The 62,609-nt window shown below is 46.0% G+C and overlaps 3 protein-coding genes across 3 annotated transcripts in view; 1 reads left to right on the forward strand and 2 right to left on the reverse strand.

Annotated features, from left to right (window-relative positions):
• Positions 1-2,444, forward strand: part of MRPS7 (mitochondrial ribosomal protein S7) — a 6,749-nt gene extending 4,305 nt beyond the window's left edge. Inside the window, exons 4-5 of the mRNA XM_066586634.1 lie at positions 1-50; positions 2,054-2,444. The exon at positions 1-50 is cut by the window's left edge and continues 118 nt beyond it. Of these exons, the coding sequence (XP_066442731.1) occupies positions 1-50; positions 2,054-2,275 (272 nt within the window). The 3' untranslated portion in view covers positions 2,276-2,444. The remainder of the gene's footprint in view (positions 51-2,053) is intronic.
• Positions 2,445-11,838: 9,394 nt separating this feature from the next.
• On the reverse strand, positions 11,839-22,901 carry MIF4GD (MIF4G domain containing). Its single transcript, XM_066586467.1, has 6 exons — positions 22,771-22,901; positions 18,457-18,564; positions 18,246-18,355; positions 16,986-17,141; positions 16,785-16,877; positions 11,839-12,911 (listed from the first exon to the last, which is right to left on the reverse strand). Exons 2-6 carry the CDS (start codon positions 18,524-18,526, stop codon positions 12,684-12,686), a joined length of 657 nt encoding a protein of 218 aa, XP_066442564.1. The 5' UTR covers positions 18,527-18,564; positions 22,771-22,901; the 3' UTR covers positions 11,839-12,683.
• A 17,929-nt stretch (positions 22,902-40,830) lies between these two features.
• Positions 40,831-54,928, reverse strand: SLC25A19 (solute carrier family 25 member 19). Its single transcript, XM_066586055.1, has 7 exons — positions 54,904-54,928; positions 49,204-49,349; positions 47,055-47,201; positions 46,481-46,651; positions 44,549-44,732; positions 42,581-42,711; positions 40,831-41,275 (listed from the first exon to the last, which is right to left on the reverse strand). Exons 2-7 carry the CDS (start codon positions 49,333-49,335, stop codon positions 41,078-41,080), a joined length of 963 nt encoding a protein of 320 aa, XP_066442152.1. The 5' UTR covers positions 49,336-49,349; positions 54,904-54,928; the 3' UTR covers positions 40,831-41,077.
• Positions 54,929-62,609: the final 7,681 nt, after the last annotated feature.

Here is a 62,609-nt window from a genome sequence, read left to right on the forward strand (position 1 = left end):
CACCCATTATTGGCCTCGCAAGTATCCTGAAGTCGGGGAAATACTATCAGGTATTTGAAGATTTGGAGTCCTTTTGCACAGAGCGAGAAATCAATGGAAGGAGTGAATGATGACAGTTGGCTTTGAAATCTTGTCGGTTTACACCTTGCAGATAATTGTTTTCATTTCTTTCTTTTTTTTTCGGCATTTGGTTGACTGCTGGTGTTTCAGGGGAACGTGCCTGTAAATGGGAATGACGGAACGCTTTTTACATGTAACGAATTGCAAACAACTGGACAATGATTTTATGTCCGCATACAATGAATGGCGAACAAGACAAATTGTTTGTTCAATTGTTGGTCGTGTTTACACTCAATGATTATTGTTCATTTTCACACAATCTAATTTTTTATGTTTTTTTTTTGAACAATAATTCTATTTAAAATGGTCTATAAATATATGAATTTGGGACATGGTGTTTTAGTATATTGAAGAAACAAGTTTTTATATAAAAAGTCTGCACACCCCTGTTAAAATCCCAAGATGAATCGCTTAATATTTATTTCCACCTTCAATGTGACTCATTATCTGTACAACTCCATTGAAAAACAAACTGGAATCTTGTAGAGTGGGGAAAAAACCTAAAATGTGGTTGCATAAATATGCACACCCTAAAACGAATACTTTGCTGATGTACCCTTTGACAGCATTGTCTTTTTGGGTCGGTGTCTATCAGCAGGGTACATCTTGGCTTGGCAATCTTTGCACACTCTTCCTTGCAAAAGTGCGCCAAATCTGTCAGATTACAAGCGCATCTCATGTGTAGCGTCCCCTTCCGGTCAACCCAAAAGATTTTCAATGGGGTTCAGGTTTGGGCTGTGGCACGGCCATTCCAAAACTTGACTCTTTCCTCGAAGCCATTCTTTTGATGATTTGGAGGTATGCTTAGAGTCGTTGTCCTGTTGAGAGGTGGAATTCCTCTTAACCCTTTCCAGTCTAATTTGTATCCTGGTTTTCCTAGGGGGACTTACTCTTTTTCTGCCGTTATACAATGGCGCTATCTGCTGGCTAAAGCCAGTACTGCATGAGGTGACACGTTGGATAGGCTCCAACAGCAGAGAGGCTGGCAATATACAGTAAGAGAACCCCGACGGACGTCTTCCAACATCGGCGCTGTACAGCCTTAAATCATAATGTCTTCATAAGTCAGACAGTGGATTGGAAAGGGTTAATCTTCAATTTTTTTAGCTGAGGCCGGAAGGTCTTGTGCCAAAATAGACTGATAATTGGAAATGTTCACAACACTCTCCACCTTGAATAAAGCCCCAGTTCCAACAGCAGAAAAACAGCCCCAAAATGTAATGCTGCCCCCACCATCTTCACTGCGAGTATGGCATTCCTTTGGTAATGCACAGTTCGGAATTGTGGCCCAAAAGTTCCCCCTCAGTCTCATCAGACCAGAACACGTTCTCCCACAGACTTCTAGCAGACTTGATGTAGGTTTTGGCAACAGCCAGGTTTGGATGTTTTTCTTTGTTAGAAAAGGCTTCCATCTTGTCATCCTTCCCCACCGCCCAGACATATGAAGAACATGGGAGATGGTTGTCACATGCACTACACAACCAGGACTTGCCAGAAATTCCTCCAGCTCCTTTAATGTTGCTGTAGGCCTCTTGGCCTCCTGGGACAATCTTCTTCTGGTCTTTACATCAATTTTTGGTAATGTCCGGTTTTTGGTAAAGTCACTGTTGTGCCAAATTTAATCCTCTGCTTGATGAGTCTTCACTGTGTTCCCTGGTAGATGTTATGCCTTGTGGGGGTGGCGATGTCACTATACACAAGGAACCTCTTATAGTCCAAGGGTGGAACCACTTTTAGGGCCTCCGGTGACAAGACCATTCATGTAATCACCACAACTCTAATCACTTGTACATCTGCCTGAGGTGTAACTGCAGGACGAGTTTTGCAGCAAAACGACTACTTCTAGGTGCTTGATTTCCTTATATTTATTTTTTTATTTCAAATAACTGTGTTGTATGTAATGAAATATAATTTTTTTTTTTTTTTTTTGCAGGTCCCCGTACCGTTAACAGAAAAAAAGCGTCAATTTCTGGCAATGAAATGGATAATCACTGAAGGCAGAGAGAAGAAAGCTCGTCGCACCTTTATGTATGACAGGCTTGCAGATATACTGCTGGAAGCCTTTCGTGGGGAGGGGAGTATTATCAAAAAGAAAAATGACCTCCACAAGATGGCAGAGTCAAATCGAGCCTTTGCTCACTTCCGATGGTGGTAGAGGTGGGGGGGCCTAGAGTATTTTCACAGCAGAGTTCTGACCACACAGGGAATACTTTCATCTTCATGTATATAAACTAAGTTGTTTTTGTTTTGTTTTTTTCCCCCCTCCAGCATCAAATGGTCATGTAAATATCTTCACTAATAAACAAAAAAAAAAGTTTTTAGTAATAAAATAGTGTTGAATTGTTTGCGGATCTCCCAGCTAGAGGCCATTGCGTATTGGCAATGTTTTTGATGTTTTCTTATCTTGGTCATAGTGGGGACCTGTTTTACATGTGTTACATGGGCAGCAGTTCCTTTGAATGACTAATAGACATGGACTTTTCTCTTCATAGTCACTCTTTGACTAGGATCTGAGGTCCTGTTCATTTAAGGACTTTCTTGGGATGAGACCAATTAGAAGAAAAAAAAAAACTATAAAATTTATTGGTATACACTTGGTTTGGTGGTGAGTATAAGGAGAGGAGGTGGATGAGGATAAGCCCCCTTTTCTGAGCTCACATTGCGCTGATTACAGTTTTGCCTGCAGCACTAACAAACTAGGAGTACTCCAACATCTGACAATCCTGAACTGGCTGCTGACGTTTTGGGTGCATCATACTTTAAATGCACAATTTTCAGGTCGTCATCCCGACGGCCCCATTTACAATGGAGGTTGCCCTCTGACCTCGGTAGGGACAGGAAGAGACCTTAAAAGCACCTCCTTTTCCACTATTCCTTAGTGTATTCCTGTCCCTACGGTGGCCAGATGCCAGCTCCAGGGAGGTTCATTTACCAGAGGTCCATAGTGCCGAAGATCCCCTGGAGGTAAGAGGTCAGGGTGGCATACCTTAGGAGTCCCTGCATCTCCGACCTGCGCCGCCATGGAGCCGTCAGCCGCCAAGCAGCGCAGGCCTCTATTAGGGAGTCGGCACCTTCCAACCTCCCTGGTCCTCAGGGCGCGTACTGGTGACGTCATCCGGCATGGTGACATCACGCGCACAACGTAGGGGGTGTGGCTACCGGCGCAGACCTGGAAATGGTACCAAATTCCAAAAACTGCTTCATAAGGCAGTCTCTACTCCTATAGAAGTTATCCTGCAACTGCCAGAAGTGCCTCAGTATGTCTACACGCGACAGCTCAGCACGAGAAGGAGAAGCAGATACCCTACAAACCGTGAGTGGCTATATGCTAAAAAATGGAATATGCAAACTTGTCACTGTAATTGATTGGATGCATATATGTTCCCTTTTTCCCATCTCCCCCCATTTCTTGTATGGGTTAGATTGATAAGGAAGGTCCAAAGACTAAAGTGTACCCCAGGAAAAAATCTAGGAAGTGCGTTATCTGTAGTAAAAGACTATAGGGTAACTATAAAAAGTCCCAATGTGAAAAGTGCACCGGGGAAAATCCTAGCGGAGGAAAGGGCAGCATTTAAAACAGATATTAGGTGCATGATCAAAGAGGAATTGCAGGCCTCTATGGTGTCCTTCTCTCACCCTCAGCCTGGACCACCAAGGACCCCTAAAAGGTCAAGGCAGTCAGAATCGGTGAGTTCTATCCAAGGGAGAACTAGAAGATCCACCTTTGTTAAGGGAGGATGATAAAAAATACAATTATCATTTTTTTTTTTTTCCTTCAGACGACATGGGACACCTCATTAAAGCAGTGAGGGAAACTATGCAGATCGAAGAGGACCGCCCGCCCAGAACAGTCCAGGACGAAATGTTCGGCGGTCTCCAGTCAAGGAGGAAAACCATATTTCCTGTTAATCAAACCCTGCAACAAATTAACGCGGATGAATGGCAGGAACCAGAGAAGAGAATATCCGTCTCAAAAGAGATTAGGAACCGGCTGGCATTTTCTCCTGAAGATGTCTGCCCGTATAAAGAGGCCTCAAAGGTCGACACATGCAAATCGCTAAGGTGGCCAAGAAAACTTTACTGCCCTTCAAGGCGCATCTCAGCTCTCGGACCCTATGGACAAAAAGATCAATGGTCTGATGAGGAAGACCTGGGAAGCGACGTCCTTCACTGTTGAAGCTAATATTGCGGCAACTTCAGTAGCCAGGTCCATGGTCTTATGGCTGAATAGAATGGAAACATCAATTAAAGACCGGGCCCCCAGGGAAAAGTTAGCCAGCTGTCTTCCCCTGCTGAAAATGGCCACTGCTTTTCTAGCAGATGCATCAGCAGAATCCGTTAGATACGGCGCAAAAACCACAGTTCTCAATAATACCGCAAGAAGAGCATTATGGTTAAAATCATGGTCAGCAGATGTAACGTCCAAAAATAAACTCTGCACAATTCCGTTTCAAGGTGAATATATGTTCGCACCTGTCTTGGATAAGCTACTCGAAGGCGGGAGGCAAAAACAAGACCCTTCCAGATAGGAGATCCTATAAGAAGCCATCCTTTCCAAGGAGGACGCAACAGCCACCTCCAGAAGTCAAAGGGAAAGGAAAAACGGGGAGATGGTTGTACCCCAGAGTAGGTCGGAGTAAGGAAATTCAACCCATTTCTGACTCAGCAGGGGGTAGACTAGCTAACTCCTTACCTCCTAAGATTCTTCCTAACTTCCCCAGGGTCCCCGCAAGAACAGAGAAACCTGCTAAAGTATCCAGGAACATAAGAACCTAGGAGTCATTATGCAGGTTTCCTAACACGAAAGGGGTGAGTGATTCTATTTCCCCCCCCCCCTCCCCCCTTGGTTTTCTGATTAAAAAAAACAAAACTGCTCTATCAGAACCATCTTTACCCTCAAAGCTTTAAACAAATTAATTTCCTACAATAAATTAAAAATGGAAACCGTGAGGTCCATTGTACATCTAATAGATTCCGACAGCGTCATGTGCACCATAGACCTTAAAGACGCGTACTGTCATGTCCCAATAGCCGCAGTTCATCATAAATATTTGAGGTTTGCTCTACAAGAGGGTGATCTAGTCTATCACTACCAATTTGTGGCACTATCCTTTGGTATCTCCACTGCCCCTAGAGTCTTCACGAAGATAGTGATAGAAATGATAGTTTATTTTAGGAGAAATCAGATTCTCATCTTTCCATATCTGGATGATTTTTTTGCTTGTATCAAGGACAACAGAAGCCATACGCGCAGACCTGTCCGTAGTCCTGTCCACTGAATGACTTGGGGTGGATAATAAACGAACAAAAGTCTGATCTGATTCCAGGTACACAGAAAATATATTTAGGTGTACTGCTAGACTCCCGCATCCAGGAATCGTGGCTTCCACCATCCAGAAGTGCAGACCTCATTCAATCTGTATCATCCCTACGTCAGGCCACTACAGTGTCCATCAGAGAGGCAATGAAAGTGCTGGGCCTGACAGCCTGCATACAAATAATCCCATGGGCACAAGCCCATACACAACAGCTACAACGGTTCATCCTTGCCAGGTGGAACAAACGGCAGACCTTCCTAGATAAGGTGAGCCTGTCCGTCCAAGTTAGAGTCCCTACGCTGGTGGACTTTACAGAGTAACCTGAGCAAGGGTACCTCTTGGTCACGAGAACCCTTTATATCCGTCACAACGGATGCTAGCAAAACCGGTTGGGGAGCACATGTAGCAGACCTAACCCTGCAGGGAACCTGGGATTCCTGAAGGGCCACACGCTCGTCCAACTATAGGGAATTAAGAGCGATGTGGGAGACCCTCTGTGCAGCGGAACCCCACCTGAGAGGAAGACATGTTAAAATCCTAACTGATAACATGACAGCCCTGTCGTTTGTTCGTCACCACGGGGGAACATGACACCCACACCTCCAACAGTTGGCAGCAAGGATACTTTGCTGGGCAGAATCCACTGTGTTATTCCTTTCAGACATCCATCTGAAGGGGTCCACAAATGTCATTGCAGTCTTCCTCAGCAGACAGTGTGTCCTTCCAGGAGAATGGTGTCTGAACCAGCAAGCCTTCAATCTTCTAACACGCCAGTAGGGAAAACCGCAGATCGATCTGTTCGCCACGAGGGAAAATCCAAAATGCTGGGACTTCTGTTCTCTCAACCCAAGGGGCATCCTATGCGGGGTAGACTCCCTGTCTCAAAACTGGGACATGGACTTGGCCTATGCATTTCCCCCCTTCTTACTGATTCCGTACACCCTCAAAAAGGTTCAGGTCAGCCGGGCGGCAGTAATCTTAGTCGCCCCAATGTGGGACAAAAGACCCTGGTATCCCCTATTGAAGGCCTTAACAATCTGGGGCTCACTTCGACTACCGGCCATGGAAGATCTCCTTTTCTAGGGCCCACTAACCTACTCGAGGGTCGAAAAACTGAAGCCAGTGGCCTGGATGCTGAAGGTGTAATACTTCAGGGGAAGGGAATCTCACACAAAGTAATCACCACCTTGACCAAAAGTCGTAAACCCATATCCACAGCCATTTATAATAGAGTGTGGAGGAAGTACTCAGAGTTCTGTAACTTAGATCCAAGCAAGATCCCAAACATAGATATTCCCATAATCTTAGAGTTTCTGCAGGCAGGCCTGGAAAAAGGCCTTAGCCCAAGAACTCTTAGGGTTCAGGCAGCAGTGTTAGCACCAATGGGTCTGTAGGTTCCTTAAGGGAGCAGACAGACTTCGTCCCTTTATTAGGGAAATCTTTCCTACTTGGGACCTGAATTTAGTCCTAAATAGTTTCTGCAAACCTCCCTTTGAACCCCTCTCCCAACTCTCCATAAGATTGCTTACACTAAAATTTTCTCTCCTAGTCACCATAACCTCAGCCCGGAGAGTAGGAGAACTACAAGCCCTATGTTGTGTTGAGTTACACATGGTGATACAAGATGATAGAATCATGTTTAAATTAGACCCAGCTTTCTTCCAAAAGTGGTGTCCAAATTCCATAGAGGGCAGACAGAGAGGGAGAGTTCCACAGCTTAGATGTCAGAAGGGCTGTTCTACCATATTTAGAGGCTACCCATTCTTTTCAGAAAAATAACCTCTGTCTAATTTCAGGGGCCGGGCAAAGGAAAGACAGCATCTAAAAGTACCATTGCGAGGTGGATCAGGATGGCCATCCAGGAGGTGTACAAAGCTAGGGCCCTTGATTTTCCCCCAGGAAAAATTAAAGCCCATTCCACATGATCTCTCTCCTCCTCATGGGCAGAGAAAGCCCAGGCCTCCGCCGAGCAAATTTGCAAAAGCGGCTACCTGGTCTAGTCTACGTACTTTCATTAAACATTATAGGGTTAACGTGCAGTCTGACAAAGAACTGGGAAATGGACGGAAAGTCCTCCAGGCAGTAGTCCCACCCTAAATCACCTATAACTTGGTATTGCTCCATTGTAAATAGGGCCGTCGGGATGACGACCTGGAAATATATGGATTACTTACTGGTAGTCCTTTTTCCAGGAGTCATCACTATGGCCCATAGTTCCCTCCCTTATAGAAAATTTATGTTCTTTTCCAATGTAAATATGACCAAATAAAGGTAAACTTTGGTTCAGTAAACATTGTCCACCGTAATAATTTGAAAGCCTCTAAGGAATGGTCGACGGGAGGTGCTTTTAAGGGCTCTTCCTGTCCCTACCGAGGTCAGAGGGCAACCTCCATTGTAAATGGGGCGGTGGTGATGACTGCCGGAAAAAGTAAGTAATCCATATATTTTTGTATCTTTACTGATCGTCACCCTAATGGTTCTGCTAAAACCAAACCGGAAAAAAAGGTGCTTCATGTATGAAAAAGTTGTCTCCAGGCTATATTTAATCTTTTTGCTCCTTAATTACTTTTCCTGTACACATTCTGCAATCTGATTTTTTTTTATTTTTTTTTTTAAGAGAGAGTTTGTTCTGCACTGGCTTCTTAATATCCAATACCATCTACTACTTCTGCTCCAATATCCATTAACCCCTTCAAGGGCAGGTTTATTATTACCATGTCAGCGCAGCAAGCCCCAGAGATTTTTCTGAGGTAATACGAAGTGGCAAACGTGTACAGTGGCACAAGAACTGTGTCCTGGCCAGCATTACAGCACTAGAGCTGTCCACAGAAATCTTCAGGGGTTTAACTGCATAGTCAGTGCAGCAAGCCCCGGATATTTTTGTAGCGTGCCACTAAAGGGGTTAAAAGAACAAGTCTCTTTCTCATCTGTATCATTGGGAGACACATCTCTGACCTTGGGTATAGCTTCTGCCACTTGGAGGCGACACTAAGCACAAAGGGTGTTAAGTCCTTCCACTCGCTATACCCCTCCTGCAGCATCGTGCTAGCTCAGTTTTTAGCTTAGTGTCTAGGAGGCAGGACTGTCTCTACTACAGAGACTAATCTTTTTTTCTTTTGCATTTTTTATTTTTTCTCCGGAAGACCAAGGAATAACGGGGAGGCAGGACTCTCCGTTAACCCAACGAGGACGGCGAAGAGAGGTGAACTCAACCCTCTGTTGTCGGCCGTGTCCCCTTAGAAGATAAACTGAGTGTGACCTGCCAGTCATAGAGCTCCCCCCCTTTCTCATGGTCCGGCATCCCCTGCCCCATCAAAGGCAGATGATGGTGGGGAGAAGCTCTGCTGGAGCCGGGAAGCCATCCTACCTCGGTCCAGAGGTATGTGGGTTTATTTTGTTCGCTGCCATGCGGACTGTAGCTGGGTGTCTCCAGGTGTGCTTTTTGCTTGCTTTGTGGCTTCGCCCGCGCCTAAGGGCCAGTGTATACCGCCAGCAGCATTGCGGCCACCTGCGGCTTATGTAGTGCCTGCGCTTGTATGGGCCGCGCGCCTGGTGCAGCTTGCGACTTGTGGGTTTGGGGCTGAGCGTCCCATGGCTCCTGCGGGGCCCCCTGTGTTCCGGCTACCCGCCTGCGGCCCTTGATGCGCCATCCGCGGCCTCTTGTGCATAGCTCCTGGTGGGCCTGCGCCCCTTGATGCACTGGTAGGCCGCTCGCGACTCCTTTTGCGCCGGCCGCGGTTCTGGTGGAGTTGCCTGCGGCCTTCTATGTTCCTGGATGGTGGGCCGCCGTGGCTTCTCACAGCCCGTGGCTCAGGTGAAGCCGCCTGCGGCTTCTGTGCTGGGCACACTAAAAAAAAAAAAAGGGGTTTTGTGACTTTTCTTCAGGAAAATCTAAATCTGGCTTAAACAAAAGCAGACTGTCTCCTATAAACATCTTTGATATACGCTTGTACATTCATGTGTTGTTTGCATGGCAAGATTGCATTGTTACAGGAATTAGAAATAGAGAATAGTACTTAATCCACTTTGTGTGGAAGTGGCTTAAAGCATCCGTCAAGCACGACGCCTAATTTTCGGTCGTTGCACAGCTGGCAGGCCACATAACGGGCATTCCAGTCACCCAATCTGCAGCTCTGGTCTGGCGGCAGTGCTAAGTCTGTGCCTGCTGACCTATTTTCCCCTGCTGTCTGTGTGCACCATCCTGTACACCTCATGGATGCTGAGTGGAGGGGTCAACAGTCACAGCCTCAGGAGTGGCTGCTGCAGGCTGTGGGAGTGGAATGCCTGGAGGGATGCTGACCGGCCAATTAGAAGAGGGGGGGGGGGGGGGGTCACTATTACTACTGGGACCACTATGGGAAGTCACTATTACTATACAGTCTAACAATTACAATCAGCCCTTTGAAGGCAACCATAAGGCTAGCAAGGTTTTTGCAAAATCTCATACACTTTGTTGGCTAATCCCAGGATTAGGAGCTGTGGGTGGCATTGCCATGTGGACTTTCCGCATGGAAATTCCATCCCATGTGAACCTGGCCTTAGATTCAAAGAACGTTACAAAGAACATAATTTCCCTCCGACATCATGACAGCATACGCTGGAGGGTGCTGACCTGATGGGACAGGAAACGGCAGAGCATAAAAGGCACCTCCCCTCCACCAAACACCAGTGCTTTTCCTGTTCCTCCAGGACAGCAGCGGCAGAGCTCCAGCGATGCTGTCCTATGCCGGAGGTTTCCAGGACTTATTGGTGGGCGGCGGCATCTCTTCTGGCAGCCCCGGTTACCCCAGTGGTAAGTACCTCATCTGGGTGCTAACCGGGGACTGTGTGGGCCTGGGTCCAAGGACGGACTTTCCGGCACCACCGCAGCCGTCATTCACACCGCCCAAAAGACCCTTCACTGCACGTCCCTCGTCTACAACGTACACTGGGAAAGGAAAGACCGGAAGGTGGTTTTATCCGAAGGGCGGAAGGGGTAAGACTCTTTATCGTCCCTCAGTCCACATCTTCTTGGCCGGTGGGCGGTAGACTGGCTCTGTCCACTACAGCTTTGTGCATTAACCCCATGACAAGCTTTTTACTGAAAGGCATCCCATACCAGCAACTGATTGCAGAGGGTCTCGATACTGGGAGCTCATATGGTTAATGGGATTGTGCCACAATAGACTTATCAATGATCTATAGGATAGGTGATAAGCCTGATTGGTTAGGATCTTACCACTGAGACTCCCACTGTCCTCCTCTTCTGACTGCACCCCCTACAGTGAAGAAGAGATTAAATGGATCGGCAGTCACACATGTGCAGCTCTACTCTGTTCATTTGTAGTGGACTGCTGGAAAAAGTCGGGTGCTTCTACTCGGCCATTTCACTCAGCCCCATTGAATTGAACAGAATGACGGGATGTATATGCCTGTGCAACTGCTGCTCAGTTCAATCCTCTAGGCACTGCAGGTGGGTGTAGTGAGCCCATGGTGTCGAGAAGAAGATATGGGACTTCTATTCTCGTGATGGTCAGCGGTCTCAGCAGTGAGATCCCCACCGATCAGGCTTATTCCCTATCCTGTGGAAAGGTGATAAGTAGAGATGAGAGAGTATACTCGCTAAAGGCAATAGCTCGAGCGAGCATTGCCTTTAGCGAGTATCTCCCCGCTGGAGACACAAGGTTTGGGTGCTGGTGCGGGGGAGCAGTGAGTAGCGGCAGTCAGCAGGAGGGAGTGGGGGGGGGGGGGGGAGAGAGGGAGAGAGAGATCTCCCCTCCGTTCCGCCCTGCTCTCCCCCGCAGCTCCCTGCCCGCCGCCGGCACCCGAACCTTCCGTCTCGAGCAGGCAGGTACTCGCTAAAGGCAATGATCGCTCGAGCAATTGCCTTTGGCGAGTATACTCGCTCATCTCTAGTGATAAGTCTTGCAGTACAACACTTAAAAGATCCGTTTACTGAAATGGCCCATTTATATGTAACGATTGCCACTCAAAATTAGCCAAAAGGAACGAAAGTGCACGATAATCGCTACATCTAAAAGCAAAGCCATCGTCCACTTGTTAGTCGCTCAGTTTCAGCCTGCTTAAAAATCATTGCTAGTTCGCTCACTTCTCGTTACGTCTAAACGCTCCCTACTCAGTGTTTCACATAGGAATATGAAGCACTGAGCGAGAAGCGAGCGATTCTCCGCAATCTGCCTGTCTAAACAATCTACACGAATGCGAACAACTAGCGATGACGGCACTCGCTCGTTTAAGCGCAAATCGTCCTGTGTAAAAGGGCCATAAGTGTATGCTCGGGTTTCCCTGTGTTTTAGCGGGTTGTCTTCAGAATCAAGAGTCTCACTTGATCAGCGTTATCTTATAGAGATGATGGTTCGAGCCCCTCCATCAGCTACAAATGCTGAAGTTACCAAATCAATAACATATTAAAAACTATTTTATTTAAAATTTCATAAAAGCACCGTCCTTTGTCTATATTGTTGGAATTACAAAGGTTATGCAGAAAAGTATACAATTTCCAACCCCCAAAAAAATCAGGTTATGAAAAAAAAGCAAGTTTATAAAAAGTCAGAATGGCGGAGCCGGTTAGGGAGAGAACAGACTTCAGATGCTGTTGTGCTTATCTATATAGAAACATCAGAGTCCTTATTAAAATGACGGGTCTGAGCAGATTCCTCCTTCATGTATATAACACACAGATCACTCAAGGTCTTAAACCTTCTTCCCCGCCTCGCCCACCAATAATGACCTAATACAGCACAAGGAGAGCAAGAACCCTGAGAGCCAGTGATAAGGGCCAGCCAGAAGTTACCGTACATCAGGGTTACCGGGAAGTTCTGGATTTAGGAGGAGACCACCCGCCAAGACATTGGCAGTACCGATCTGCAGACGTCTCCTAAGTAGTGAGAGATTCTGAATGTTGCAGGGATGCAGATGGGCTCCTCTTGAGGGAAGACTTGCAACGTCGAAATGAAAAGCTGAAAGGAAGCTGCTCTACCATGTAAGTATCTTCTCCGAGATCAAGGATTCATGGCACATAAAACCCCCGACTACCAGAGGAGTGAGGAATATCTTAAAATACACTTAAAAAACAAAAGCTTAAAATCCGTATGAAATACAAATTCCTCAAATACAGCAAATTAATCTCGATCATTTCAATATACAAATGTATCTAATGAGTCAGAAGGTCAAAATTATTGCAATGTGTTCCTAACTCCACTGGCAGTGCGATGACCCATTTCAGTAAGACGCGGTCCGCTAGCGTCAGTCCGACACCTCGCTGTAGTAATACTTTTGTGCCGCATCTGTCATTTTCCAGCCTGCTGCTCGATATTCTATCATTTCAAGCAGTAGCAATTGGGCTAATGATCCTAGTCCACCTTGTAGAAGGAAGCTATCGCGTAGAAGAGAAAAAAGCTCATCCATCCTTTGTGCATTCATCTTCTCCAACTGCTCCCCTACCTTATGCAATTGTAGCACCAGACAGTCCACCTGCAGACAAATGCAAAGCTCGGTGAGTGCTCATCTTGTAACAAATGGTACACTGACATTATATATTTTACATCATCATTAGAGATGAGCGAGCATACTCGGCCACGCCCCTTTTTTGCCCGAGCGCCGCGATTTTCGAGTACTTCCGTACTCGGGCGAAAAGATGCGGGGGGCGCCGTGGGTGAGTGGGGGGTTGCAGCTGGGAGTGGGGGGCGGGAGGGAGAGAGAGAGGGCTCCCCCCTGTTCCCCGCTGCTACCCCCTGCTCCACCATGCCTCCCCCCGCCCCCCAAATCTTTTCACCCGAGTACGGAAGTACTCGAAAATCGCGGTGCTCGATCGAGTAATTACTCAAAACGCGTAGGTTTGCTCATCTCTAATCATCATCTTGCAAAACCTATAAAAAAAAAAAATCTTGTTATTTGCATAGTGCCAACTTTTTCCGCAGCACTTTCAGGACATTTATTTATTACCCCACCACCACCACCACCACCACCAAGCTGGGTACTCATTTTACTGACCTCGGAAGGATGGAAGGTTGAGTCAACCTTGAGCCGGCTACCTGAACCATTCAGGGATTGAACTCGCAACCTTCAGTGAGTGAGTGAGAGCTTAGGACTGCATTTCTGCTGCCTTAACACTCTGCGAGGCTCTAGTGCTTTATGTGCTGTGGCATGTGTTCATAATGAAAGCCATCGAGCTGTGCCAGATTCATCACATGATAGATTCCAAATGTGCACAACAGCTCCTATGAATGTAAAGGGCCACTCCAGCAAAAACAGATTTTTCCATCCCTGCCCCCTCACCTGTTTGCTATTTCTGATGCCTGTCAGGCACCATCTTCACAGTGAGATGTTTTTACTTTCACTTTCAAATCTATCCCATGATGCATTAGATAAAGGCAATACTATTTCTGCTTGCTGGGGGAACAGTTTATTATAATTAACTTCTATATTCACCTAAATAAGCTACAGTCCGGAGGATGAGCTGTGATTTCCTCTATTAGACCCGTGTGACAGGACCTGTATGATCACCATCAGAAACTGTGATAGGAGTTCCCGTGTCCCCCCTCTAGGCAGTTTCTGTAGTAGGTTCATGTAACCGCATCACACAAACTGAGCAACTGCCTAGTTTCAGACAGCATAACCCAAAGTAGATCTGAGGTGGTCAGAATTGAAATCACCTGAGAAAGTGGCCAGGAATTTCAGATAGAAAGGAATAACTAACCAAGGTGTAACACACACTAACACTCACACACATACACACACACTTCAACAGATGGGTCCTTTAAAAACCGCAGCAAGTCAGCACCATGTGCAGGTAGGTATCTTGAGACTACTGACAGCCGAAGTGAATAAGGGCCAGACCACACAACTTCTGCACTATCCCTTTTACATACAGAGTGCAGAAGTGTGGCCCAACTAGACCGCAGGTCTACGGACCCAAACTTGGAGTATCATACATGCGGTTTTGCGATGGATCTGCACACAGATTTATCCATGTGCGAAATTACAACGCATTTCCGCTCCGGCTGCTGCCAAAAGGTGATGCGAAAATGTATCAGAATTCCGCATGCGGATTTTGCCTATTGACAGTCCACGGCAAAAAGGCAAAGATTTTGACACAATTGTTAGAGATGGAAATTTCGGTAGCGAATTCCACTGTCTGAATGGAACCCTAAGGGTGCATTCACACGACCGTATATCGGCTGGGTTTTCATGCCCAGCCGATATACGTCGTCTCTCTCTGCAGGAGGAGGAGGCTGGAAGAGCCAGGAGCAGTGCTCTGAGATCCCGCCTCCTCTCCACCCCCCTGCACTATTTTCAATGAAGAGAGGCGAGATGGGGTGGAGCTAATTCATGACATTCAGCCCCGCCCCTGTTCCACCTCCTCATTACAAATAGTGCAGAGGGGCGGAGAGGAGGCAGAGCACTGCTCCCATCTCTTCCAGCCTCCTCCCCCTGCAGAGAGAGACGCTGTATATCGGCTGGGCGTGAACACCCAGCAGATATACGGTCGTGTGAATGCACCCTAAGGCTGGGTTCACACACGCCTCCCTCACATAGGCGTTTGCAGAAATGCGACATTGCAAAAAGGCTGCATTTACTGCGTTTTCAGCAGCGCTGGCATGTATTTTGCCAGCGTTGTCAGCTTAAAAAAAAAAAGTAATACTCACCTAGTTGGCGCAGTCAGGTCCCCGACGCTGCTTTCCGTAGCTCTGTGCAGGCTTCCCGGGACTTGTAATCCCCAACAGACCATCTTTTGGTGGTAACATGGATTGAAGACCACGCCTTCAGTAAGAGATTGCTCTGATTGGCTGAGCCATTCAATGAATGGCTAGGACTGGTCAAGCGCCTCAGCCAATCGGAGCAATCTCTTACTGGAGGTGGGGTCTCCAATCCCTGTTACCAGAAAGATGATCTGTCGGGGATTGCAAGGCAGCCTGACAGAGCTACAGAGAGCAGCTGCAGGGACCCGACGGCATCTGCTAGGAGAGTATGGATTTCTTTTCCCCTCAGGCAGTGTAGCTAGGGCGTTTAGAGCTGCCAAAAACGCGGTGCCAAGTTGTGCTGCGTTTTTGCTCAATCATTTCAACACAGAGTCGAAAATAACCAAAGATACAACATGCAGCGCTGTCAAAGCGCAATGTTGGAAACGCTGCGTTTTGACGCTTGTGTGAGCAGCCCCATTGAAATGAATGGGAGCATTGTGTACAGCGTTTAGTGCAAAAATGTCTTTGTGAGGAGGCCTAAAATAATGTAGTTGACTGTGTTAGATACTATGTATTAGTATAGTCAACTATGTTATTCTATACGCAAATATTACTTAAACGAACAGAACACTTGTCAAACCAACACTAAAGTGGTGTCTGTTTCACTAATGACTGTGAATAGCTCTGTTTTGGGGTTCCGTCCCAGCGCTTTTTTCAGCACTTGTGGTACTGTATCTACTGTTTCTTGTACTGTATTTATGTAGTCAGCTTGTTTCTGGTCTTGTATCAATGTCGTAAGCTTGGTTCTCATATTGTATCAATGTAGTAAGCTTGGTTTCGGAACTGTAGCTATATTTTGAGCTCTGAATTGGTACCGTATCTACCTAGTAAGTATGTGGTATGCTTGGTTTTGTTACCACACCTAAGTTGTAAGTTTAGTCCTGCTCTCATACCTATGTAGTATGCTAGCTACTGATATTGTATCTATGTAGTAAGCCTGATTCTGGTATTGTATCGATTTAGTAAGGAAGATTCTGTTGCTGTGTCCTTCTTCCCAATGAAAAGCTGTGCACTATTCGCACATTCTCCCAATGCCATCTTGTTTTGCATCTTTTTAAAACCCAATCTAATATTTTACCATGTCCCAAATGGCGCCACTTTTAATTTTTTTCCCAGGACCATTAAGTTCCCAATCTGCCCCTGCACACGACAGAGATCCTGTGCACAGTGCCTACTGGGCTGCACTATGGACGGATGCTGCCTACCGCATACTTACATTTTGTTCATTTCTACATAAATAATTTGACAGCTTGGCTGATTATAAGAGGGCATACTCCCCCCCCCCCCCTTCCCCAATTAGGGAAATGTTACTGATGAATCTCTAAATTAAAAAGTTGACCAGCTTTAAAATTAGTAGCCTATCCTCAATGAAATGAATGGAAACTTTGCTTGTAATACTAAGTCGGGCCACCGCAGTGGGAATGGAGCTGTCTGCTTCCTGTACCCATCAGCTCTGTGCACAAAAGTACTGTCCCGGAAAACAGCTAATTCTTTGCAGGTCCCACACAGAAGACCCATGCCCATCTACCACTGATGGCCTATGCTGAGGACAGGCTATAAACCGTTTACAAAATAGTCTTATTTGAATTATCTCATGCCATACCTCCTCCTCTCTCTGCAAGCTTTCAGGCTGCGCCAGCTGAAAAAGGCAGTCATATACAGGATTAACCAAGGCCAGCATCGGCATATTATTGATCTGAAGGAAGATAGATATATTTCAGGGTTCATTAACTTTGCTGACAAACAATATGAAGTAGATAATGTAGAAAACAGTCACACATTAAGCCGATTCCGAGATACTTACCCTTAAATAGTCAAAGATATTGCAGATGAAGCTGACATAGCACACCCATTCCTGCACGGAGCGGGCTCTCATCTCTTCCCGATTCCGATATTCAACTTGGAGCCTGTTCAAGAGTGCTGAGCGAAAGACGCTGCGACCGGACTCTTTACCCTCTGCCTAAAGAATAGAAGGACAAACCTATATTATAGGAGAACAGGGAAGAAGGAGGCCGGCCGGAAAGCCAGTGACCGAGAGATCGTTCAGCACTACCTCTGGGGGAGAGGGAGACGCTGATCTCCGCTGTGGCCTCAATATGAAAGAGTTTATGGAGTTCAGAAAATGTATTTTCATATACCCAATTAGGAAATGCATTTATAAAAGGGGTCCCCAGTTCAGGATCCTCATTTCTTGGCTAGAGTGGAGAGCAGTTACATGAGCGCCCCCCTGTGGCGCTGCAGGGAAACTGAACATTTACTGCAAGGGAAAATTTTTTTTAACCGGACAGAATAAGGCCACCTGGACAAGGCAGAGCCGGATTTCCACAGCAGATTCTGTTTCTGACTGGCTAGTGACCTCACGGACCAGTTAGTCTTCTTTTCTGGACTGTGGATGGTTGCAGCGAGCAGTCTTCGGACAAGCACAGTACAGACGGTTTTATTTTCTAACTACTGCTTTTCCTGTAGAATCCGCAATGTCAATTGCAGACGAGCTGCAAGTCGGACGGCTTCCATTGACTTCAATGGAAGCTGTATGTGCGAGAACCACAGGAAGATGGAGCATGCTGCCATTTTTCCTCCGTGAGCAGAAACCGCAAATGGTTTACAGTCGTGTGCAGGAAGAATCACTTTTCCATAGCATGCTATGGAGGGCGTTTGCTGAGGCACCTGGAGGCAGATACCCGCAGCACAAATCCACCCGTGTGCAGGCGGCCTGAGCCAATAGCTTTCAGATAGGAACAAAAATGCATGGGTAGGCAGCCAATGGTTCTGCGTACTGTCCAATGACAAAAGGTTATTGAAAGTACACTATCCTGCCACAAGTAATTAGACACCTGAGCAAGAATCAAAAGTAGTAGTCCTTTCTATATGCTAATACTCAGTGGGGCTCCTTTGGCCCTAATGACACTGGAAACTCTCAGTGGCATGCTTTCTACTAACGTCTGATACACTTCAGCTGGTATTTCCCTCCATTCATCCTGCAAATATCTGGCAAGTTCTCTCAAAGAAGATGCATCGGGGCAAGAAGTGTTGTCATTCAAGTGGCTGTTATAGGGCATCTTACCTGGATTATAGTGTAGCACATTTTCCCGGCCTCCCTGCTAAACGTGGCATCTCGAAGTGACTGCTCCACGATGACATTAGCCACCTTCTCCAAATCCACACTGGATGGCTCTGTCAGAGGATAAAAAAGATCAGCATGGTAAGTATAACCCCAAGTACAGGGAGGCGTTACAGGATGTAGAAGCAGCGTCAGAGACTTTCATAAACCTCACCTTTTAAAGCCGTTTTGAGGAGATTTTGGGTTTCAGCATCAAAAACTTGGATCTTGTATTCCTCCCCCATAGTCCTGAGCGAGGAGGAGAAGACGGCAGTAAGAAAGCCTACAAAATAAGTTACAGATCAGAAGTGAAGACGGCCACAACCTGCTGCGTACCTCACTTACGGAATGATCAGATATAGACTGTACAAATACATGAGTTCTATCTTGCCCTCACATCAGGCCGGCTTCACATCTGCGTCTGACCCTCCAGCCGGAGGTTGTATCTGGCTGAAAATACCAGAAGCAGCGCTGGAGGTCTGACTATTAGCTCAGATCTCTGTGTTGTGTTATTCCTTCTAAAGTGTAGGAGTCAATTACAAATTAGGTGTCAGCAGGTAGGTAAGGTGGCCAGATTTTCCCAGGGTCAAAGCGGGACAGAGGGGTGTGGTCAGGGGCGGGGTTTATCACGACGTATGATTTTACCTCCGTGGTTATAGAAAGTACAGGGTCGGTGCAAAAAAAAAGACGGGACGCAAATTCTGCAGCATCTCTGCATCCAAAAAACAGTCAAACTCTGTACCATTGGTGCGGATTTTGACTGGAAGTCAGCCGTGTATCTGCAGCTGATGTCATACTATGGGGCGCTCCCCCTCACCTCGGTATTGCTGCAAGGAGCTGCAAGCTTCCCTCACGTCTAGGCGTCCAACAGATGACCTCCTCATTCTGTCTCTGAAGCGTCCGTACTATCCAGAGCTTCTTATCCTTCCATCAGAGATTCCAAGAGCTTCTCCTCCTAGATTCCAAAAGCTACTGCTCCCCTAACTATAGACAATAGGACCTTTTTATATTCTAATACGGCTGACCAAGCCCTCATTCCCACAGATTACCATATGGCTACAAACCAATGTTTTCTAAACAAAAAGGTACCAGCACATTCCTGTGAAGTGGACATCCAACAGTTGTAGATGGTCATACATATTGACTCCAAGTTGTCTGAATACAAACTTAATTCCACCTCTCCTAGACCTGGATGTCATCTTAGGTGTCCATCATGTTGGGTTCACCTTGTGTCCAAGTCAATACAATTTGCACATCAAAAGGGTGGACCTCTCTTCTGATTTGCACATAGAACTGGTTTGGCCATCTACTCCGTATATTCTGGTCAAAGGCTCAGAATTGTAATTAAAACGGCTGAATGAAATCTAAATAATCAGACATTTAGGCTGGGGTCACACGGGGCGTATTCCCGCCAGAAATCCCGCGGTTTGGCCGCAGCAAAAACCGCGAGATTACCGCCGGGAGAACCGCCGCGGAATAACCCGCGGCGGCTTTGAAGCGGCCCGGCCGCTCGCTCTTCCGCTGCGGCCGGCGCTCCCATAGAGGAGAGCGCGGCCGCAGCGGAAAGAAAATATAAATAGACATGCTGCATATTTGAAAGCCACGGCTGCAGTTCCTGCCTGACTTACCGCAGCGGATTGGCCGTCCCGTGTGGACGAGATTTTTGAGAAATCTCGTCCACATAGCTGGCTAATCCCGAGATTAGGGGCCGCAGGCGGATTTGCCGCAGCGAAATTCCATGCGGAATTTCCGCGGCAAATCCGCCCTGTGTGAACCCAGCATTAGTATTTTCCCAACAACCTCCTCTGTAGACTTCCCACTGTCAGCGCTCCCCGGCTTCCGGTTCCCACCAGCTTGTAGTGACCTCAGCTGACCAGGATGCAGGTAACTGGAAGCCGGTAAGCGCTGATAGCGGGAAGCCCTCGGAGGAGGTGAGGGGGAGCGCCGCATACTATGAAATACACGGGTGATTTCCAGTCAAAATCCGCACTAATGTTACAGTTTGACAGTTTTTTTAAAAGCAAAATTAGCTGTGTACATTTCCGCTGTGGACCTTGTGCAGCATTTCACTAGGTGTAAACATACCCTAAGTCAGGTGTGCTGCCATGTGTAGAGTGGCCTTAGTAGTAATAGTGTCCCCTATACCAGCCCCAGCAATAATAGTGACCCCACGGTAGCCCCAGCCAGCAATAACAGTGACAACCCACAGTAGCCCCAGCCAGCAATAATAGTGACCCTCCCCCCCACAGTAGCCCCAGAAATAGTGCCCCCCCCTAACAGTAGCCCCAGTAGAATTAGCACCCCCCTATACCAGCCCCAGCAATAATAGTGACCCCCCCCCAGTAGCCTGAGCAATAATAATGACCCCCACCACCACCACAGTAGCTCCAGCAATAATAGGGACCCCCCACAGTAGCCCCAGTAAATTTAGCGCCCCCCTTATCCCACCCCTAGCAATAAGTGACCTTCCCCCACAGTAGTGCCAGCAATAATAGTGACCCCCCCCCCCCCCCCCCACAGTAGTGCCAGCAATAATAGTGACCCCCCACAGTAGCTCCAGCAATTCTGGCTGCTTTTATGTCATTAAGGCCGCCTGCAGACGGGCGGGTCGGATCCGGTGGCGAGAATTCTCGCCGCGGGACCCGACCCGAGCGCCTGCAGGGACGAGCGCGTACTCACCCGCACTTGGCGGCCCCGGCTCTTTCATGTGCCGGCTGCTGGGCAGCCGGCGCATGCGCAGACCGGAGCCGGCGGCTGGGTGAGTGACGTTTTTGTGTGAGGCTCTGCGAGCCCCGCACAGAAATAGGACATGCCGCGGTTTGTTTGCCGCGCGACATTTCGTGCGGCCAAACCGCGGCTGTCTGCATAGGAGTGCGTATTGTAATGCACTCCTATGCAGGCTTTCAGTGGCGGAAATCCCGCGGCGGGATTTCCGCCCGTGTGCAGGCGGCCTTACAATGTGGAATAACTTACATGATAATGTAATAGCAGAGCCAGTAAGTCCGGTTTCACACAGGCGAAAGTGCAATTGCACGCACCTCAGCGCTGCATTTTTGCGCACTGAGCGAGGCCTTTTTGCACGTATATATTTAATGTACACTTTCATGCTTATTTGTGCGCAGCCAACGAACGCACTGATGGAAATGGCTTATTTGTTCAAAATGTGTTCCTTTTTTTTTCTGGGCGAATTACGCAGTGTTTCACGCATCTCCTTGCCTATTGCGCACCCCCCCCCCCCCCCCCATTAACTTCAATGGGGACCTTTGTTGTGCAAATCCGCAGAAAAATAGAGCATGTTCTATATATATTTTTTTTTTTTTTGTCGCAACCGAAATACACAAAATGCACAACGTGAACAAACCCTTTGAAGTCAATGGATTCTGTTCTCTGTGTATAGCAAGCGCAAATATGCCCGTATGAAGCCGGCCTTGAAGACAGTGAATTTTGTGGGGTTTTTTTTTTACTTTTTCTTTTCAACTTTTTGTGAACTGCATAAAACCCCGGAGGACGGTGAGTGGCTGCAGCATTATATATATTGTTTTCCCCGAAAATAAGACGGTGTCTTATATTATTTTTTGTTTTAAAAAGGTTTAACTTTTTTACATGTATAGCTGCCTGGACACTATTTAAATTGACTTTTTTAATTAACTGTTAGCAGGGCTTAATTTTGGAGTAGGGCTTATATTTCAAGCATCCTCAAAAAGCCTGAAAAATCATTTTGCATCCTCAAAAATTCTGGAAAATCATGCTGTCTTATTTTCAGGGAAACGGGGTATATATACATACGGACATGTCACTGCTGCAGTCGTGTTGGCAGAGCCCAGTGGAGCGGCAGCTCCGGACTGGCGGGAATCCAACCAGTAATAAGAAGTTCTTTTTTAAAAAGTTAACATTTGCTACAATTAGAAAAAAGTTAACCTCGAAATCCCCTTTAAAGTAGAAAACGTAAAATCGCGATTGTCGCAGAGAAAACTTTTGTTGCAGCGAGCCCGCTTCGCCCTCCACTACCCGTACGTGGAATCATTCACAGATCCCGGTAGAACGACGATGCCAGCATGCCCATACGTGCCAATCCCCTGCGATTGGGACGGAAACAAAAACGTCACCAAATCTGCAGCGGGTGAGTGAGACCCCCGACGGGACTTGTTTATAGGACACCATTAAAATAGTCGTTAGGCCAAAAGTCCAACAGCGGGCGCCCCTCTCTGCGTGATCAGAGGCACCAGGCGCCCCCCTGTTGGCACTGCCCCCCCACTGGTGACCAGGAGGGGGCAGGGCTGCTCACTACCTGCAGCTGCTGCCATGCCCTCTGTGTAGTGCCAGCTGTGCCCTTCTACAGGGGAGCAGCTACCTGCAGCCATATTGCAGGACGACATGTCACACCCGTCCTGGCACTAATAAATCAATGCCGGAGGTACCTGCCCGAAGACAGGACGGGGTCAGCCGCTCACACACCGACTGACTCCGGCCTCCACGCTCCAGAACTCACCTGTCAGCCGCGCACCTCCATGCTGCCCGCGCCGGGGCCGCTGCCTCTTTGTACGGATGGAATCTCAGGCGAGGCCGCGGCTGGAGGAGCTGGAGCAGGCCGCACTCATCTCTAAGCAGCGACATCTGCCGGGCAGCTGTAGATACGGCGCTGCATGTGGAAATAGTGACACCTAGTGGTCGAATGTGAAAAACGTCCTTATAGGGTGTGGAAGTTTGTTCAGGGTTGTAGAAATATTACAGAAGCAACAAGTAGACTCGCCTATTAACATAATAGAGTATGGAAGGCCGGAAAAAAAGACATATGTCCGTCCAGCTCGGCCTATTAATGGCAGGCTTCGCAAGGACGTATACTCATTGTGTATTATGCACGCAGTTTTTGCGCGTTTTGCTATGCAGCGGCAATCTCCCATATATTTTTATTGTGCCACGTACACTCGCCGTGTAAAAAAAAAAATTCGCGACATGTTCTATCTTGGCGTACATCATGTGTCCATACATACAAAGATAATACATGGGGATTGGCGCAACGCAGCAAGTATGCATTGCCATTCCGTACTCGGTTGATGGGAGAGGAGTGAGACCGGACCGTAGACAGAGATGGACCGCTCATCCGACAGTCTGGGGTTAATTTTTGCGCACGGAACAGGAATTTTGGCAAGAGTATTTTGCTGTACTTTTACTGTTCGCAGATTATGATCGATTACGCAAGGCAAACAAGAACGCACCAATTGAACTGGCTAATTAATCTGAGTTCCAGATGTGTTCTTTTTCCAGTGGAATTAAGCAGTGTATTACATATTTCCTTGTGGATTATGTGCACATTTGCGCACCTCCCATTGATTTCTATTAGAACCTTTGGTGCGCAAATGCATAGAATAGTTAAGCATGCTGCGTGACAGTAGCCTTAGCCTGGGCTCACACAGGGCGGATTTGCTGCGGTCTTGCCGCAGTTTGCCGTTGCATATCCGCACTGCGGCAAAACCGCTGCGTTTGCAGTGCAATGCAGCACAAATGAGATTTGCCAAAAAGCTGTTCTCACAGGACGGATTTTTTCTGCACAGTCGCAGTGCGGAAATGCAACTGCGGCGCGGTTTTAAAAGAAGCAGCATGTCCATTCTTCTGCCTTTTCCGCAGCGCTTTTTTGTCCATAGACCTCTATGGACGCAGCACAATCCGCACCAAAATACGCTGCAAAAGTAAAAAAGCGCTGCGGATTTTTCCGCAGGAAAATCTGCAAGCCAAAATTAACCTTTGAAGAGGTTTTGCCACAGAAGCATTTCTTCTGCGGCAAAACCGCAACAGAAAAACCGCGGCAAAACCGCAGCAAATCCGCCCTGTGTGAACCCAGCCTTAGGCCTCCTTCCCACGGACGGATTTCTGCCGCGTAATACGCGGCGGAAATCCGCTGTGTTGCCCACACCTATTAGGTTCTATTGAACCTAATAGTGATCTGGATTATGGTTTTCTCCAGCAGGTTTCGGGGTATTTTGTAGCTTTCAAATTGTATAGTGTGCACACCCTTTAATGGGCGTGCAACAGATTACATCAGTAACATATAGGATTCTCATTTGTCGGATCATATAGAATCCCCCCTCCTTCCTGCCCACCTTCTCTCAAGTCCAATGTATAAGCAAGTCTTTGTCTTACGTACTTTCAGTTTTGAGCACATGTTTGTATCTCTTTGTTGTGAGCTGGATTATGGAGAAGTTTCTATGTGGGGGATGGGAAAGGACTGGGGAAACACTCAGTATTGAATACAAGCAATAACATATAACACTGTGATTTAACTCTTTCCTTATGCAGCAGAGTTCCACATTAGGCTGAAGTCACAAAACACACATAATACGTCTAGTTTAGTACAAATCGATAGACATTTTACACTAACTAATCATCATGTCTATCACAATCCCCCCCTTAAAATGTCTATCCTCTAACTCTCTATCTAATTTTCTCAGTTCTCTGCGTGTGAGCCTATAACTGGAGCGCGTTGAAGGTTCGTTTTAGGGTCTTCAAGGGGGTGTAGGACTTGTCCACTCCTTCTGGGGATGCATTCAGCAAACTCATGGTGGGAGCGGCTTTTCCAGCATCAGTTTCACAGGTCTCTGACACAGGGGATAACACAGCAGACTAGAACAGAAAATGTAATCATCAGTTCACATACAACAGCGACGCCCGTCTGTGCCAGGATCCTTTACCACCCGCTCATCCATGGCGAGTGCTGGTCCCAAAGGTTAGCTCTTTTTAGTTAGTGCGGTCAGCTTCTTAATGGCAAGTGCGTCTTTACCTGCGGGTCACGTGTCGTCTAGGATATAGGTACAACAAGTCTCCCCTATCATCTTACAGACACTCCCCTTTTTAGCTAAAATCATATCTAAGGTCATTCTATTTTGAAAAGTCATAGTCGAAGTAGGTCCTATTGGTCGACTAGTCCCTATAAGCCATCTCTAGTATAATTTATAAACCGCTGCTAATTATAATAAACATAATTAATCCAGTCAACGTTTATCTACCATAATGATCAGGAAAATGGACTCGATTCTAGTTTTAACTTGGTCTCTATTTTTAAAACTCGTCAGGTACCCCCCTTGGCTATCCTATGACGTCAATGTACACGTGTAGATCAAAACTACCACCAGAAGTCTCTCTTCTCGCTCTAGTATAATGTTACAATACTAGTAGCGTGCACAGGTACGCACGGCGTGGGACTCCCTAATCTTCACCCACACCAATGTCCCTCCTGGAGATAGTCCGGATGGTGAACACGTCCAGGCCGCCTGCACTGACCCTACACTACCTAGTGACAAGAATGGAAGGAACCGCCGTACCTATGCGGAAAACAAGGATAGACCAACATGACAGGATAACCACAAAACACAGACTGAGTTGGATCGAGATAAAGTAACTATTGGGGGTAACCTCATTATCCTCAATGCTGTCTGACAGGATGTGGAGGAGCATAAGGGCTTTACTAAGGCACACTCCCCTGTCCAATTACCCTCCAGGCGGGTCCTCTACCTCATGTCTCCACAAAGCCAGTAAACGTCTCCTGAGGACTGGACCTGATTCTGCATCCATTCCCCTCCTATCGTACCATAGGAGGAGCAATACCCGTTAGTGAGTTCCCCAAAAATCTCCCTCCACCCTGCCTATTTGCCTGGCAGGTGTAGTTTCCAGGGTAGTCAGTAATACTCTTTCCGGTGCAAAACACTTTAGTTATAGAGTATTCCCTCTTCCACTTCTCACGGACAGTGTAATTAGCGGAAATGTTCGTGAAGAGACTAATAAACCACTCTTCAGCATCTACCGGGAGATTTAGGGGGACCATCCCCGACTGTAGTCGGGCACTACCGCACACGCAACAGTTAGACTTGTGTCTCCTGTTAGCATTGTACCTCATCAACTCCAACCAGAGATTCTGGTCAGAGTAGCCAGTCGCTACTGTCAAGGTGTCCTCAAAGGTAGGGTCGGCTATGATCATCATGTTCGTCAAGGTCTTTATCTTACGGCGGAGGGGGTTAATTATGGGCAAGGGACTAAGTGAAGGCTTCCATTCGGGTGCATCTACCATACCCCTTATTTTAAACTTCCCTAAGGGATCTGTCCTCCCGTACCGGTATGTCCCCAGACTGTAAGTCCCCCTCGTTCCTCGGGCTTGGATCTCCCATGGTTAGCGTAAAAACCGCATTAAAACCAAGCAACATACTAAGTTCAGCCTTCCAATACCTGCTGTCCTTATTATTCTCAAGGAGGGTTATACGACTAATTAGGGATTTCCCGCTCTTATCTTTCTTATTTAAGGCACTTCGCGGTTTATAGGACCAGTCTGTTCCTGTGTTCCATCCCACTAATCCCCAATAACGGCAGTCTTCTCCCCAGACGTTATCAGTGGCGCAAACATATTGTATTCCCCGGGTATATAAGTCATATAACCAGCTGGACTGAGCTAAATCTGGCCTGCGGTGGGATCTTGCGCCTAGACACGGGACCACAGTACAATAGTCGAAGGAATATGCAGCTACTTGAGCATTGGACGAGTTATACTAGAAGGTAACCATACCCCCATATTCTTCCGACTAAGGATTCCAGTTGCCACCCTCCTCTCTCACTAGCCCTAACCAGAGTAATGTCCTTGGCACAACTAAGACTGGTCTCCCAGATGTGAAGCTTTCTTACAGTATGAAGCATGGATCCATGTAAGTCTTTCGGCTAGTTTCACAGCTGTGGCAGTAGTCAGAAGCTCCTGGTAGGGACCATCAAATCGGAGCTCAAGAGGGTGCTTCCTGAGGAACTTCTTGATGCACACCCAATCCCCAGGCTGCAAGATATGTGTCCCAGTGTCTGCCTCTGAGTCTGGAAGAGAACACCTGTGCATAGGCTTTGGTTAGTGGTTTAACAACGGAAATCACATACTCAGTCAACACATCAGATTGTAATTGTAACTACTGAGGATAGTAACGACCTAGCCTTGGGGCTAGCCCAAACAATCTCGTAGGGAGATAATGTATGATCCCCCCTGGGTTCATATCTAACACTGAATAGGGCTATTGGATGACAGTCTTTCTAAAGTGGCGTCATTTTTAAGTATCTTACTTTTTAGCGTGCCACTAAGTCTCTCCACCTTTTCACTACTCTAAAAATGGTAGAGTATGTAAAAGGCCTGGGATACACCCAGAGCAGACATGACATGTTACATTCACCTGTGAAGTTTATACCTCTGTCTGACTCTGAATCCCTTCTGGTACCCCATATTCACAGTTTACCTCGTTCATGAGCTTCTTTGCGGTTACCTACTTGTTTGCCTTGGTAACAGGGTCGGCCTCCAACCTGCAAAGACATCAACAACAACAAGGACGTATTCATACTTCCCAACAAGTGGGAGCTGAACGTAGTCAATTTACAATCCCTGAAATGGGTAGAGTGGTCCCGGCAAGTGTGATGTGGCAAATTTACTTCTGCCCTGACTCACCTATGGCATAGATCATGCTAAACTGGACAAATGATGCAGCAGCTACAGAGAACCCAGAAGTCGCCCGTCCTCTTTCAAGCGTCGTCGTCATTGCTGCTTTACTAGGTGGGTCTTTCCGTCCATCAGCTGGCCATCATGAGATACAGGAACTGTGGTGGGCAAGTGCTGTTGACTGTTCACCACACGCTGTCCTGTTTCTGCTGCTCCCATATTAGTCCATTTATCCTTTCCTTCCTTGCTGGCTTGTAACTGTAAAAGTCTTTAGCATATCAAAGTCCAAATTTTGTCAATGTCCAAAGTTTTTACCACTGACTCATGCTGTCAGTATCTTTCTTCTTTCTTCCAAGGCTTGAGGGCCGCTGCCTTTTCTGTGCTGTTGGCGAGGGTGTCGTCTCTTGCTTCTCCAGGGTAGGAATCGGTGCGAACTCTCAACTTTGTCAGGTAGAAGTAGGGCCTTCCATGAGACTCTGCACCGCTGCACCATTCTCAATTGGTTGTCCTGCTAAGGTAAAAACTGTCTGGCCTTCCATTTTGGGCCGTAATCATGAGCTATGCCAGATGCATACCAGGAGTCAGTGTAAATGGTTGCCGTCTTACCTCTCGCCACTCTACTCGCCTCAGTGAGGGCCTTCAATTCCGCTTCTTGTGCTGAGACATGCGGAGGCAGAGCTTCTGCTTCTAGGACATCTTGTTGTGTCACCACTGCATATCCGATGTGGAGTCATCAATCCTCACCCTGGTACCATCTGCAAAAAGCTCAACATATACATTGTCAACAGAGGTTCCGGTAACTGTTTGCATACCTGCAGTTTCTTACTGTATTAGTACTAAATAATCGTGTTGATGTTCTATTTCACATGGCACGGTATCTTGTAGCACAAAATCATTTATTTCCTTTTTATCTTATTTTTTTTTTTAAAAAACCCAATAGCTGATCTACACCTAGATCATCTATGTCCCAGATCACCTATGCCTCCCCCCTTTTGAACCAGAATACTCAATGGAAAAAAAGTAATCGCGTTCAAACTAGTACAACGTTGAAAAAGGAAACCAAGAGGCACAAAAACAAGCACTTTGTAGGTCAAGGTGACATTGTACGCAGCGAAGCCTGAGCGAAAATCTCCTTAAAAATTTTTTTTTTCTTTTTTTTTCCCAGGTCACAGTTAGCATTTTTTAACACAAGGGGGTGCAGCACAAGTAAAATTTTATGTCACCCAGTGTAATAGTATTTCAGGGAACGTCCAGCGTTTAACTTTCACTCTCCTGTCTGAATATAATTATAGCTTCAGTTTAGACTGACACTAGAATATACAAAAGACTTAGGGAAAAAACTAACATAGTAACATAGTATGTAAGGCTGAATGAAGACAATGTCCATCTAGTCCAGCCTGTCTATCCTCCTGTGTTGATCCAGAGGAAGGCAAAAAACCCCAAGGCCAGAAACCAATTAGCCCTTTTGGGGAAAAAATTCCTTCCCGACTCCCTAATGGCAATCAGACTGTTCCCTGGATCAACCCCTAATAGTTCCTACCTGCCTGTATACCAGGATTGACACTTAACCTAATATTTATATCCTGTAATATCCTTCTTCTCCAGAAAGACATCAAGTCCCCTTTTAAACTCCTCTATGGATTTTGCCATCACCACTTCCTCCGGTAGAGAGTTCCACAGTCTAACTGCTCTTACAGTAAAGAATCCCCTTCTATGTTGGTGATGAAACCTACTTTCCTCCAATCGTAGCGGGTGTCCTCTTGTTACCGTCGTGGTCCTTGGTGTAAACAGATCGCGGGAGAGATCCATGTGTTGTCCCCTCATGTACTTATACATGGTTATTTGGTCGCCTCTTAACCTTCTTTTTTCAAGAGTAAATAGTCCCAATTTGGATAGCCTCTCTGGGTATTCCAGTCCCGTCATTCCATGTATTAGTTTAGTTGCCCTTCTTTGAACCCCCTCAAGCACTGTGACATCTTTCCTGAGCACCGGTGACCAGAACTGTACGCAGTATTCCATGTGAGGCCTGACAAGTGCCTTATATAATGGGAGGATGATGTTCTCGTCCTTCGCCCCTATACCTCTTTTTAATGCATCTCAAAACTTTATTAGCCTTTGCAGCAGTTGACTGGCATTGGTTACTCCAGTTTAGTCTATTATCCACTAATACCCCCAGATTCTTTTCCATATCACTTTTCCCTAGCAGTACCCCATTAAGTGAATATTGGTGACATCCGTTCCTCTTGCCCATGTGCATAGTCTTACACTTTTCAACATTGAACTTCATTTGCCATTTTTCTGCCCAAGCCCCCAGCTTATCCAGGTCCGTTTGTAGCCGCACATTGTCCTCCTTTGCATTAATTATATTGTATAGTTTTGTGTCATCTGCAAATATTGATATTTTGCTGTGCAGCCCCTCTATCAGGTCATTGATAAATATGTTGAACAGAGTGGCGCCTAATACTGAACCCTGTGGCACCCTGCTAGCGACTGTGGTCCAATCAGAGTACGCACCATTTATTACCACCCTCTGCTTTCTATCATTGAGCCAATTTTTTACCCAATTACACACGTTTTCGCCCAGTCCGAGCTGCCTCATTTTGTATATTAGCCTATTATGTGGCACAGTGTCAAAGGCTTTAGAGAAGTCCAGATATACAAGATCAATAGATTCTCCCTGGTCCAGCTTAGAGCTTATTTCATCGTAGAAACTGATCAGATTTGTCTGACATGAGCGACCCTTCATGAATCCATGCTGGTGAGGAGTTATTCCCTTAATTTCCTTGAGGTACTCATCGATGGCGTCTCTCAGAATCCCCTCGATGATTTTTCCCGTTACTGAAGTGAGACTTACTGGCCTGTAGTTTCCAGGCTCACTTTTGCTCCCTTTTTTGTAAATTGGAACCACGTTGGCAATGCGCCAATCCAATGGTACTACTCCGGTCTTGATAGTGTCTAGAAATATTAGGTATAGCGGCCTAGCTATCTCGTCAATTAGTTCCCTTAGTATCCTTGGGTGTAATCCATCTGTAATCCATCTAAAGAATACGGATGAATTAACATCCTACTCTGGGCAATTCAATCCCTCTTTCTTCACATAAAAAGTAAAATTACTTCATCAAATTGCATGAAAAAGTTTGCTGGGTGACTATAGGGAAATTATTCCATCTGTAGGAGCCTTCCATAACATCATCTGTCTGAGCATCCATTGGAGAAGCGGGCAGTGGAAAACAGAGCCCCTGGGAACATGAGAGAGCGTCCCCTGTCATGTATTCCTGGCCTCTGTCCCCCATGCATCAACTCCAATCTTCCATACACTATAAACCAGCTTATTCATCTACTATGTCCCAAGCTGCATCTTCACAAAGGTTTGTTTCCCTGAACTTATCACACATCCAAAGTGGCCACATCTTGGAGTGTAACAAAGTCTGGTCAAACAAACCTTACTTCAGACAATCATGATGTTAGCACTGGATACAGTGGCACTGGGGAATGTAGGCCTCCCAAGTGCAGCAAAATGGCCGCCAGAGGCAGAAAGGGGCGGGGTACAAATCTCCCAGGTGAGGCAAGATGGCTGCCGGAGGAAGAAGGGGCGGGGCCAGGGGCGGCAGCACTTCCAGGTGAAGCAAAATGGCCACTGGAGGAAGGGGCGGGGCCAGGTCCTGTCCCGGATGGGGAGGGACTGGAAGTAACATCACACCCTGAAAGTGAGCACATGGGGGAAAGTAACTTCAGGGTGGGGGCAGGGCTCACCAAATTTGCTGCAGAGTCAAACTATGTGGGGTTTTAACCATTGCAAGTGTGGCTGCCATTACAGGGAGGGGCTGTAGTCAACACATTGTTCATAAGCAATACACATCTCCCACTATACTTTCTCATCTTGAATCTCTTTCTTACGTTATACCACCTCCTAGCAAAAACTAGCACCTAACACCTTTCTTTCTGCTGGGTTTCCTGCTCGTCTTCTGAAAACTTTCTACAGTCTATCTTACCATACTCATTTCTGCTTATCTGTCCATAACCCGACATTTCTTTCTGCAACTTTTCCTGATCCTTTTCTTTGTAAATGTTTCTACATGTTTTGCATATTCCAAAACATCCTGTACTGATCCCTCATTCTATTCTACCTACCAAGTCTATCCTATCCGAAGTTTCTGGACACAGTAGTGTTCCTCTTGTAAAATCTGCTTTCTTCAAATCCTTCCAATATAACCTCTCTTTCCCACTCAGATCACAATGCACATTAATTCTACAAAACACAAGACAAAGGGAACAGAAGGGTTAATTGGGAAATGCTTTAAGTGGCTTAACTTCAGTCCACTCTCTTATCAGCAACCCTCCCCCAATAATAAACACTGCACATTCTTTAAACTAGTCTGAAACACGCAAAGACTGATGATTATTTTCAATGACCAAGAGCTTCTGGAGACGTCAGCCGTCACACCACGGCTATAATTCTCGCGTATATACCTTTTCATATATGAGAACATAACACGCTCAATCATACATGTAAATATGCGTATCATAAATTTTCCTAACCTCACACTAGTTTACCTAGGAGTAAGTGTCTCTCCGGCGTGTTCCCTCAGACTTAAACAGCCAAGTTCGCCCTTCTGACACATTAACCCTCACAGAATTTATCTCTTGGTCTTGTATACACAATTTTTAACCGTCTCAGACATAATATACACAGCATACAAAATACCCCTTAGGCAGGTTAAAACGGTGGTCTTTTTTTACGAGTAGAAAGAACTATATTACCTGCCTTTCATTGATTTATCACTCTGGATCAGAAACAGGCAGATTAGCAGTCAGAATTCAGCTCACATCGGTAGATTTTACATAAAGCAATCTTACCGTGTTCTGTAGATTTTCGGGCCCCTGAGTTCTGCGTGCTATCTGCCAATCCCTGTATTTTTCCAGAATGAAAGAAATCAAAATCTCTACTCGGGCCCACCCAGGGACGCCACTGATCTGGATTATGGTTTTCTCCAGCAGGTTTCGGGGTATTTTGTAGCTTTCAAATTGTATAGTGTGCACACATCATCGACCAGATCAGACACAAGCTATCAGTCTCATATCCAAAATGGCTCTGGAGAGAAACATCCAGACAGCCCCTTTTATTGTAAAGCATAACACCTGCCCTTTAATGGGCGTGCAACAGATTACATCAGTAACATATAGGATTCTCATTTGTCGGATCATATAGAATCCCCCCTCCTTCCTGCCCACCTTCTCTCAAGTCCAATGTATAAGCAAGTCTTTGTCTTACGTACTTTCAGTTTTGAGCACATTTGTATCTCTTTGTTGTGAGCTGGATTATGGAGAAGTTTCTGTGTGGGGGATGGGAAAGGACTGGGGAAACACTCAGTATTGAATACAAGCAATAACATATAACACTGTGATTTAACTCTTTCCTTATGCAGCAGAGTTCCACATTAGGCTAATGTCACAAAACACACATAATACGTCTAGTTTAGTACAAATCGATAGACATTTTACACTGACTAATCATCATGTCTATCACAATAGCTCAATGCTTACGGTGCAGAATTCCACCGCAGAATTCCACACCGTAAAATCACCGGTCCTCACCAGTGGCATGCTCTATTTGCTGCGGGTGTACGCGCGGACGGCTTCCATTGCAGTCAATGGAAGCCGTCCGTTCACGCTATCTTCCGCTGTAGCACAGCGGAAGATAGCGTGAAATCGCCTCTCCGCCTACGGCCGGCCGCGACATGTGACGCTGTGCGAGTGTCATGTGACTAGGCTGGCGTGTCACATGACACTGCGGCGCGTCACGCCGAAGCGTCATGCGGGACCCAGGACGCCGGATCCGCAGATAAGTATGGGGTCTCTGGGGGGCGCCGTGATGGGCTCCGCCGCAGAATTCCGCGGCGGAGCCCGTCACGGCCGTGTGCAGCCGGCCTTAGGCTGTTTTTAGGTGGTATGTTGAGTTGTGTTAAGTTACACGTTTTGCAAACAACTAGGGCTCCTGCAGATGAGCGTTTGCGTAAATACACTTGTGGTAACGTGACTTACTAACGTGTGAAGGCTAAGAGTATAAAACTTATATATATCATTCATTCTGTGTCCTATGAACATCTTTGATATACACTTGCACATTCATGTGTTGTTTGCACGGCAAGATTGCATTGTTACAGGAATTACAAATAGGGAATAGTACTTATCAAAGGTATATATATCTTACATTCTTCCTTATCTTCTGTTACACTGTTCAAAGATCAGCGTGCAATAGTGTCCAGTAAAGACAATGCCTTAGGCCGGCTTCACACGGCCGTGATGGGCTCCGCCGCGGAATTCCGCGTTGGAGCTCGTCACGGCGCCCTCCCCCCCCCCCCCCAGACACCCCAATACTTACCTCCGGATCCGGCGTCCTTCATCCCGCATGACGCTTCGGCGCGCATGCGCAATACAGCGCGTGACACGCCGCAGCGTCATGTGACGCGCCAGCCGCGTCATATGACGCCGCTGGCGGTAGACGGGGAAGTGGTTTCATGCTATCTTCCGCTGTGCTACAGCGGAAGATAGTGTAACGGACAGCTTCCATTGACTGCAATGGAAGCCGTCCGCACGTACGCCCGCGGTAAATAGAGCATGCCGCGGGTGAGGACGGGTGATTTTACGGTGCGGAATTCCGCACTGTAAGCATTGAGCTATTAGGTTCAATAGAACCTAATAGCTGCGGGCACTGCGGCGGAAATCCGTCCGTGGGAAGGAGCCCTTAATGTTTAACTGCTATCTATGTAAAAGCACATGACTGGCTGAAATGTACACTTATTGACAATAGACCACTCTCCTTTAAAATATTATATAAAGAAAGATGTTTGTAATAAAGGTAGATTGCTTTAACCCTTTCCAATCCAAATTGTACCCTGGTTTTCCTCAAGGGCTTACTCTTTTTCTGCCGTTATACAACGCCGCCATCTGCTGGCTAAAGCCAGTACTGCATGAGGTGACACGTTGGATAGGCTCCGACAGCAGAGAGGCTGGCAATATACAGTAAGAGAACCCCAACGGACGTCTTCCAACATCGGAGCTGTACAGCCTTAAATCATAATGTCTTCAGAGGTCAGACAGTGGATTGGAAAGGGTTAAGACACGGCCAGGATGTCTGTGTCCATTGCTTTCTCGTGGCAGCCGCCATAACCACCTCTGATTTGGAGCCTCACAGCATATTGACGGAACATTGAATTTCCCTAACAAACGCTATGAAGGAAGTGCTAATGCGTATTCTACTGTACTTTTCTACACTGCCTGGCCTGTTCACATTGGTGCAGGACACACTCACGCCGTGATTGAATCGGCTGGGCAGCCTAATTAGTCCCTGGTATTATCAATTAACACTGTAAAATTGTGCGCTTCTGTGAGGGATTTCGTGCGTACAAGCTGTGTATTTGTGCATCCCCATAGACTGCTATGGTGCCTTGGGTGCACAAATGCGCACAAAAATAGCGCCCGTCCCATATATTATTATACGGGTGGAAATTGAGCGCAAAAACACAGAATTTCGGGAACCCATTGAAATCATACTAATATACGAACACTCACGCCAGCCCCCATCACTTGTGTCTCCGGACTACTACTGCTGGGCTCTTGCAGTATGCAGTCTGGCTTTAGATGTTGGGGGACCCCGGGGTGTCAGTCCGATGTGGCCCACTTTGAGATGCAGGACAACCCGGCGGACTGAATAGGGTGTGGGGTCATTAATAGATCGTTAGGTCGGACTAACACGCAATTGCCGAACTGCATATGGCAATGTAGTCAATTGCCTGAGCGCTATAGCGTATCACACGGGTGTACAGAGCCCGCATAATACGCAATTCCAAAATGGTCATATGAGCCCGGCCTGAGCCCGTATGGTGCTCTACATGTATCAGTGGGATTTGGCAACCTTTATATCCTTTATCTATGTGCAAGTATAATACTAACATGCGGTAGTTATGTCAGTGGCTGGTCATCAGTATCTTGCACTTGTGTAATGCTCCTCCACATAGCGAAGTTTGTACCTGCCCTTGTATATCTTTGCATTAGTGTATAGGTAAATATGGCCAATGGCAGTGATATTTGAGTTCATTTTCCCTTTGCAGTGATATGGCAGCTAAAGGTGTCAGTACCCACAGCGGCTGATCCATGGTAACCAAATGTGGATCACTGCTAACGGCCGGCTGCACCTGAACATGACAGTTTTAAGAATGGCAAGGCCAGGTAATTGCTGGTCATCCGCAAGCAGTTACCGTGGATCGACCACAGTGTGTATGGACATCTTAAGGCCTCATGTCCACGGGCGGATGGGAGCCCGCAGCAGAATCTGATCCTGCCCGCGGCCAAGGACAGTGCTTACCCGTCTGGGTCTTCTATTTTCTTCACTGCGGATGTGTGCAGAAGCGTGGGCTGCCGCACATGCGCAGTGCAGTTTTTCTTTTTAAACTCCTACTTCCTGCGGAATCCGCAGCCCTTTCGCAATTCAACTGCAGATGGGCTGCGGATTGGCCAGCTTCCATTGACTTCAATGGAAGCCGTCCATGCACGATCCGCACTGAAATGAAGCATGCTGCGATTTGTTTTCTGCACCAAAAGGTCCGCAAAACAAATCTGCATGCTTTAATTCATGTGCGAACGCCCATACTTTCCCATGGGTGGCTTGATTTGCGGATCTTCTGCGCAGGTGACCCACCGCTGGATTTTGCAAATCAGATCGGCCCATGGACATTGGGCCTTAGGGCAGATTTCACCCCCTCCAGCATGTATTTGTGTGCGCAAATACACAGTGTTTGCAGACACCAAAAAACGTACATAATCGCATTTATTTTGTGCATATACGCTCAGGGAAGACGCAGGTTATTGTGTATGTCATGCGCATTTCCTCAGGCCCAGTTATTTCAATGGGCTCTTGCTGTGTGCAAATGGGCACCAGCATAGGTGATTATTTTTTTCACATGTTGACATATCACATGAAACAATATGTTCATGTGAACGAACCCATTGAAACCAACGGGCTCTATTCGCTGCGTATTACCACAGCGGAATACTGTACCACACACCCGTGTTTTGCGTGTGCAATATGCAGTGAACAGAATCCATTGATTTCAATAGGTTCGTTCATATAAGCATATTTGTGCACGAAAATTGCATTTTTTGAACTAATTAACTTAATTGCCCATTTCAATGAATAAGAGCATGGCTGCATGTAGTAAAACACGCACATATGTAGCGCCCGTTGCACAAACAAGCACATGGAAGCGCTCGTGCCTGTGTGACACCGGCCTTAATCTACTGAATATAAATGACCAAGAAAAAGCACACAGACACACATCTATAATGCAACACAAGGATACACGGATACATAAATACCTTCTTTTTCATTGACTGTAAATAAAAACAGCAAACGCTACAAATACAAAGAATAATCTTTTTTTGAAAATAGTTCATCAGTGCATATTGACAAATATCTGAAAAAGCAATATAATATCAGGATATACAGTACTTTATGGAAGGCAGTGCTTGATGATACACATGAAGAGCTGGCTGTGATCCATGTGGCATGTAAGGCGATGTTCTGCAGCAGTTTTCACTACGCTGTGGGATGCCATCCGGGGTTTCTGTGCCAGCTCCTGAAAAGAGCCTTGTGATAGAGACCCTGAACGGAAAGGAACCATTAACAGTCATTAGCAAGATGGACATCACCTTGGTGCCCGCTTTATAGGGGTTCCATCCGTTTCTGTTATATTTGGAGTATAGAATGATGTGATAACTATTTTATACTCCAACTAGAACTAAAACTAACTTTTACTAACTTGTAAAAAGTTTCACTAATGACAGTAAATGGTTCCGTTTCTTTCCATTCGGGTGTTCCATCACAAGGCGGTTTTCGTCAGCTGTTACCGAACCTCCGTTCGTAATTACACAGTGCAGTAAAAAAAAAAAAAGTATAGAAACGCTGCCTAAAAGTACATTTACATGGGGCGATCATTGCCTGAATAATCGCTGGAATCAGTGAATTTGGGCAATAGTGCCCTGTACAAAGTGAGAAATCGCTCACTGGTCGGAGTTGCTTGGTTTAGGTCACCTGAAATACAAGTGACTATCAGACTGTGTAAACAGAAGTCGCTCATGAATGTCTGCCTGTTTGCAATAGATGGAGATAGGCAGACAGAAAAAATAATCTCCGGACGCTTCGCCTCCATTCTCTGAATGACTATCGCTTCTGTGTGAATGCAGAGGAGTGATGGTCGGGTGGCTGTAGATACTCATCCCATGTAAAAAGTACCTTAACACTATCAGCAGCTGCTGGGAACATCATACACCCATACTTTACTGGTGAGATTGTGCTAGATATAGTATATTAGGGGATTACAAATAACATAATATGCTAGCGGAGTGGATATGTTACATGAAGCAGTTTTTCTTTAGCCTGAAAGGAATGGAAAAAAATATATAGCAGCTTCTTCTGACAGTTGTGCGCATGACAAGCTAAAATAATTAGCAATTGGTTCTATATTTCAGGCTGATACCCTGCTTCCCCTAAAATAAGACCTACCCTGAAAATAAGCCTTAGCCAGATTTTCGGGGAGGCTTGAAATGCAAGCCCTAGCTACACGACAAAAAAAAAAAAAAAAGAAGGAATACATTACCTAGCGGGCTCGGTCCAGGTCCATTTTTTTCCCAATCCTCTTCATAGCTGCAGTGCACACTTCCCACAGTCCTCGGTGCTCATACAACATCACTTCCTGGTTACGGGATTCATAAATCAAGCCTCCAGGGAACGATGGCTGGGATTGGTTCATTGAGCTCTGCTCACCCAATCAATGCAGCACTAGATGAACCAATGCGATGGCTGTGATTGTTTCTTCGACTGCTTCTCAGCCAATCAACAGCCATTGCGTTGTGGAGGCGGTATTTATGAATTGGCTGGGAGCTTTGGCCAGCCAATTCATAAATTCTATCTCCACAATGAGATGGCTGTTGATTGGTTGAGCAGAAGTTGAGAACCAATCAATGCAGCGCTGGATGAACCAAATGCGATGGTTGTTATTGGTTCATCCAGCGCTCCATTGATTGGTTCTTCAACCGCTGCTAAGCCAATCACCAGGCATCGTGTTGTGGAGGTGGGATTTATGAATCCCATAACCAGTAAGTGATGTTGTAAGAGCACCGAGGACTGCAGGAAGTGTGCACCGGAGCTATGAAGAGGAGCGGCAGGGACCTGGACCGAATATAAGTATAATAAGACATGCCCCGAAAATAAGACCTAGTGCCTCTTTTGGGGCAAAATTAATATAAGACAGGGTCTTATTTTCGAGGAAACACAGCAATATCCTGCCTCTCTGTCAACATCAGGAAAAGTAACTTGTAGCTTTAGTTTAACACACCAGATCATGTTCTTAAGACTTATGTATGAGGCCATAATATTGCTGCGTTTGTTTGGAGCTGTAACACGGCTTCCATAGAGATGCATGAGTCCTCTACTAGACATTTGTATGTCTCCAATTCCATAAGGAAGTATACTGAGGTTTTTTTTGACCGTTTCCATACAACTATTATGCTATGCCCCACTGGACTCCATATGCTGGTATTCACACAGTTATTACATTTCTACATCTGTAATACAAACAAGGGTCCCAGTCTAACCACAGGTCTACCGACCCGAACTCAGAACACTATAGATTCTATAAATGCGCCTGTGATATACTTGTATGAAGCTAGCCTTAGAAACATTGAGGCAGATTTACTATTGCAAATACACCAGTTTTCTGGTTTGCCCCACATTTATCACATGGTTTTAGATACTTTCAAACACTTTTTATGACTCGTACAACAAAGGGGAGTGGCCTTAATGTAACATTGTAAAAGGTTGCTATGTACTAAGGTGCTGGACAGGCTCTGTACACAGGGCTATATGTAGGAGCCCTTAAAGTGCATTTCCATATTGGAACACTTGTCAGTAAACCCTTTATTTTTAGGGCAGAGGATTGGCACCCACTGTGACTAATATGTCAGTATTTAAGACCACATAGAAATATAAAATACTTTTACATAGTATATCCAGCAATGTACACACATGAAACTAGGAGGTTTTCTTCTGTCACTAAAACTCAACAATATGAAAACCTGATAAATAACTACCAATAATAAAATAGCTGGTAAACTATTCCATACACATCTACACCTAACCCCTTTAGTGGTACGCCCAGAAAATCTGGTGCTTGCTGCACTGACCATGTAGTTAAACCCTGGAAGATTTCTGTGGACAGCTCTAGTGCTGAAATGTTGGCCAGGACACACAGTTCTTGTGCCACTGTATACGTTTGCCACTTTGAATTACCCCAGGAAAGTCTCCGGGGCTTGCTGCGCTGACATGGTAATAATAAACCTGCCACTGAAGGGGTTAAAAGACAAAATACCGGGATTATTGCTCCTTCACACAGTCGTATGTTTTTTTGCGCATGACTCAGCGTAATGCATCTGCGCTATGAACGAGTGTTTTTTGTACGTGTATGAGCATATTTTACTGAACTTTTGCAGGGCATATTCATTTGCGTGCTGCAGGCAAACATGCCCCAATTTAAATGGCTAATTAGCTTAATGAGCTCCAGATGTGTACTTTTTCTTGTAGACTTGCATAGTGTATTGTGCTTACGCAGCCCACTATAGACTTCTATCGGGACCTTTGATGTGCAAATGAACAGAAAAATACAGCATGTTCTATATTAATGTGCGAGCAAAAATCGGGAAATGTGTAAAAACCCATTGACATCAATGAGTTCTATTCTCCTTGTATTGCTCGTGCAAATTAGGGATGAGCGAGTATACTCGCTAAGGCACTAATCACTCGAGTAATGTGCCTTAGCCGAGTATCTCCCCGCTCGTCCCTAAAGATTCGGGGGCCAGCGTGGAGCTGTGGTGGAGAGCGGAGGGGAGATCTCTCTCTCCCTCTCTCCCGCCCACTCTCCCCTGCTCCCCACCGCAACTCACCTGTCAGCTGCGGCGGCCCCCGAATCTTTAGGGATGAGCAGGGAGATACTCGGCTAAGGCACATTACTCGAGCGAGTAGTGCCTTAGCGAGTATACTCGCTCATCTCTAGTGCAAATACATGTGAAACCGCCCTTATAATCTACTTTATACAAACTGTTTCTCTCAATGGATCTACCTCAAGAAGGTGCATTTTGTTGTCCTTGGAGAACATAAAAAAGTAAATTAAAACATATATACCGTACATAACAAAACATCTTTAACTTGTAGAGCACATGAGGTATATACCAGATCAACCGTGTAATGGGAGGATAGATGAAACTGCAGTTATCATGGCTGCCGTTCTCTTGCGTCTTATCCCCTACTTTGCGTATCTTTAGTTTGTTTCATGCTCCAAAACATGCTGCAGACCATCTCATAGGTGAAGAAGGTGAGTCCGGTTGAAACAGCAGCTTTTATCAAACTTGGAGACAGTCCTTTAAAAAGACCCCTAAAGCCTTCTTCTTTTTGTATACGGCACACACAGTCCACAAGCCCTTGGTATGTTCTGACCTATTAAAACAGGTACAAAATAGAAATGGACTGGATAGAATAAACATGTGTAATGCATAATGTGGGTCATGTACAAGTCACATAAAAAGTAAACTTTGCAAACATCATGTCATGTCATCAGTAAAACAAATGAAAGGTTTGGTACGATGTTCGCCAGTAGAGAAAAGTGTGATTGTTCTCAGTGAGAGAAACCAAGTAATCTTGTAGATATGATACCTTTTAATGGCTAACAAAAATACATGATGTTACAGCAACCTTTTGGATCTTCTATGGATCCTTCCTCAGGCTAAAATGGAACTGGTTTGGATTCTGTAAATTGACCGACTTTTCCCTTTAGCTTACTTCCCTGAGTGAATGTTCATTCACTGCTTTTCCACTGAGCTGCATGACAGTGCAAAAGAATGGTGGAGATCAGTAGAACAGAGATCAGAGAAAGCTACTATTACAGAGGGTCGTAATTCACTCCAGGTGAGTTTTCTGCACTTATCAAGGAAGGGACCAGTGGCTGAGAGAGGATAAGATAGACGACGAGATAGCTGGGAAGTATTGAGTGAGCATCGTTATTCTACACAGCCTCTGAAAGAGGGGGAGGTGGAGCTGTGCATTCATAACCAGTTGATCAATGGTGGAAATGCCCCCCAGCCAGAAAATTTCATGTCGGAAAAACTGCAAACTAAGGGCTTACTCACATGTGTGAGAATATCAAATGCATTCTTTTGAATGAACTTATTCACATGATTGATTATTTTCCTCACTGCATGTCCTGTCTTTGGGCGTTCCTGGGGAACGCCTCGCCCATTGTTTTCAATGGGACCTTAAAAGATATTGTACGGCATTCGCATGCTGTGCGATGTGCAAGCAAGTACAATGCAATGTTTCCCATTGAAGTCAATGGGAAACACTTGCAATCCTCTGGGAACGTGAAACATGCGCCTGAGGATCACAATTTCATAGAAGTGATGCGAGGCGTTATTGAATGAAAACCTCCTCGCATCAGCGTGAAAAACGCACGCTGGCAAGCGTGATACCAGGCCGAATTTCTCAGCCTGATATCACGCTCACCCATGTGTATGTAGCCTGAATATGAGGCTTTCTAAATGCATGAGAAAGAAAGCTCAATCCAACAGATGATTCTTTTTTCTGCAGGGACTTAGTAAGATGTGTGCATTGATTTTTCACGCACAGAGTTTCCATAGCCTTTAAATCATGATTACTTTTAGGAGAAGCCCCATATACATGATAACCCAGCCTTTTAAAAAGAGTAATATTAATACCCACAACCTGTGGACATTAGTGATTACATACCTCTCCAAAGGCTGCTCTTGCCTGCTCAAAGCCCCCAACCTGAAGTCTTTTCTTGAAGAGGTCAAGCGGATATGTAACCGTTTTACTAATCACTCCAGCTCCACTGCCGCACAGGAGGCTTTTCAGGTTGTCTTGTTTAAGGGGGAAAACAATTACCAATTAAACCAACCATGCTGAAAACAGACAAAACGCAAAAAGGCATTGACAGCATAATATTAACTAGTACTTCAAGGTTGAGTCCAGATTGTTAGGCTGGGGTAGGGGAAGACCCCTGCGTGGGTTGAAACGTTGTCTGTGTGCTATGGAGTAAATAAAGAGGCATCAGGCGGATGCAGTTTTTTGAAAACGCTCTCGTTGCTGCTCACTGGTTCCTTAATTTGCGTACATGGGGTGGGGGGTGGGGGGGGGGGGGGGAGTGTCATATTATAGTAGAGGGGTTTTACAGAATTTTAATATAACCCCTTGGAGACTTGGCCATTTTGGCATTTTTTATTTTATTTTTTTCTCTCTACTTTTTAAAAGTCCTCAGGATAGGCCATCAATATCTGATTGGTGGGGGCCTGCCACTCAGGACCCCCAGCTATCAGCTGATTAAAGGGGGTGCAATGCTCGTGTGAGCTGTAGTTTCTTCAATGTTTACCTATTGGCACAATCCTATCATGCGGTATTATTTATAGCAGCTGTTATGAGTTCTAAAGACTTGTTCCAGCATAAACAAAATTGGTATGGCCGCGTCCGTAAAAGCCCGAACTATCCAAGTACTGCATTTGTTTATCCCACACAGTGACGGCCGTACACCAACTTTAGACATCCTATGTAACACAAATGCATTTTTGATGTCAATGGGTTCATACACATTAAGGGTGCATTCAGACGACCGTATATTGGCTCAGTTTTCACGCCAAGCCGATATACGGCGTCTCTCTTTGCAGGAGGAGGAGGCTGGAAGAGCCAGGGGCAGGAACTGAGCTCCCGCCCCCTCTCCGCCCCTCTCCATTATTTGCAATAGGAGGGGGTGAGATGGGGGCGGAGCTAAGTACCATCGCTTAGCTCTGCCCCCACCCCTCCCATTGCAAACAGTGGCAAGGGGCGGGAGCTCAGTTCCTGCTCCTGGCTTTTCCATCACCCCCCCCCCCCCCCCTGCAGACAAGGACACCGTATATTGGCTCGGCGTGAAAACCAAGCCGATATATAGTCGAGTCGTCTAAATAAGCCCTAAGGGTGCATTCAGACGACCGTATATCGGCTGGGTTTTGACGCCCAGCCGATATACAGCGTCTCTCTTTGCAGGAGGAGGCGGCTGGAAGAGCCGGGAACAGTGCTCTGAGCTCCCACCCCCTCTCTGCCTCCTCTCCACCCCTCTGCACTATTTGCAAGGAGAGGAGGTGGAACGGGGGCAGGGCTAAGTTCTGTGAATTAGCACCGCCCCCGTCCCGCCTCTCCTCATGAAAACCCAGCCGATATACGGTCGTCTGAATGCACCCTTAAGCATTACGCATGTGCGGTAAAACAAGGCAGCATCCTCTACTTTTGTGCATATAGACTTCTATGGGGACGTTGGTGTACAAATGTGTATGAAATACGCAAGGTAATGCACCATTCTGTGGGAAAAGGAACACACCTAGACCTCATTAGACAAATTAGCCATTTAAATTGGGGTGTGGTCAAGTCCAGCATGCAAAAAGACCATGCCTTGCAGGTGCAAAAAGTGCACTAAAATACAGCACTACATGCATATAAGAAGACTTGTTCACAGCGCAAATACGCTGCGCTCAGATGTGCGCAATTGTGCATACACTTGCGTAAAGGAGCATTCCAAAAGGTGAGATTTTGCTCTGGGCAGGGAGGCCCAAAACACCCCTGGTCATGAAAGGGTTTATCATCTATCGGACAAGTAACTTGGATATTACACATTATACAGTACAGATAATACATAAGTAAATAAAAGATCCGTTTCCTTCTATCCACCTCTTTTATTATAGTTGCTTGGCAACAGCCAACTCCAGATTCTCTGCAAGAAGTTGTAGGAGGAGAACTGAAGACCGGCATAAGGGAACACCGCCAGCAACGTGGGAAACAGACCGCGGTAGAAGGTGGACGCTCCGTCTGTTCTGTACATAGTGACAACGGCATGGCGCAAAGTCCTGTACACCTGGGGAACAAACAGAATTGTAGTCACATTTCCAGTAATGGAACTACGGTAGTAGAGAAAATGTGGCGGAAATTAAATGTCATCCTGTAAGCATGCGAGGAACAGGCGGTCAGATGGTGCCAGCTCAACCCGTATGATGTCACATAGATCCAGTAGCTATACCGATTGCCCGGTGGTGGAGATAAGAGTTGCTCAGCTATTTGTAAAGGACTATTTCTAACAAAGTCAATGTAGAAATGTGTAGTGGATGACTTTGGGACGTTTTTAGGTCATCATCGCAGATAATTGAATTGTAGAGTTGTATGGGACATGGGCTGGTGGAGTCCTCACATGACCACAATGCATGCGATGACATCACAGGAGTCAATCAGCATTTGTTATTAATATTGCCCAAAACGTCCCCCTTTAAAGCCCTAGAGAAGAAAATGAAGTCACAGTATGGGGAGCCGCCCACTGGTGATGTCACAAGGAATGCCAGCAATATAAATCAAATGCCAATGAGCAACATTGAGCGCAGGACCTATGCAAGAAAAATTCTGTGTCTCTCCCTTAAGGCTGCAGACCAAGTGTTGGTGGCATGGGTATAACTTTATAGGCAACAACATCCCTGAGGACATAATTGGATAGTTTGTCAAGGCTAGTGATTGCCATATATAGCATCAGTGATGTCATCAGAGGGATGATGATGTCGTAATGGGCTGTGTCAGTGACATTGCCATTTTCTGAGTTCCATAGCATTTTTATCTTTCTGCATGATGTTACAGTAACCAACATCATCTGGATGACTGTCAGCAACATGGGTTGCTGTCACAGAGAGTGATGATGTCTGATGGGCAGTGTCTGTGATGTCACTGCTGCCAGACAGCTGTAGTGATTGTTGAGGACCGCAGCTGTCACTCTATAGTTAAAAGTGAAAATCTGAACAATAAAATGTCTCAGTGCAGCCAAAGGCATTCAGATTTGGAGGTCAGTAAGCAATCAGACTGCTCTGGTATTCATGTGCTGAGGAGCTGGACTGCAGTGGGTAGAGCCAGTTGAAGCCAGAGCTGATTCAGAACAGTGCACACTGTAACCAAGACCCATGCAATATTTAGAGTAATAATAAAGCTATAAAAAGCTTAAAAGGCTATGAACACTTTTTTTTACTTAAATAAATATATTTTAAGCTGAAAGGCATAGGGTTTTAGTAAAAAAAAATTTCACGGTTTGGCTTCTGCGGCTTCTATGTATCACTGTATGTAGCAAATTGCATGCAGAATGTTGTTCACTAGTTAATCCATCAGCAAACTCATCTGATGGCTCAGTCCCCAGTCCCTCTTTCTCTCCTTTCATGAACACACTTCTAAGCCGATTTATGACCAAAACAACAATAAACTTGTTTTGGTCATAAATCAGCTTAGAAAATTGTTCAGAAGAGGAGAAGTAGCTGTCAGATGAGCTCCCCGACAGATTTCACCATGAACAGCATTCTGCAGCTTGTTATAGACTGTGATACATAGAAGCCGCAGAAACCAAACAGTACAAATTTTTAAACAAAACCCTGATGCAAAATATGCTTTTCAGCCAAAGATATATATTTATATTAAAAAAAAAAAAAAAAAAAAAAGAGTATCCATAGCCTCTAATAATTTACAGGCAGCGTTAGGGCTGAACAAGAAGTGAAGATTCCAAAAAGACACAAGTCATAAATATCTATTTCTAGGATACGTTTTACCCATTAACCTACTTATGATCAGGTAGATTCCTACCTTAGGCTCTCCCTGAGCAGCAAATCGTGTCCTCAGTGTGTCCAGAGGCTGCACAGCCAGCGTCGCCGAACAGGCAGCCAGTCCTCCACACAAAAAGTGCACTGCTGGAGCACGACTATCGAGAGTTGTGGAAGTATGAACCGTTTGAGTTAGTGCCTCAAAGCTCATAAACTGCAGGGACAAAATACAAGGGGTAACTGATATAATGCAGCCATGAATAGACACACATCAAGGAGCATTCATAAGAGGAGTATAAATGAGCGAGTATACTCGCTAAAGGCAATTGCTCAAGCGAGCATTGCCTTTAGCGAGTATCTCCCCCGCTCGAGACAGAAGGTTCAGGTGCCGGCAGCGGGCAGGGAGCTGCGGGGGAGAGCGGGGCGGAACGGAAGGGAGATCTCTCTCTCCCCCCCCGCTCCCTCCTGCTGACAGCCGCTACTCACCGCTCCCCCGCGCCGGCACCTGAACCTTCTGTCTCGAGCGGGGAAATACTCGCTAAAGGCAATGCTCGCTCGAGCAATTGCCTTTAGCGCGTATACTCGCTCATCTCTAAAGAGGAGACAACCACTCTCACCTGTACAGCTCCGTAAGACACAGACAAGAGCTGAGCTGGAACGTGTCCCTTCCAGAACGCAGATATCCCTTCCTCTTTCAGAATCAACCTTGCTGCATGGAGGATACCTCTGTATTTTCCATGTCCACTCAGATCTTCAATTTGAAGCTGGGTGAAATAAAGATGATGCAATCAGCAAACTCAGTTGGTCATTTAAAGAGAACTTTCATGCAAACTATAATCAGAAGTTAGAGCAGCAGTTTAGTAATTATTTTGAATTTTGTGAATTTTGCTGTTTTTTTGTGACAGCCATGTTTTTAAAAGTAGTTGTCACATTTAAATTAGCTTCAAAGAAACTGACAGTCAGTGTAATTACTGAAAGGAATAGTGCCTTAAAGGGGTTGTCTCGAGGAAGCAGTGAATTTTTTTTTTTGCCCAGTCCCCCTAATTAAGCATACATTACTAAGCCCCCCTGTAAATGACTTTTCTAGCTGGTTTGTACTTACAGTTCCAGCATTTCAGCAACTTATAAAAAATTTCCCAAGATGGCCGCCGGCTCTTTTCCCTTCGCTTGCTGTAGCCCGACGTGCGCGTTCCCGAGACGCTACCAGCTGTGTCTCCCTGACAACCAGACGCCCCGCAGCCGCCGACCGGACCCCGGGATTGAACGCGGCCGACCACGGCACACAGTCACCCACCGCCAGGCAGCAGGTAACCGGCGCTAGGCCTCGGCCCCCCCTCCCCGCACTAGACCCCGGCTCCCCCGCGCTAGACCCCGGCTCCCCCGCGCTAGACCCCGGCTCCCCAGCGGCAGTCCCCTCAAGACAGGTGAAGGTCCCGGGCCACAGCGGTAGGCCCCGGAGCCCAGCGCTAGGCTCCGGAGCCCAGCGCTAGGACACCCGGAGGGGCCCACGCCTGTTAGTGACACATCACCCCCGACCCATCACTTACCTGGACGACGGGACGGCTGGGCGGCTTCTCGGGACAGCTGGACGGCTTCTCGGCTGGGCGGCTCCAGTTTCTGCACCTTCCTCTAACAGAGGATGGTACAGAATGGCCGCTCCAGCGCGCTCCCGAGAAGTGACAGCTCTTCTGTGCATGCGCAGAAGAGCTGTAGCGGCTAGCAGGCTGAAGCGGCTCGTGCTCAGAGCAGAAGACCGGACTGCGCAAGCGCGTCTAAAAAAGCAAGCTGCCAGCGAATTTAGACGGAACCATGGAGACGAGGACGCTAGCAACGGAGCAGGTAAGTGAATAACTTCTGTATGGCTCATATTTAATGCACGATGTATATTACAAAGTGCATTAATATGGCCATACAGATGTGTATAACCCCACTTGATTTCGCGAGACAACCCCTTTAAATGTAACTTTTATTTCCATAACAGCACAAGTCTTGTCCATTCACTGTATCTGCTTTTGCACCTCATTCTCATGCACTTGAATGTGAGTAAGCTGTAGTACCAGACACAACCTATGGGCAGGAGTGGTGCTGTTCCTGAATAAAAAGAAGACTGCTTTTTCTAATCCTGAATAACCCCTTTAAGGCCCCCTGCAGACAGCCGGGTCGGATCCCCTGCGAGAATTTCCGCCCGTGAGCAGGGGGCCTATAGGAGTTGTCTCATGAAAGCAAGTTATCTCCTATCTACAGTGGAGGGGTAAACTTACTGATCTGTGGGAGTCTGACTGTTGAAACATACCAATCCGGAGAACAGGGATTCAGTGCGTCCAGGAATGAACGCTGCAGCAGTAGTTGATGTGTGCGGCCACTCCATTCATTTCATTGGAACTGTTGGAGATAGTCAAGTTGAAGTACTAGGTTATCTCCAGCAGTTCCATTTAAATTATTGGAGCAGCTCACATGTAGAACCGCTGCTCCGTTCATTCCTGGACGCAATGGACGCCCATTCTTGGAATTGGTGGAGATCGCAGCCTTCAAATCCCCACTAATCAACAAGTTATTCCCTATCCTGTGGGGAGGGGATAATGTGCAGTCATGAGACAACCCCTTTAAAAGGAGTTAGAATCAATTGCTACATCCAGAGATACAAGTATATCATATGACCATGCAGCGTTCATATGGTAATTCCTAATAATTGAATAACGATCTTTTAAGGAATCAGTATAACGAGAGACGTTAATGTTAAACTATGATTACAAGGCAGAAAAATACCTGGAAGCGAATTTTAATGACATCCAGAGGACTTATAGCCGCCCTTGTGACCAGTCCAGAAAGAGATCCTGCAGTAGCCACTTCAGTCGCAGAAAGAATGCGTCCTTCTGAGCCAGGGTCATATCCCACCATCCTTCAAGGGGGATCTTGAAGTAGATCATATGGAAATGGTATAATAGGGCTGTCATCAGGAATAATGTACATTATGCTATTCTCATAGCTAATGATAAAATCACGTTTCTCCTACATGGAGTTTGAGAATCCAGTTATATATTACAGAAGGTTCCAGTAAAACTAGTGATACGAATGAGTTAGGGTGGTTTCACACCTACGTTGGGGATTCCGCTTTTCTGCTCCATTTGGGGAGCAGGAAAGGGGAACCCCCGCGGCTGAATGGCTCCATCTCTGGATAGAACCGAACACCAGACAGACCGTATTGACTATAATGAGGTCCATCTGCTTTCTGCCCAGCCGCCTGGCTTTTGGAAGAAGGATGAAGCTCTGCATGCAGCACTTTTTCTTCCCGTATTTAGAACCAGATCTGTGACGGAACCTCCGGCCGAAGGAGGACATAAAGCATATATTAAGTAACTTTTCTGCTACAACTTTACTCTGTGTTCTCTACGGTCATAGCCAAGATTTATGTTTACTGTAATACAAAGCATTTGTTTTGCCAGTTCCTTAAATAAAGAACTCTAAAGGCATTTCCTGCTGTCAATAAGGAAGATAAGCACCAACCTGTCCAAGCTAAAAGGCCTAGAATTTATGGCTTTTCAATTGTGGAAGAGTACTAGCAAGCCAAGTCTTGTCCTTTAAATCTAGGGCTACACCTAAACTTTTTGTGGTACGGATCACCATACACGTTCGACGAATGTTGGCGGAACTTGCGGATTTTAGAGGAACAAACTGACCACCTAATGTGTATGGGATATCCTGACTCTCCCCTTAATGCAAAAGTTAGGGAAAAGAAGGATTTAGCATGTTGGTTTTCGACATACTCAACTGTTTGTTCGTTCGCACACTGCATGTTAGGTCCTGCAAGCTCCAAGGCACTCTGGCGCTTGCTTGTGCTGGCGGGCTATGCCGAGGACCCGACTGGAGAACTGGACTGACAGACAGTTGCAAGCCGTTGCGGCACTTCTGCTGGCCGGCTATGCCGAGGACCCGACTCGCAGCTGTTCTCCGCTCCGGCGCTGTGAATTGCTGGCTATGTGGAGGACCGCACTGACACGGTTGGCAGCTCTGCCAAGGACAGGACTGACAGCTCGCACTCCACTCCGGCGCTGTGCTGTTCAACTATGCCGAAGACCGGAGTGCCAGCTGTTCCTGGACCCCCGCTGTGGCACTGGGCTAGGCGCCTCTGCCCAGGACTGACAGCAACTGCTGTTGTTGTTGTTCCCCTGCTCGGGACGCTGGTGCCAGCAACCATCCGGTATGTTTGCAGCAGTAAGGATTGTGGGTGTTACGGGCCAGCCAATCAGAAGTTGGGGGCGTGCACTTTGCCTCCACCCATTCTAGTACCCAGCCAATCCCAAGTTGTGGGCGTATATGTGGGCGTGCAATTTGTCTCCACCCATTCTGCTGGTGGAGACAAGATGCACCAGTACCAGAATAGACTCTGCCAAACACCTCTAGCTGTATCTTATTTCCCTCTCCTCATCATGAACGTATACACACTTGGCCGAACCAATCATGGATGTGTTTTCTGTGTGTGATTAACTGTCAGCTGACTGCTTTCTAAGGTGTATGGCCACCTTAAAACCAATGGCAGATTAGGTAGACCACAGACTCTGGGCTGTTCCCCAGTCTTGAGACTCCCTTTTCCCACCACCAACCTGCAACGATGGACGTGTATATAATCAACACCTCTTTTCTGTGCTACACACCAGAAGACTCATATACTTAAAGAGGTTTTCCAGGCAGCGCAGCAATACACAGGGGTCTGAGCAGAAGCCATTGCGCCGAACCTTGTGTAGTGGCCAGCGCTCGTAAAATGAATTGAATGCTGGTTGCACAAGTGCGCTGCCGATCCATTAATTTCCAATGGGACTGCAGAGATAGCCAAGCGCTCGGGTATTTTCATCAGTCCCATTGAAATGATTGGAGTACTGTCCGCACATGCTCAGCCAGGGCTCCATTCATAGTGATGTCATTGTGGGTAGGAGAAGCATCCCTGCAGTGATGGGGACATGGGACCCTGGTTCTCAGGATCGGGGGTGGGGGTGGGGGGTGTTCAGTGGCGAGAACCTCACTAATCAGCAACATAACCTCTATTCTATGGTGGGGGAGGGGGATACTGGTAATTCTGGTACAACCTCTTTAACTTTTATTTCCACTCCTCTTCAGGGTCTGGCCCCACTGCATTAGATACTGACATTACTAGATTGTGCCAGTACCCAGTGCAGCAGTGCTTGGGCCTTATAAGGAGCCTAGGAGGTTAAAGTAATCCTCCAGTTTTGGACAAATTTCTGTCCTAGGACAAGTGGGGGTATATTACCTGCAGATGTTCTATACTGATGCCCCCTCCAACCCACTTGTTCAGGGTCCTGTTTTCAGACGTCCAGGATGATAGCTGTAATTTTCTAGCTATCTAATGCACACTGTGAACTGCTATCTCATTGGCCAACACTGATTACATGATCAATGCTGGCCATTCAAAGAGCAGGTGTAGTGTCTAACACTACCAATGTACTGTGTGGATTAGGTAACCTAAAAATTGTGTTGGCCATTTTGGACGTCTGAAAACGGGAGCCAGAATTAGCGGGGCATCAGCACAGGCGACCCGCAGCAGATAATATAACTGCCTCTTCTGGTTCCAGGGCAAAATTTTGTCCCAAAACCATGGTAGGTTGCTTTAAGTATTACTGGCTGTTATATATTGGATCACCCCAACAGGTAATTGCCAAATTACTTTTTTAACCCCTTAATGCCACAGGGTGTAAGTGTATGTCCTGGCTGCGGGGTACTTGACGCAACAAGGCGTACACTTATGTCCTGTGAATAGTGCAAGATCAGGATAGATCTCGTGCTATCCGACAGCAGGAGCAGGCTGGCACCTATAGCCCGCCTCCTGCTGCAACGGCGGGGGTGCATTGGGACAGCGACCCCCACTGTTAACCCCTTTTCTACTGCGATCTATGTAGATCCCGGCATTTAAAGGGCGTTCCCTCTGTGATGTCATTGGACCTCCGCAATGTAATCGAGGAGTGCCAATAAGTTGCCATGGCAACAGGATGACAGATACAGGCGTCCTGCTTTGCCAGTGCCTATGATCGCTATGAGAAGCAATAAGGCATTGCAGGACTTCTGTCCTGCAATGCTGTATCATAGGTGTTATGGTACAAGTCCCCTACAGGGACATAAATAGTGTAAAAAAAAAAAGTTAAAAAAAAATCATTTTCTGTGCTTTTTCCCCTATTAGTATAAAAAAAAATGTAAAAAATTAAAATCCCACATATTTGGTATCATCGTATCCGTAACAACTCGTACAACAAAACGAACACACTTTTTATTCTGCATGGCAAAAAAAACGTTTAAGAAAAAAAACGCGGCAAAATGCTTATTTTTTTTATTTTGCCTCCCAAAAAAAGCAATAAAAGTGACCAAACAGCCATATGTGCCCCAAAATGGTACCCATAAAAACTACAGCATGTCACACAAAAAACAAGCTCTCACAGAGCTCCGTCCATCGAAAAAGTTATAGGACTTTAAATGCAGCGATTTAAAAAAACAAATAATTTCCAAAAAAGGGTTTTTATTGCAGAAAATTTGAAAAGCCTAAAAAAATATTGTTTTGGTATTGTTGCAATCATACCGGCCCGCAGAAAAAATGTATTGTGTCATTCATGCTGCATAATTAGCGCTGTAAAAAAAAAAAAAAACAATGGCAGAATAGATGTTTTTTTCTCCCTAGCATAAAAAAATTTATAAAAGTTTTACAATATAGTTTATGTACCCAAAAATGGTACCAATAAAAACTACAGCTCGCCACGCAAAAAAGAAGCCCTTATCAGGCCATGTCGGTGGAAAAATAAAAAGTTATGACTTTTGAAAAGTGGAGATGAAAATCTCCCCCAAAATCGTTGCATCCTTATGCCCAAAGTAGGCCATGTCCTTAATGAGCTGCTGCATTTTAACTCTTTGCAATCCAATTTTGGATTCAGGGTTTCCTAGGGGGCTTTCTCTTTCTGCCAGTACACAATAGCGCCATCTGCAGGATAGAGCCAGTACTGTGGTAGGTGACATGCTGGAGAGGCCCCCCGACAACAGAGCGGCCAGTAATATACAGTAAGAATACCCTGCCGGATGTCTTCTGACATCGGGGCTGTACAGCCTTCAATCAGAATGTCTTTAGACGTCAGACAGTGGATTGGAAAGGGTTAAAGGGGGCAATGACAAATTCCCTCTAAATCACTGTTTCCCAACTCCAGTCCTCAGGGACCCCAACAGGTCATGTGTTCAGGATTTCCTCAGTGTTGCGCAGGTGATGTAATTATTGTCGGTGCCTCAGACATTGCCACAGGCGTTCTTTCTATAATACATGCTGAACACATGACCTGTTGGGATGCCTTAAAGACTGGAGTTGGAAAAGACTGCTCTAAGCCTTTGTAGGTAGTGAGCGGAGAAGTTGGGTACTTGAGCACTGATCCAAAACAGAAACAAATGATGTGTAGCAACAAATAATTAGTAAGGTCAGTGGGTTTATAGTGTAGTAAGTGTGATCTTCTAATCTCCATTTGCATGCTGGATCACATTTCCAGTCTTTAGTAACATCCCTGGCGTCTAGGGCATAGAAGGTATTAATGTTTGTATCCCTGATGGTCTACACTAGAGGAAGGGTCACTGTCAGAGTCTCTGGTGGTCTGGGGCAAAGAAGGGAGTTATTATCAGCAACTCTTGTGATCTAAGGCAGGTAAAGGGTTAAAGAGGTTTCCCAGGGAAATACTATTGATGACCTAGAGGTCATCAATAGTTGATCAGTTGTGGCCCGCCTCGTGGGATCAGCTGTTAATGCCCTTACACACTAGGGTACGGAGTGGAAGCTGATGCTCTGACCCCTGTGTAGTGGCTAGTGATTGTAACTGCAGGGCCTATTGGTTTTAATGAGAGCTGTGCCTACAGTTACAAGCACGGATATATACATGGGTTATCAATATCTGCTTCTGCTCTGAACCCCTGTGCGTAGTTGCGCTGATTTGGGGAGGGGGGTGACCGCCATTCCACCAATAGGTAGTAGTCCTGGAACTTACTTTGATTTATTATAGCATATACTTAGGATATACCATAAACGTCTCAGAAGGGAATACCCTTGGAAGTTCTTCAATATGGCAATGTGGTCCTCAGACCAGAAAGAGTTGTGCACCGTTACGCAGAGAAGAGTGGCGCCACTTCTCTCATACAGCACAGGTCATAGATGTACTCTGTTTGAAGCTCCTTCTATTGTGCCAACCACTGACTGACAAGTAATGCTCTCTCTCTTGAAGAGGTTCTTCAGCAGCTGTGGTGTGTATTATACAAGTCTGTGCAGCTACTCAGTCTGCAGCCTTGGACTTGTATACAGTCACAGAACTCCGCAGGCTCTTACTACCCTATAATATATAGTACATGACATCTCACCTATAGTATAACATATATTATATAAAGGGTGTGAAGCCCCCCGGACCCTCCTCACCTCCCACCCGCCGGCACACACTGACTCACCTCTTCCACAGTGCAACTTCCTCCAGACACTGCCTGGGAGCCACGCCCTCTTACCTACCCAATAGGAGGTGAGAGCTGGGCCAGGCCTCCTCCAGCATCCAATGAGAGCAGGGGAGATGTTACATTGTAACGAAGACCTTTGAGGATGTCATGACCACGTGATCAGTCACATGTGTGAGCGGGGCCAGGCTCTGGGCTGCAATAGAGATGAGGTTGAATGAAGTGTCCACATAGCAGCCTCATCATGGAGAGCTGAGTGTGCCAGGGGGTGAGGCAGACCCTGCAGGGCTGTGTGTGCGCCAGGGGGTGAGGCAGACCCTGCAGGGCTGTGTGTGCCAGGGAGTAAGGGAGACCCTGCAGGGCTGTGTGTGCCAGGGAGTAAGGGAGACCCTGCAGGGCTGTGCGTGCGCCAGGGGGTGAGGCAGCCCCTGCAGCTTTCTGCATGTTAGGATCTTTCACACATACGGTAGTTTCCTTCCACCTCCCAACGTTCAAGCAAGTAAAAACCAATTCCTGCAGCGCCCAGCTGCAATTTTTTTTTTTTCGTTAGAACTGGTACTTTCACGTACATTTCACATATGCGCAAAACGTAAGTGAAAAGTCATGTAAAAATGCATATAGTTTAATCATACAGAATGGGGGTCCCGAGTCTATCTTCAGAATGGGGGTCCCGAGTCTGTTTCGCCATCTCCAGGAATTGAGGTGGCCATACCTGTTGGCGGCTCTTAGTATTCACTTCTATAGGAAAAATATACACTTGCTGAGCTGTTTCCGTAAGGCTGGGTTTACACAGAATTGCTGCAGAATTTCCGTGCGGAAATGGCCATGTGGTGCTGAAATTAAAGACACAGCATATCAAATTCCCCCCCCCCCAGTGGCCACAGTGAAAAAAAAAATGCAGGTGGCAAAGTGGCTTCAAAACCCGCAGCTGCGGTATTCCAGCGGAATTCTCGCAGATTTTCAGTGCGGCCAATCCGCTGGAATTTGTTCTGTGTCAGCCGAGGCTTACGCCCATAAAAGTGAATGCAGAGAATCATGCATGGCCACCTCTCCGATGCAGAGACCGCCTGCTAATAGAGGCAGGTGCTACCTCCAAGACCCGCACCTATCAGGCATTCAAGGCATATGCACATGTCTAATGTGGAAATATCAATTTAAAAGAGTTACCCCATTTCTAGCTTCTTTGCTGCAGAAGCAGACAGCGCTGTACATTACACAGTAGCCTGGGTTTGTACTGAGTTCTATTGAAGTGAATGGGACTCAACCTGCAGTACCAGACCTGGCCACCATGCAATGTACAGAGCTGTCTGCTTCCTGCAGCAAAACAGCTACCAGTGGAACAACCCCTTTAAACTTACATCCCAAATTTTAATTTTCAAAAAAGAATGCCATAACGGATCATTCTGTCACTACACTGAAGTTTTTAAAGGGGCGGTGCAGTAATTCAACTAATTAGGAGCTGTTCATGCAGTCTCTGAAAAACGTTTTACTAGAACAGGCAAATGAATCTCTGGAGTGGAGGGGGAAGGGACAGCGCTTCACACTCCAATGTTCATTCTTGTCAGGCTGACCATTCAGCCTAATAGAAACGGACAGTGTGGCTAGGAGTAAGGGTCCGTTATTTGAATGAGCCAACGATATCATCCTTGACTTGGGCAGCCTGTTTATACAAGCAGATACATCGTTGGCTCGTTCAAACGATATACAGCGAATGAGAGCAATTGTTATTTAAACCGATTAGTGAACGAGCCAACGATGATTTTTATGCTTGCATAAAATGAACGAAAAGCGAATGATTTATCATACGATCGTTGGCTGCGTTTACACTGAACAATTATCGATCAAAAATTTTTTGAACGGTAAAATAATCATTCCGTGTAAAAGAGCCTTCAGAGCTGCAACAGGCTAGATACACGGCAGAGTATGCTCTCTTCTTTTAGCAATATGAAATAAAGCTTCAGGATTACACATAGTTAGGGCCAGAAATATTTGGACAGTGACACAAGTTTTGTTATTTTAGCTGTTTACAAAAACATGTTCAGAAATACAATTATATATATAATATGGGCTGAAAGTGCACACTCCCAGCTGCAATATGAGAGTTTCCACATCCAAATCGGAGAAAGGGTTTAGGAATCATAGCTCTGTAATGCATAGCCTCCTCTTTTTCAAGGGACCAAAAGTAATTGGACAATGGACTCTAAGGGCTGCAATTAACTCAGAAGGCGTCTCCCTCGTTAACCTGTAATCAATTAAGTAGTTAAAAGGTCTGGGGTTGATTCCAGGTGTGTGGTTTTGGATTTGGAAGCTGTTGCTGTGACCAGACAACATGCGGTCAAAGGAACTCTCAATTGAGGTGAAGCAGAACATCCTGAGGCTGAAAAAAAAGAAAAAATCCATCAGAGAGATAGCAGACATGCTTGGAGTAGCAAAATCAACAGTCGGGTACATTCTGAGAAAAAAGGAATTCACTGGTGAGCTTGGGAACTCAAAAAGGCCTGGGCGTCCACGGAAGACAACGGTGGTGGATGATCGCCGCATACTTTCTTTGGTGAAGAAGAACCCGTTCACAACATCAACTGAAGTCCAGAACAGTCTCAGGGAAGTAGGTGTATCTGTCTCTAAGTCAACAGTAAAGAGAAGACTCCATGAAAGTAAATACAAAGGGTTCACATCTAGATGCAAACCATTCATCAATTCCAAAAATAGACAGGCCAGAGTTAAATTTGCCGAAAAACACCTCAAGAAGCCAGCCCAGTTCTGGAAAAGTGTTCTATGGACAGATGAGACAAAGATCAACCTGTACCAGAATGATGGGAAGAAAAAAGTTTGGAGAAGAAAGGGAACAGCACATGATCCAAGGCACACCACATCCTCTGTAAAACATGGTGGAGGCAACGTGATGGCATGGGCATGCATGGCTTTCAATGGCACTGGGTCACTTGTGTTTATTGATGACATAACAGCAGACAAGAGTATCCGGATGAATTCTGAAGTGTACCGGGATATACTTTCAGCCCAGATTCAGCCAAATGCTGCAAAGTTGATCGGACGGCGCTTCACAGTACAGATGGGCAATGACCCCAAGCATACAGCCAAAGCTACCCAGGAGTTCATGAGTGCAAAAAAGTGGAACATTCTGCAATGGCCAAGTCAATCACCAGATCTTAAACCAATTGAGCATGCATTTCACTTGCTCAAATCCAGACTTCAGACGGAAAGACCCACAGACAAGCAAGACCTGAAGGCTGCGGCTGTAAAGGCCTGGCAAAGCATTAAGAAGGAGGAAACCCAGCGTTTGGTGATGTCCATGGGTTCCAGACTTAAGGCAGTGATTGCCTCCAAAGGATTCGCAACAAAATATTGAAAAAAAAATATTGTTTGGGTTATGTTTGTTTGTCCAATTACTTTTGAGCTCCTAAAATGTGGAGTGTTTGTAAAGAAATGTGTACAATTCCTACATTTTCTATCAGATATTTTTGTTCAACCCTTTAAATTAAACGTTACAATCTGCACTTGAATTCTGTTGTAGAGGCTTCATTTCAAATCCAATGCGGTGGCATGCAGAGCCCAACTCGCGAAAATTGTGTTACTGTCCAAATATTTCTGGCCCTAACTGTATGCATCTGCAGTGCTGAACATCACATTTACCTGTGCTGTGGTGCACCTTCCATCGTATCCGGGATGTCTGACTATTAGTCAAATGACAGCAGGTGACCTGTTCCAATTTTTTGTGCATTGTGGCCTTAGGCTCTACCACCTGCCTGCAGCCTTTCCCATTTCCACATTTGGTTATGTCAATTCTGACAGAAGCGTTTAAATCCCCCAACCGATGTTCGGTGGTCCTGTACGGCTCCCCGCTATAAAATCGCAGGGAGCTGTGCGGGTGTAAAAAATAAGATCAATAAAGTTTTAATATTTATTTGAAAAAACACAACCATTTTGCCATATTTATAATAAAATTATCTAAATAAATAAAAAATACATATTTGGTATCGCTGCGTCTGTAAAAGTGCGCTCTATCAAAGGAAAGCATTAATTATCCCACACTGTGAATGTTGGCCGAAAAAAAACAAAAGAACGCCAAATTTTTAAAGGGAGGGGGGGGGGGGGGGAGAAAATGGAAAGCCCCAAAAAGCTTGGTCACTAAGGGGTTAAAGTGCCCATAAGATTGGCTTTTAAAGAGTAGCTTTACTTTCACATAATGTTTGACATATCCTAGACACAGGTCAAAAGTAATGATGGTGGTGGTCCTGCTACCAAGATCCCTGCTGAGTGCTAGAATGCGGGGGCTGTAGCGCTCACCTGAGCACAGTGCCCTCTTGCCTATCTTTGTAGGTTTTCGTCTGCTTTCAGCTGCTGCAGACTGCTTCTTAAAAAGGAGTACAGCACTTTCCATGCACCTCGATGTGGGCTATCTTCAGCTGCCAGAAACCAACGACCATGGCCAAGGGAGGCACAGCACTCAGGTGGGCGCTGCAGTCCCTTCATTCTAGTGTTCAGCGGGAGTCTCAGCGGCAGAACCCCCACTAATCCATACTTTTGATGTGTCTCTATGACATGTCAGAAGTTAGGCGAACGTGTAGAGACTCTTTAAAAGGTGTTGTCTAGATTAGACCACCCCGTCCATTAAAAGTCCTATTAAGGCATCCCTTTAGTGAAGTCTCTTGTTCATCATTCTTCTCTTAGTGGTCAGAAACACTCTTTTCTCCTTAGTTTATAGTTGCTCTCCCTAAGTGAGGAGACTCAAATGGCCACGCACGCTCCTCTGGGTAATATGCAAATAAGGGAGATGGAATAAATCCTCCACAGCGCCACCTATTGAAAGGCAGCATTCCTTCGAGTCAAAGTGGGACTTTTTATACAAGTCTTGTTACAATGACCTTTCAATAGGTGGCACTGTGGAGGATTTATTCCATCTCCCTTATTTGCATCTTCTCTTAGTGACACATCAAGTCCCTTACGGTTATAACAGCTGACCAAGTTCCTATACTGGAACTCCACATCGCAGTAGCTACCCATGCCGTATACCATAAGAGCCACAGAGTATCAATTTTTGTTTGCAATGTCCTTTAAGTATGGTTAGGGAAGTCTGGAACAATAGCCAGCTGTCCGAAGTATACTACTCCTACCACCAGAATACTAGGGCCATTTGAGCGGGGTTACATGTGCAGCTCCCCTCCAGCCTAGTAATAGGAGGAGGAGGAGGAGGAGAGGATTGACGATCTTTTTACCTTGTAAAAACCAAAAGCAAACAAGTGTCAAAACAAAATTTATTGCTGTGGATATAGATGTGTGAATGCCGTTTGTTTGAGGCTATCCTCAGAATGAAAGCACATGTGTAATGGGAAAAAAATAAGTCACAATAAATGTAACACAAACTAATAGAAAACATACATAGCACAGTAAAAATAAATGTAAACCATACGTCAAAACAGTCATGTCAATTACTGGGCAAAATATGGACGTTGTTCACTGGTCTGACCCTGGCTCGTAGAATGCTTTCTTCTCTATGGCCCTAATTGTATTCAGTACAAATCGCTAGTTATTAAGGTTAATACCAGTATGGTACATACAGCACAAGAAAGCGCCTCCCACTAGACTTGTTGAAATGAATGGAAGTCATGTCCTTTCATCAGAGAATTAAATCAATCTTTTATTCCTATAGAGCTAGAAACTATTATCATACTTGTGCAACTAAACAAAAAGTATCATGGCTAAGTTTCCTAGAACAATTAAGTATTCCCTGCCATGAGGCCACAGCTTCTAAGGGTCAAGATCGCAGTCTGATTTAAGCTCCTGTCCCTAAAGGGTCCAACATTGTAACGATTCAATGGTAAAAAGGTATGCAACTCTTAGTAGGTAGAGACTAGCTGCTATGGTGTCTCCTATACACTGCACACAGAGAAGAGAAGATCCTGCTCCCCTATCTCTCTGTAGCACACCCTCAGAAGCAGCAGCATGAAAGACATTAAACAGCAGTAGGGAGCAGGGTTTGTGTGTCTTTCTGCCTCTCACAAGGCAGTTGCTTTTTCCTAGGCCCTCCATAGACTTCTATGGCCAGCTGATAATCCATTTTGCGTCTCTTAAAATACATTTTGCATTATAGAGGTTGTCTGGAACTTTTACTATTGATGACCTATTCTCACAATAGGTCATCAATAGTCAATCGGTCAGGGTCTGTCACTCAGGATCTCTGCCGAATAGCTGTACACTGAGCCAGCTGTCAGTTCAGACAGCATTAGACACAGATAGCACTCTCTGCATTGCAGCAGTCTGGGGTTAGTACAGCATGCACAGCTTCCACTGACTTCAATGTTAGCTGTGCCTGCAGTACCAGTCTTGGCTGCTGCAATGTTGACAGCACTATCTGCACTGACAGTAGCCCGGCAAACAGCTGATCATCAGGATCCCAAGTGGCGGAACCCTGAGAATCAGCCACTGATGATCTAACCTGAGTGAATATAGTGCCGGTTTCAAATGTTACTGATTAGAAAGGGTGCATAACATTTTACCATACAAGGACTAAGGCTTAAGGCCCATTTAGATGGGACGAATGTCGGGCAAACGATGCCAGACACTCGTCCCCACATATACTCGCTCTCATGCTGCTGCTTAGGAGCTAGTATCGCTGGCTCACAGCAGGGCGGCTGGAAGAGATTTCTCTCTTTGTGCTCCCCCATCCCTCTCCATTGAATGAACATAGCGGCCGTTCAGTACTGAACAGCCGCTACGTTCAGTACTGAACGGCCGCTACGTTCAGTTAATGGAGAGGGGCAGGGGAGCACGAAGAGAGAAATCTCCTCCTGCCTCCCCACCCCCCAGCTGGCTGTTCTGCGAGCGTTAAAGTGCAATACAAGTCATAGCCTACAAAAGAGTGGTGCCATTTTAAGGGATTCTGCTAGGTTCATGCTGACTGTACCATGGGCACCATGAACTTTAGACAGGGATACCCATTATCACCGTGAGGGTTTTTGTAGTTTGACTGAGGGCTGACTCACGGCCTCTTCCCACCCGCTGCGTGAAGACCAACAGCTTCTCTCCCTACTTGTGTATAGAGAGAGAACGGTCAGTCTACATACAGTGGGCGAGGAGAAGCTGGAATGTCCCACTCTCGTGACTTTGAGCTCAGCCTTAGCAAAATAAAATATTCATAAGGCATCCCTGCCCTGGGTTTCAAGCTGCCTGTGGCTCGGGCAGCATGTACCTGATGACAGAATACCTTTAAAGATGAAAGCAATCATGGTTTTTTTTTCACAACCTCTTTAAGGGATTGATCACTTGTAAGCTTTTATGGGAAAGATTTTCACTCCTTATGCATCTAGCCTTCACTTCTTTGAATTTTTATTGTATACTGCAGGTTCTTTATCTACTTGTACAATAATAACCATATTTCTGGGCCCTTGCCTCTAAATGCAAGAGGATCAGAAGCTCCTACCATATCAGGTAATATATGCATGAAATTCCTTGCTGTACAGCCCCTTTAAATTGAATCTCATGTTGTACATGCAGTCCTATCTGTGGGCAGCATAGTATAAAGGAGAAGCTGAGGAAACTGATATATAGTTTTGTGCTAAGAGATTCAGTAGAACTTGTATATACGAGTCATTTAAATCCCAGATCTATTCTTAGGAGTCCAGTAGTACATCTTATCAATGATCAACAGCCTTCCCTGTACGACTGTCAATCACTAGTAGGACGACCTA

Source organism: Eleutherodactylus coqui, chromosome 13 (assembly GCF_035609145.1).
Source record: "Eleutherodactylus coqui strain aEleCoq1 chromosome 13, aEleCoq1.hap1, whole genome shotgun sequence".
NCBI classification, from domain to species: Eukaryota; Metazoa; Chordata; class Amphibia; order Anura; family Eleutherodactylidae; genus Eleutherodactylus; species Eleutherodactylus coqui.

Bases quoted from the DNA above. Each gene is read 5' to 3' on its own strand.
- SLC25A19 (XM_066586055.1), bottom strand. From the start codon at position 49,335: ATGGTGGGATATGACCCTGGCTCAGAAGGACGCATTCTTTCTGCGACT. The intron at 46,652-47,054 runs GTGAGAGTGGTT...TTGTCCCTGCAG, and splicing joins TGTCTTACGGAGCTGTACAG to TTTATGAGCTTTGAGGCACT. The intron at 44,733-46,480 runs GTAGGAATCTAC...TTTGTTCCCCAG, and splicing joins CTGCTCAGGGAGAGCCTAAG to GTGTACAGGACTTTGCGCCA.
- MIF4GD (XM_066586467.1), bottom strand. From the start codon at position 18,526: ATGGGGGAGGAATACAAGATCCAAGTTTTTGATGCTGAAACCCAAAAT. The intron at 18,356-18,456 runs GTGAGGTTTATG...ATCCTCTGACAG, and splicing joins CCTCAAAACGGCTTTAAAAG to AGCCATCCAGTGTGGATTTG. The intron at 17,142-18,245 runs GTAAGATGCCCT...TCTATTCTTTAG, and splicing joins TGTGCTACACTATAATCCAG to GCAGAGGGTAAAGAGTCCGG.